We start from the raw sequence: 72,089 nt of genomic DNA, 5'->3' as shown, positions 1-72,089 counted from the left end.
TTTGTAACAATTCTCCTTGCTATAGAGAGAATAGACCATAGTAAAAATGTTTGGATTTTAGGAATGACTTCAGGGACAGGAACATTGAAAAGGATAAGGGAGCCAGAAATTATACAGTTGTCATTCCATACAGCTTTACAAAGATATTTAAAGTCTAACCAAAATGGGGGAAATTATTTTGCAATTAACAACCATATGTATCCAGTCAGCATCAGGGTGTCCACATCTCCAGCATTTCATTTCATCTTTATTGTACATTATTGCTAGTCTCTGTGGGGTGAAAAAGTATCTGTGTAAAAATGTTCATGTGTATACATGCCAGAAAAGGGAAAAAGTGGTTTCCTTCACCAACTGTAAACAAAGTTTTTTATCTTTTTCTAAGAATACTTGTCTATTAACCTCACTTGAATAATCCCAAAAAGAAACATCTGTTTTGCTAAAATCATTTCTGAATTTTACAAATAACAGATATGTATGAAGTGTTCTTGGGTGAGCTAGTAATAATTATTGAGATAAAATCCAATAATTTTAAGTTATTCTTATATTGCATGTCTCTGATGAGGGTACAAGCTTAGTGTGTATAAAATCCTTGCAAGTTTGGATGTCCAGCCAATTAAAGTTTTGCAAACTATATCTGCTGATCAAATAGTCTGCAGAACTTATTTTATTAGTTGAGAGAAATTTATTAAAATATAATAGGTCACCCTTCTTAAATTTTTTACATTTTCTGAGTATCAAAAGATATCAAACATTTATTGTGTAGGCAATAGGAAACATAATTATTAATAAATTCTTAATTAATTGATTGGAAAGCATAAGCTTTTTAAACAACAATATTTGTTTTATAAGACTTGTAAGAACAAGTTTGACTTGTCACTTTGAATGTATATTTTTAAAATCCATATATAGATGTTTGTATGTATTTGAGTATATGGTTCAAGCAATTTCCTATTACTATTAAGAAGTAAGGTTTCATGTATTGATTTCCAATATGATGTATAAGAAGTATTATTCCAAAGCAACATTATGTTAATAAATATGGAGTTTAAATAAAAATCGATATTTGGAAACCCTATACCTCCTTCATTCCAGCTTGTGGTGCGCCAGAGAAGAGAAATTCTTGTTTTTTTGGAATACCAAAGGAAGTTGAGTAATAAGTTATTAATTTCTGTTTAATTCTGACAAGTGGGGGAATTATTAGAGCTTGGCCAATGAATACGATTTTAGGTAACTGTATCATTTTGATTAAAGTAAGTCTGCCATCAAATGTGAAGAAGAGTCTGTTCCAACTGTCAGTTAGACTAGTAATTAAGTTTATAAGTTGTTGGAAATTAGATGTGAGTGATTTTTTTATAATTAGATTCAATAACAATATCTAGATATTTAATATGTGTGCCCTCCCAGTTTACGTCTCTTTTTGATCTAAATTTCATAGTAACATTTTTATTCACTAGAAGTGGTTGAGTTTTGTTGTGATTGAATTTTAGACCAGAGATGTTTGCAAGGAAGTCTAGATTTTTTATTTATTTGTTTGACATTTGTTAACCAGGTTAGTCTGGCTGGGCAAGCTGCCCTTTTTCAGCAGAGACCTGAGGAGAAAAGCTCCAAATACAGTTTACAAAAACAACAAATAAAAAGAAGATTTTTGCAGTATAGTGAAATATTCAACAAACAAATGGAGGAATTTATACAGTACTGTGAAAAATTCAACAAAATCAAGGAAAGAAGTGTTTAGCCATTACTCTTAGTCAAGATACATAGATATACATAATATAACTCTGGAGAGGTACGAGATATGCATGTAAATTCAACACGGATAGAAATGAAAATAGTAAGTAAACAAGGGACCAAGACAAAGTAAGGGATAGATAAGTCAGTAGGACAGTCATAGAAATATGAAGTAATTATGGGATTAGGCTATTCTAAAGGAGTGGCTGAGATAGGAGACAAGATAGGAGGGCAGTTAGTGGGAGAGGAAGTGTGGTCTAGATGTTCAGGTGGGTTCATTGCAGGAGCAGATCCAGGAGGACTGCAAGAATTCCTTTAGTGCTGTTTTAAAGCGGTGGATGTTGTCGATTTTCTGCAGTTGGAGAGGAAGGTTGCTTCAGGCAGAGGTGACAGAATGGCTGTAAAGTGCCTTACCAATGGATTTGTTGGGTTTTGTGATATGCAGCAAAAGTTGGTCAGAGCTATGTAGGTCACGCTTCGGGATATAAAGGGAGATAAGATTAGTCAGTGATGGACAAGCTAGGGGTTGGTGAAGGATGGGGTGGATCAGGTGGAGCTGTGGCAAGAGGAGTTGGTGTTGAAGTTCTAGCCAGTGAAGTTTTTTTAAGCCAAGGCAGTGGTGTGAACGGTATGGGAGGTTACTGGTGAATCAAGCTATTTTATTGTAGGTGGGTTTGGAAATCAGGTTCTTTTGTAGGTGGGTAAATACTGGGGCAGCATAAAGTAGTGTGGGAAGAAAGTAGACTTGAGCTAGAGACTGTTTAGCTTCAGGAGTAAGGAATCTTTTGTTTCTGTATAGTAGTCCCAGTTTTTGGTGTGTCTTTTTTATACAGTTATTGATATGGATGTCAAATTTAATTCATCATCTATGTAAACCCCAAGGAGTTTAGTATGTGATTCCACTTTGATGGAAGTGTTGTTTAGAGAGGAGATGGAAGGTACATTTTAGATGTTGGAGAGTTTTGGGCAAGAAGAGTAGGAGTTTTGTTTTGTTAGGGTTAAGTAGGAGTTGGTTAGCAGTGAACCGTTTTTTGACAGAGTGTAGAGATTCTTGAGTGAGGGCGAGTAGGTGAGGAAGAGAGTCAGAAGTGGAGATAATAATAGAGCTGTCAGCATATTGAATTAGGGTGGAGTGTGGGCAGAAGTGGTAAAGACTGTTGGCAAAGATATTGAATAAGAGGTGCCCCAGGATGGAGCCTTGGGGAACCCCAGTTTGAATAGGGAGAAAAGGAGAGGAGGCAGAGAGTCATTTAACAGATTGAAGTCAGATAGGTAACTAGAGAACCAGCCTAGTGTGGAATTAGAAAGGTTAAGGGAAGCTAGTTTGGAGAGAAGTGGTTTATGACATACAGTATCAAAGGCTTTAGAGAGGTTGAGGAACAGGCAGGAAACTAATTTGTTATTATCAACAGATGAAGAAATAGAATGAGTAAAAGATAATACAGCTGTAGAGGTGCTATGCTTTGGTCGGAAACCATGTTGTGCAGGGGTGAGTAGGTTCTCTTGTGTGAGGTAAGACATTGTTTGTGTATGCCCTTTTCAAGAATTTTAGATAGGGGGGATATAATTGCAATTGGCCTGAAATTTGATGGGTCTATAGAGTTACCTCCTTTGTGCAGGGGTAGAATATAGAATTTTTTCCAGATAGCAGGGACGGTGCTTTCTTTAATAGAATGATTGATGAGGATGGAGACAGGATAGGCAATAGAGGAGGCTGCTAACTTGAGAAAGGCAGGTGGTAGGCTATCAGGGGAGGGGGAGCAGGGCTTGAGTTTATTAATAAACAGGTGAATAGTAGCAGTGGGGATGGGTTTAATGGAGAAAGGAGCAGTATGGGGAAGAAGAGGTGGTGTGTCAAGAATATAGTTAGAATTAGGTTTAAGTAAGTTCTGTATAGAGTCAATAAAGAAGGAGTTTGGTGAAGTGGCAGTTTCGGTAGAGGATGAGTTAGGGAAGGGATTGGGGGGATGGGTTACCAGGGTGTCTTGTTGATACAGGACCAGACTTTTTGGGGGGTGGTATGGGAGTTTATTTGATGGTTGAGGTAAAAAGTTTTTTTGTCAAGGTATATTTGTTTTTTAGTTAAATTTTGAAGTTCTCAGTAGGGCTGGAGATTTGCAGAAGTCTTTTGCTTGTGCCAGGCTTTCCAAGCTCTGTCCCTTTTCTGCATGAGGGAGAGACTGTCTTTGGTAATCTATGGGCCATATTTAGTTTTGACTCTAGTTTTTTCTGATGGGGGCTAAGGAATTGAGAATGTTAAGAAATGTACTGTTAAATTTTAGGACGGCTTCGTCAAGGCGGAGATAATAGAGGAAAGACCAAGCTATAGAACAGAGCATTTGGTTAAATAGTTTTGGGTCAAAGTTAGATAGGCTATGACAGTCTCTATATGTGTGGGATTTAGTAGCATGGGAGGAGTTGCGTTGAATTGAAGTTGGGAGGTGATCACTAAGAGAGTTGGGTAGAGTAGTGGGGTTATGATAATGATTAGGGTGGGAGGTGAGAATCCAGTCCAGGGTTGAGCAGAAGCTCGATAGTTGGCTTATGTGAGTAAGAGATGTTATAAGCTGTGAAAATGTGTATAGATTGATACTAGTGGAGAGAGAGTCAGAGGTCAGTGTATTCCAGTCAATGTTAACATTGCCTAGTATAATAGTTTCATAGGAGATAGTGTGAGAGATCCAGGCAAGGAATAGTTCAAGGGTAGGGATATTGTTACTAGGAGGTATGTATATAGAGGCAATAGCTATTTTCTTTTCTTTGTTTAAGTTACAGTTGACAATGAGTATTTCAGCTGGGTGAAAGCTGGGGGGGGGTGAAAGGAAGTGGGTGGAGGGAGAGCTGTTCAGAGTATAGAAGAGCCACACTTCCTCCTTTCTTTGTGGGTCTATCTTGATGGAAAATATTGTAACCAGGGGGTAACATTTCTGTATTAGATATGTGAGGTTTTATCCAGGTTTCAGAGATACAGAGAATATCTGGGGTGTGGAGTGATATCCAGGAATGGAGTTCAGTGACTTTGTTTTGGATACTACAGATACTGAGAGCAATAACTTTAAGATTTTTAATAGATGGGCTAGTAAGTAGATGGGGGATAGGTAGGGGGAGGACAAAGTTGGAGGGGATGCAAGATGGTTTGGGTAAGTGTGTGGGCCTGGGTTGGGATGAATATCACCTGAAAAGAGTAGATTACGTAAAAAGGTAGAGGGTCTGGGGAGAAATGAGTAGAGATAGTCATATTTGAGTTTAGATTTTGTGAGTAGAAAAAGAGAGATAGGGTATTTAATTTTGGGTGTATATTACGTGACTGAATGATTAGGTGATTGAACACCTAAATATCGACCACGTAATATCAAACTGCAAAATAGCTAATGCCGCTGGGAAACATTACTGTCGGCCACAAAAAAAATTAACTTTACAGCCAAACTAAGTAGGGGGCTTCACCCCACACCCCCATAACTAAATATACCAACTCTCTGATCACTCTACTGTGGAGAAAACAGCAAAATCCAGTGAACGGCCAAGGGAAATCTTTTCCTGCGTTAAATTGGTCATTCACTGTTTTTTGCTTTTGATATTATGTGGTCGATGTTCAAGTATTCGGTCACCTAATCATTCGATCATGTAATATAGACCCTTTAATTTTATAGAGATAGACAGTGTGAAGAGAGAAAAGAGAGGGTAATAAGTGAAAATAGTAAGAACCTGGTGGAAGGCAGTGTTAGTGTGGGAGAGTAGGCCTATGGTATAGGTAAGGGGATGTATGATGGGGGGATGTGGAGATTGAGAGAAAGGCTAGGATAGTAGTAATAAGAATTAAGTATAACATTGTGACTAGAAATGGGCTGGGAGAAAAAGAGGAGGTTGGTAGGAGGGTAAAGTTCAAAAGGATGAAAACTAAAGTAGAGAGTGTAGGATAGTGTAGAGTGCAGTAGTGTAGAGAAGGGGTAATATGGAATGGTAGTTAGGATGAGAAGAAAGAGTGGTATGTTTTAAGGAAGGAAGATTGATAAGGAAAGGTGGTAGGAAATGTGGGTGGTAGGAAAAGTGTAGAGTGTAGTAGTGTAGAGAAGGGGTAATATGGAATGGTAGTTAGGATGAGAAGAAAGAGTGGTATGTTTTAAGGAAGGAAGATTGATAGGGAAAGGTGGTAGGAAATCTGGTTGGGGAAAGTAGGTGATTAAGAGGGAGAAGGTGATTGGAAGAGGTTGCTAGGGGTGGGGCAACTAGGCAATAGAGACTGAGAACGTGATTGGAGGAATCTGCTAGGGGAGGGGGTTGGGTGGAGTTACCAAATGGTGGAGTATAAATGTAATGGATTTAGGGGTGGGTGGGAATGGGGGTAGGGTAGAGGAGTGGAGTGAGACAGAGTGTAGCAACAGCGAACAGAGCGGGGTACACCGGCATGGGAGATAGATTTGAGAAAGTGAAGAAAGCAAAATAAACAGTTAGTGGAAGGGTGTTGTGCAGATAAGTAGTGGAGAGAAAAGGGAGAGGAAAAGCAGATAAGTAGTCAAGAGAACAGGGAAAGGAAAAGCAGGTTATCCTGGTGGAAGCCAACTGTCTAAGGACAGGGAGAGTAGGAAGGAATAGGTTAAAAATAAAACTACAGGAAAAAGAGAGTGGTAAGTTTAGTAAGAAGCAGATGGGGAAAAAGCAAGTGGAGAAAAATAGTTACTAGAGGAACGGTAGGAATGGAAGGGAGAAAACTGTTGAGCAGTTCTGAGTGGGATGTAGCTGCATGATCTCTACAATGGGGCAGAGTACTAGCAAATATGCTAATAATACAATCAACTATAAAGATTAGGAATAAATTAAAAAAGAAGGGAAGTTCAAATGGGCTAGATAGATAACATCCAATCTTTACATAGGCTATGGACCTTTCATATAGTTTTTATAAAGTTTGGGGAGAAATTATATTTTTGCAGAGCTTTAAACAGATATGGCCAACTTAGGGAGTTGAAAGCTTTATCTATATCAAGTCTTAAAATAGAAAGCTCATTTTTTTCTTGTTTGCTAAGTCTATTAAGGACAGTAATCTAATTACATTGTCTTGTATCTTTCTGTTTTTGATAAACCCAGTTTGGTCTTCATGAATTAATATTGAAAGAATATTATTTAATCTGTTTGCTAAGATAGGCATGAATATCTTGTAATCAATGTTAAGCAAAGAAATTGGCCTGTATGATGTGCAAAGGTTGGGCTCTTTATTTGTTTTTTAAGACGGGAGAGATGATTGGGAGGGATATTTGCTGTAGTTTTAACTTCTTGGAATGCATTGATTAAGATTTTCAAGATGTTATCAGGTAAGAGTTTGTAAAATTCCAGAATTAGAGCATCCAGCCCTGGTGCCTTTTTGACTTAAGATTTTTTATTTGTTCCTTAATTCTTTAAAGGAAACAGATTTATCTATGTTATTAATATAGTGTTTGGATAGGTTCTTTTGAATATTATTAGCAAGAAAGCTATTTATACTTTTGTTATCACTTGTAGATGAGTTATTAATATTCTTGTAATGGTTTTTAAAACATAATAAGATATGCTTAGATCTATAACTTTGATGGTCTGATTATTTCTTTTATATGACTTTTTCATTTAAATATTTAGCTCTAGTGACAATCCTGTGCATACTCTTGGGATTAATTGAGTAGGATTGTAATCTGATTTTTCTAAATTTGATATTTTATGCTGCATGACATCCTGATATTCCTTGTTCAGTTTGCATATGTCAGCTAATGCAGATTTGTCATTTGCTGTAACTTTTAGTTTTAGTGCATCAATTTATTTTTGTACGTCTACCAGTTTTTTATCCCACTCTTTCCTTTTATTTATATACTAACTTTTGACTTTACCATGTAAGGCTACCTTTAAAGTGTCCCATAGGATACTATCTGAAACCTCTCAATTATTATTGGTGTCTAGTAAAGCTTTATTTCATTTAGAAACCATTATTTAAATCCTTGTACTGTTACTAGATAAGCAGCTAGTCTTTGGCAGAAGTTTAACGGGTCAGTATTAAGTGTTACATTGAAGGTGATAGCATTGTGGTCAGACATAGGTGGTGATGCCAGCATCATATTATCAGTTTGGGCCAGCAAAGAACTGGTTACAAAGACATTGTCTATGTTTGTCTGCATGCCAAATCTGTAAGAGTAATGAGAATATTTCAGGGAGGATAATATGTTTATGCCATCAATGTCATTTAGGTTTCTGTCTTTTATGTAGTTGTTCAAGTGCTTGGCAACAGTGGACATATTGAAGGACTTAGAACTTGTAGTATCAGTGAAGGACAAGATACAATTAAAATCACCTGCAAATAGTAACTCACCTTTAGACTTTAATGTTATGGTGTCTAAATATTTTTTCACAGTTTTAGTCCCAATACCCAGTATCCAGTAGGTGTTTGCAAAAGTGTATATATTTTTATCTAGTTTTATTATAATTAAAGCAAGCATACCATCATTGCTTATGAGTCAACTATTTCTGGAATTCTCATTGATTTTCTGTGTAAAATTAGGACACCTTTTCGCTTGTGGTTGTAGTTTGAGCTTACCAAAATCTTATAATCCTTAAAGGTTAATTTGTTTAGATTTTCTGTTATTAAGTGGGATTCCTGAATGAATGCAAAATCTGCTTTATGCAGCATTAGATATTTGTTGATACTACTGTTTTTCATGGGGTTGTTCAACCCATTAACATTAATAGGTATAATGTTAAATATTATCATTTGATGGAGACTGCTATTATAAGTAAAATTGAAAAGTGCTTTCCTTCATTCATTATGACAAATACATTTTTAAAACTGTTATGGACAACTTAAAAAGTCTAAATTTGAAAAGAACAAAACTGTATATTTTAACAACCTTCTACATGGATAAACCAAATCTAGACTTACTATATCTCTCATAGAAGCCACAAACTAACCCTCTCATGACATCTAGTGGGAATTATTAGCTCCTGCAGGTTAATAGCAAGCAGAAGGGGACACTGCATGTACATTAAAAACATACAAAAGGAAAAAATCTATTCAATACTATGTATGAATGAACTAAGAACATGTATCTGCATACACTTTCTTAAAATTCTTTTTATCTATGCAGACTAAGATAAATGAATTAATCCTAATAATTATTTGTTGCTATGAGTAAATACATGACTGTAACGTCATTAAAGCAGACAGAAAAAAAGATGCATTTAAAACTGTCACTGTCAGAATCTATTTGTAAATTTTATTTAAATATAATACATATTTTTTAATTGAGTAAACATATAAGTATTAAATTCTTCATTACAGTTAGTCTATTATTACCGTCTATATATCAAAGTTTCCTTTATATTTCCATTTTTATAATTGTATTCAAAACTGTTGTGTCAAAAGTGCAGAAAACTCTACCAACTCAATAAAACAGCCAAAAACACAGTGGATAAATGTGTCCAAAAGTTCAAAACCAATAAACCATGTAAATGCACACTTGGTGGAATGACCCAAAATTCCAAAACACAGTTATATTAATCACACCAATAAAATAACATAAAAACTAACACTTAACTTGATCACCGCATTTTTGTCTTTCAAAGAAACCTCATCAGATTAAAGTGTACCAAATTACCAGACTCTATTTATATAGTAAAACTATCCCAATAAAACAATTAACCAATCATAACCAAAGTTCAATAAAACACCATAGGCAAAAGACAGTTAATATAAAAAAATAGAAAAATATATAGAAAAATACATATAGCATTCAATAAAATTCAGGTATATACATTTATAATCATTAAAACCTGTTGGACATAACTTTATTATAAATAAATTAGTTTTAAATAAGTTTGAAAACTAAAACCTAGTGAAAAATGTAATACAGATATAAATTTGTGTACAATATTACCATCTAGTGGCCTTATAATGTAAACATCAAAGTTTAGCTGCCCTTAACTTCAGGATTGGTGCCAGGGAGACCATATCATTTACACCAGGGAATCTGTTGGCTTCTAAAACATTCTGCCAATATAGTTGTCTGTATTCTAGTCTGGTTTCCCAAGGCCCACCTCTAATATCCAAGTCCACTGCTTCAACAACAAAAAAATAAAACTCAGCCCCTACACATGTCAATGTGTTCTTATATAAAGCATTAGTTAAATTATTTTTCTTTATATCGTATCTGTGATTGTAAATCCTAAACATAAAATTCCTTTCAGTTTTTCCCAAGTAAAATGCTGGCATTTGCTGCACAAGATAATATAAACTATTCCAAACAAGTTACAGTTAGCATACCCTTTACTATTAATATACTTATCCCTAGCACTTAGGTATAAGGTGTTTCCCTCCTTTATATAGGGGCATTGTGGACAACAACCATATTTGTAGGTACCCCTTTTCTTACATTTTGTATCCTTATATGTTACCCTTTTATTCTTCAAAACCTTTTTAATGTTCAAACCTTTACGATAGGTCCATTTCAGAGGTCTTTCAGGTCAGAAATACTGGAACATTTTGCCCATTCTTTCACAATGGTATTTCTGACCACTCCTGAATCCCAATCGTAAGTAACAACCAGGGTCCCTCCATGTGTACTATCCCTTACTACATTGTTAATTTCACACTGATCTGTAATTTGTCCACCAGTTCCCAATATGGGTGCAAATTTCGTAGCTCTCCCTTCTAAAACTTCATCATAAACTTGTTTCAATAATCTCTCAGGGTAACCTCTTCCCTAAACATATCCATAAGAAACTGACATTCATTTATATAATTATCATCATCATCAGAAGTCATCCTACTCATATGAACAAACTGGCCCTTAACTAGGCCCCTTTTCTGATAAAATGGATGTGCATTGTTATAGTGTAGATAAGCATTTGAAAAAGTGCTTTTTCTAAATACCTTGGACTTAAACCTCCCATTATTTTTAGATATAGTAACATCCAAATAATTTATTTCACTATGTTTTATCTCATAAGCAATTGCAGTAGTGCACATATAATTAAAAAACTCTAAACATTTTTCTTAGGTGTCTGTCCAAAATAAACAGATATCGTCCAAAAAATGTCTGTAAAAATTTCAACAATTCTTATATTATGAACTAAATATAAATTTTTGCTCCCAGTGTGGCAAAATAATGTTCGCATACATGGGAGCACAATTGGCTCCCATAGCAACACCCCTAAGTTGCTGGAAAAACTCACCCTCGAAGAAAATAAAATTACTTCTTAATACTATGACCAATAAAACTAAACATGTACAAAACTCATTAAAAGATAATTCTTCATAACTACTTAAAATCTTCTCATACCACTCGAGTCCTTGCTCATGTGGTATAAAGGTGAATAGATCAATAACATCTATAGTAATAAAGATCAAATTTTCATTATACGTATTACTATTCACACCTTTTAATAAATCCCAAGAGTCTTTTAGACTATTTGTGACTGCCATAGAACGTTTTCTAAGCTTAATATCAGTATATTTTGCCAAAGGCGCTGTCACTGATCCCTCAGCAGACACAATAGGTCTAAGCTGTGGGTTACTGATATCCTTATGAACCTTGGGTATACCAACAATGGCAGAAACCCTAGGTTTTGGTGCATATAAAAAAATTATATGTATTTAAATCAATAAGTCTTTCTAATAAAAGGTCATTCAGACTTAGAAAGATTTTTTTTTATAAGCTACATTTATTTAATTTTAGGACACCCTAGTATATTTAGTACAGTCATTAAGTATTTCCGCAGTGGTGGTGCTGCGGTAGCGTTGTCCCTTCACATTAAGATGCTGTCTGGTTCAATTCACAGCTAGAGCATCTTCTGCATGGAGACATGCGTGAATGGGCGTACCTTCTTTGAAGGTTGTGCATCAGGGCTGGTAACTCGGCACTGAAAAATCAACTACCAATCATTAGCGGACCGGAGTTCCACTGTCGCGACCCTAACCGGGAAAAGCCGAAAGACATTAAGTATTTCCATCATCTTTCCTTCATAGATTATGTTATCCATAAACACAACCCTACCATCATTAAAGCAGACAGGAAAAAAGATGCATTTAAAACTGTCACCATCAGAAACTATTTGTAATTCTTATTTAAATATAATACATATTTTTTAATTGAGTAAACATATAGGTATTAAATTCTTCATTACTGTTAGTCTAGTATTACCTTCTATATATCAAAGTTTCCTTTATATTTCCATCTTTATAATTATATTCAAAAACTGCTGTGGAAGCTAGTGTCAAAAGTGCAGAAAACTCTGCCAACTCAAAAAAACAGCCAAATGACACTACAGAGGTGCAGGGATATATACGAACTGACCCAGGAATCTACAAATAAACTTTATTATTTAAAAATAAAAACAACACATTAAAAGCTAACTCTATCACCGCATTTTTATCCTTTTACCAAGGACTTCTTTAGACAACACTACATCTACTTCTTTCCTACTTATACTAAATCCTGCTCTCTAATAACACAATTATGAACAATTAAATAATGCAATTAACCAATTAAAAGTACTCTAACACCATCCTGATCTAAAACACTTATAATTACTATAAAATTTTACTAACCTTAAAAACATTAAAACCTTTTAAATCTTAACCCCACTTTTACCATACATTCTAAAATATATTAAATTGACTTGCTATTATTTTGCCAAACCAATGCAATACAAAAAGGAAAATGAGATAGACTAACAACAAATGAAAAAAACATTACTATGCTGCCCCAATGACGAATTAATAAAAATATATACAGTGGGGGGGATTCACTAATCCTCCGTGTAAGACTAACTAAGTCTTACACGGAAACGGCCATCTAAGAGTATGATGTCAGTGCATCATGTATATGCATGAGGGCGTGCTGACTCAACTTGAAGGCTAACACGGAGTGTGTAAGACTGCAGGGGGCATGTCAGACTGCCGAGCAGTCCAAATATCCACTCCCCTGCAACTATATAAATGTGAAAATGACAAGTGCAATTAGCAAGTCCTCTGAAATGTACACATAGCGAATATTGCACATCCCCACATACTAAACCCCTTTGTAATTGTAAAATGTAATTTTTTTTAATAATTCCTGATATAGCTGCCCGTATTTGTGCATGCTTGCATGGGTGTGACCATTGCTTAGCTACAGTTAGCAATTTCGACATCGAAGAGCATAATAAGAAATGTTTATGCAAATTAAGCCAAATAGCAATAGCGTAGTGGTAGAGCCTTCACACAAAGAGGAGGCATTCCCGGTTCTAGTCCCACCACTCCCATTTCTGTTTTATGTTTTAAATTAGTATATAAAATAATTCCTGACATATATGAATGAAATTTTAGCAAAAAGCATTGAAATGGCCTATGTATTAGTGAACAAAGTGTATATATATATAAATATAAGAAGGTGAGCAGCATTAAGGATATTGACATATAATTGCCCATAGCTAAGCAGCATTGTACCCAGCTCAATATAGTTGCCCATAGCTAAGCAGCACTTTACCTAGCGCAATATAGTTGTCCATAGCTAAGCAGTGCTTTACCTAGCGCAATAGGTTTGCGCGGAGCTGCGCACTGCGCTAACCAGCACACCGTCGGGCAAAGTGGAGCAACGTAGAGCAAAGGTGAGCAAAGTCGCCTAAACACAGCCACACCTCCTAGCCTGTCTGGACAGTAGTAAAATAAAAAACAATGACAAGGCTCGAACCTGGGGCACTGTGCACCATAATCAAAGTACTGAACCACTAAGCCATGACAGCTTAGCATAAACATACACTGTTAACATACATATACTTATAAATGGAAGTTTAACCATTGCTAAGCAGGTTTGCTGTTAGCTGAGAATTTTCAAAAACGGCCAATCACAAATAAGTGCGGGAAATGAGGCATATTTAAGCTCCATTGGCAGGAATACTCACCATAACTGGTTGTAGCTCCCATCTGCAGTCAGAATGGCCGGTGCTGGAGAGGGTACTCACTTTCGAGTGCAACGGTGGGGCATGGAGGAATCAAAATACATGGTTTGGCTCCTTGTCCGCCATCATGAGTCAAGACTCCTGCAGGGCCAGTTTCAAGGGACAGAGTACAAAGCTGAGGCTTGGAACCGATTAGCTCATGATCTCACCGGTGCCACAGGCATCCCTTGGACTGGTGAACAGGTCCGTCACCACCATGCAGACCTGAAGAGACAGAAGCAGGACCAACTGGACCGATGGATACAGGAGGCCCGTGACATGCAAGATGCCCCACTACTGAGTAGGTAGCTATGGAATGAAGTATGTAATAAATGCTACTGTAGTCTATATAATGGATAGGTATGTCTCAATATCCCTTCATGTACTTCACAGCTGCAGGTGTCTGTGCTGTAAATTGGCAAGCCTATGCAGATAGGCTGCTAAGGTTGCACCACCAGGCAGGTTAGTAATTATTCTGCATGTATTATTATATAAAATAAGTGAGAGAGCCTGAAAAACAGTGTTGTAACCCACTGATAAAGGTATAATAAGTCTTGAATAAAGTCTCTGCATGTATTGTAATATAAAATAAGTGAGAGAGCGTGAAAAAGTGTTGTAACCCATTAATAAAGGTATAATAAGTCTGGAATAAAGTCTCTGCATGTATTGTAATATAAAATAAGTGAGAGAGTGTGAAAAAGTGTTGTAACCCATTAATAAAGGTATAATAAGTCTGGAATAAAAGTATTCTGCATGCACCAAAATATGAAATGAATGAGAGAGCCATTACAAAAGTGTGTAATGTAATTAATAAAGGTATAATTCCTGGACTGTGTCCGTGTCACTTTCTTTGATATGTTGTTGTACCCTTGCATTATGGAAATAGTACAGTTGTATTAAGTGCTGTCAATCCACACTTGTGCAGGTCCATATAAAGTGGATGAAGGGAATGCCGGTAGCTCTTAAGCATATATACAGTCCTCAACTGTTGGTTCATGGCTAGCATGTACAGGTTAATCTGGCACATGAGTAGCTTGTGATTGTGTTCCCCACAAATGTCAGTGTGCTGCTAGAAATGTAGGGGTCTGTTTAAATTTAGCTGATAATGTCACCTGAAGACAGCCAGATATGTAGATATATGAATATAAATGAAATATATAAATACATAGCAGTAACATCTGCATCTTGAACAGTTTGTATGTCAGATACAGGTCAGGTATATAAACAACTATCAAAACCCATTTCACAATTTAATGGACACTGCCTAGTGTAATAATACATGTAGGGGATATATACCTGCAGTCAGTAGGAATGTAGAGTAAAGTTATAAGTATATATAAGTTGTTAATGGAGTGATCTTTTTACACCCTACTTTATGGTCATAAATAATGCCATTCCACACCTAAATGGGTATGTGTAATCTGAAAAACTTTGTTGGGACATATGTCCTATTGGTTCATAAATATCTGCATGTACTTTGATGCATGTGCCCTGTTCACATACCACAATCTTGGTGGCCTGTTGCCACAAATAAATCCTGCATGCTGTTGGAATGTCCACTGTTGTTCTAAATATGCATGTGTTATGCTTGCTGTTCAACTGTTGGAATTCATGTTTGTTGGGTTAATGGGAATACTACTGCATGCTGTTACAACTAATTTGGAATGCTGTTGTCTGTTACTAACCCATATTGTCATTAAATCCTGCTAAACATAGAACATATGGGAAGGCCGGTCCCAGTGGACCCTCCTCTCCCACCTCAGCTGGCAATGGCACCGGGCACCAGCATGTCCAGTGCCCAGCCCGGGACCTCCTCCTCCAGTGGCCCTGTGCCACCTTCAGGTGGAAGCACTGCAGGGGATGGGGCTCATCCCCCCATGCAAGCATGGCCGGAGGAGGGCCACCTATCACCCTCTGAATGGTCCGGGCTGTGGTGCATAGGGAGATCAAGCGTTCAGTCGCTGATCTTCTATGCCAACTTGAGGCAAGAGTGGCGTGACTCATGTGTGAGCCTGCCCCTCCTATGCAGCCCCAAGCACAGCCACCCTCCAGGCTGTGAAGGTGCAGTGGTGACAGTCCATGGGTGGGGATGTCAGTTCCACTGTTGCCATCTGTGGGCTCATGGGCTTGCGATTTCCAAACTCCCTTCCCTGTCAATGGTGTTCACCCACCCCATGTGTCATATTCCGCCCCTGTATGCATCTTGTTTGTCTTGTCTGTTTACCTCCCCAACCTACCTCCCCAAATATACCTACTTCCCCTACCCCACATACCACTCTCAACTGAAAAAAAATAAAAATGGGCAATCTGCTCCCACAAAAAAATTACGCCCCATACATAGCTGCCCATTTTGTACACATGTCTACTGGACACATACACTTATATCTAATTGGCAGTACAACATACTTTGTTGTCCTCACCCCTCTCTCAGGGGTGGAAGGTTTCAAAATTCCATCCAAATTATTAGTACATGCACAGCTGTTGCTGTTAAAGAAATAGGCAGCTATGGACCTTCCCTACACCTGCCCTGCACATCCTGAGCTGTTTTCCCTACTGTCTTTCCCTCTTTGTGCCCCTTTTTCACCACTTTCCTATCTCCCCATTTTCTTTTCTTTCAAAGAAATGAGCGCAGGGGTTATCGGGAGTAAGCACTTTTAAGCAGTAGTTAGTGGGTTTGTGCAAGTGTGCGCTTAGTTAAGTATTGCTAAGCATCGCACAAACCCACACAAACCTGCTTACAACTGCTTAAAAGTGCCTTAGTCACTCTGCATGGCAGGACCCTTTTTATGCTGAGCAGCAAAATAAAACACCTCTGTCAGTCTCGAACTCCGGACACACTACACTGCATGAAGTACCACTAAGCCACAGTAGACATACAACAAGTTGGTGCTGTAATAAATATATCATGCATTACAATGAGTGAATGTAAAGGGAAAATAGGAATGCCATAACACAAATCTTGTTCTGTGGATCTTTACCAGCAGTTGTTGTGGAATTGCATGACATGACTGTGAAAAGAGAACCAGCCATTCTAGCAGGAAATAATTTATTTATTTATTTTATTTTATTTTTTATTTTACATTTGTTGACCGGGCTAGTCTAGCTGGATATATGTCCATTTTCAGTAGAGGCCCGGGGAGATAAGCTCCAAAGTTCAGTACATATATGAGATCAACTACATTAATCATAACTAAAACAGTATTAGCTAAGAAGTGGTTACAGGTATATAGAGTATATAACACAAAATATTGATTAAACATAATACAATTTATCATGAGGCTGCAATTAACTGTTCAGAAAGATTGATAGTAAAACACATAATATAACTGTAGATATATAAGACTGGAATAGAAGTTGAGTAAGAAAATTCTAATTGTGAAGACTGGAACTTTTGAGAGTATACTATAGGTGAGCTAGGTAGTAGAGGTAGAATGGTGGTTGAATTTCTGATGAGATTGTTACTGAGCTGAGACAGTGAGGTAGAAACAGGTGTTTATTTTGAACAAGGATGTTACAGTAGCACTTTACAAACCCCATACAGTGTCAGAGCAGGATAAACACTGGCATATTCGAATAGGGCAGAGGCCATACTTCCCAACTGTGACTACTTGTCAGGGATGTCCCTGATTCGTAAACAAATGTTAGCTGTGTCCCTCTGAATCCCCCTGAAAAGTACTGACGTTAGGCAGAAAAGTGGGGAATTACACCTAATGAATAATGTCAATAAGTAAGAGTAGACACTGCTTGCACATCAGAAAAGGTGTATTAATACATATGCTCTGATTTTCTCACAGTCTCAACTTAATGTCTGTAATATATTACAGGTGTACCTCACTTATATGTACCTTTCCCTGAGGCTGTTCAAACATATACCTGAGTGTATCAGAGGCCTGTCAGAGGCAGAAACACACAGGCATATCAGCTTTTCTGCTGTTACACACTCTGAAAATAGCTTTGGAAGGAGTCCCACAAGCATACCCTTATGTAGGAGTACAACACAGAAATATCAAAGGATGTAGCCATGTACTGGTAGCAACCAACTGTGACAATGCCATTGTTCCAGTGCTGAAAAGACCGGTGTGGTGCACAGACAAAGAATAATAGGCTAACCTCTGGCTACCATCTGGATATGTCCACAGGTGTGAGCTACGCAGACAGACTACTTGCCTTGATAGACTAACAGGTACACAGCAACCCTGTATGTTCAGCAAGACAAACATCACACAATAATAAATAATGCTCTCTGTACTTCTGCACCCCTACCCAAAAGAACAATACACCTGTGTATTCAGGCTCTACCAAGGATGTAGGTAGGCATACTCAGTACTGAAATTTGTCCAGTTGTCTTGAGCAGTCTGTGCTAATGTCAACACAAAAAAAACACAAACTGTTCAGAAGTGAGTAAAGTAATATTTACAGTATAGTAGTTCACAAACAGTTCATGTGCCAGAAGAATACATTGCAATAACTAATTTTGTATGGCAGTTAATTGTCTAATTAGAAAAGAAAGTACATACTCCCATGTATCTTGTGTTAGCATTTGGAGGGGTGAGTAAAATTCTACACTGACAAGTGTGTACTAGAAGCAGCAACATTCAGGTTTGAGTACAACATGCAAATCACTGGCTACAACCGTAGCTTCAGATATAAGAAGTATACCAACCTTCTGACTGACAACGGTGTCCACAGCAAACAAGCATGGGCCCCACTTTGGAAAGCTGACAGGGCTACGCATACCTAACTTAGCATTTTATAGCAGTGGGCTGCTATGACAGTGAGTACTGCAATTACCACACAGCAGGCTGCATGTAATTACTAAATGGTGGGCACCAACTGGTGCAGAGGCCATCACATGCATATGTGCAGATACCTAGAAAAGCAGGCTGTACTTGCTGTCCACACATGCAATAATATCATTGCAGCAACAGAGAGAGAGAGAGAGAGCGAGAGCGAGAGAGAGACAGAGACACAGACAAAGACAAAGAGACAGAAACAGACAGACACAGAAAAAGAAAGAGCAACATCAACAGAGAAAACCCCCCCCAAAAAAAAAAAACTATTTCCTTTAAAAACAGACGGAACAGAGAAATACAAAGGAAAGGTATGTAACACATATGTATTTGCTGGCATGTAATAGATGTTTTTGAGGACTACTCTACATACTGTGAATCATCCATATGTGGCAGCAGTACATATCTATATGTATCTGTACATGTGCATAGGGCAAGGGACATACTGCAACTGTTTGTGAAGGGTGTATATATATATATATATATATATATATATATATAGATATATATATATATATATATATATATATATATTGTTAAAGGTTGTTATGTGCATATTTCTATGTAGGTTGTAGTCTGTGGCAAAGAAAACAGCATGCAGTGCTGGTATATGACATGTGGTGGTTAAATGCTGTGGGTATGATTTGTCATTTTTGCAGTGTCGCAGCCAGTGAGGCCTGCTAAAGCTACCTGGGCTGAGGACACCTTCAATGCATTCTGCACAACACTGTGCAATATTATTACATAACTATATATTTCACAACTGTCACATAATTGATATTCCCACCATGAAAAGTGGACTGTATATGTGCCTATATGTACATCTGTATGTACAGCAATGGATGTTTATATGTATGTGTGTATGTATGTATGTGTGTGTGTGTATATATATATATATATATATATATATATATATATATATATATATATATAGAGAGAGAGAGACATGGGGTCATACTTACTGCGACAGGTGCCTAGTGACCAAGACATGGACTGAAGCTCAGTGTTGACACTGCAGTGCCATCCCTTCTTGCCAAAACACTGTACCCATTAACTACCACATAGGTGGTAGTCTACCTAACACTGTAGGTGTGATAAGGGAACATGGGACACAAGTGGACAGTAGCCTCCTCTTTGATAATCACAGTGCCACACTAGTCATGTAATCTGTCTACATGATACACGTCATCATAAAAGGTGTGTCATCTAGGGAAATATAGGTCAGTGTTCCCCTCTACTCATCACACTGAAAACCCATTATAGAGTACAATGCCCCATGTGGTATGTACCTCACATGACAACTACAGCAACTGGAAAGGCCACAGACATACCTCACAAAGAGTAATACCAGCCTCAAACAAATGCCCTATACAGACTGACAAACAAAACCACAGCTAGACTGTGTTGCATACTGCCTACCCAAAGGTGAACTCTGCCTAACATAAAGAACTATGTCACACCCATAGCTGTTGGACATCCTCCACGTAAACATATTACAATCCCTCCGAGATACACACTCTAGGGCCCTAAACCTTGTCAGCTCACTAAACAGCACATGCTGGAGGGATAGATTCCCATCTCAGAGACATGCCATACTGTGGAACAAACCACCTATCAATAGCTAACAAAGCTCCTCATTAGCAGTTGTCATAAATACTCCTGATGATTGTTTGGGAGATAGGAAATACACCCTGGGAATCACCTCTGTGGCTCTGGTTGACAGGGGCAAGTGAAATTAAATTACATGTGTGTCAAAGGTCAGGGTAGTGTATGGCTAGGCTGCTGTAGGCCCTAGGGCCAATAGTGTATTACCTACCTATGACACGATGCACATACACATGTACTTAGTGCAATAATTGCTATGTGAGGTCGACTGAGTGTGATGGTTAATGTGTTGGTGAATGTGTGCAAGGTCTGTAAAGGTGTGATAGCTTAGTGTGAAATTGTTTCTGTCATGGTAGTTTGTGTCCTAGCTGTGATCCCAGCAAAAGATGTGTATGCTATTGCTAGACAGAAAAAGTAGTATGGCATACGGTGTGACATAGTCCCTTGTTGTCGACTGTGGTGTCCCATTGTAGGCTAAAGCAATACATGTATGCTTAGTGAGTGGTACTGCTGGTGAATCCAACTCCCATATGGACTGTAGTACTACCTGAAGTTGTAGGCCTAAACAGTACAGTATGGTGTATGTTCACATTTCTTGGAAACACTGTTTTGTGTGTTCCCTGTAGTCCTCACAGATTACATACCTCAGGCATAAGGTTTTGTAAGTAGTGACACACAGTACTGTATGGTACACAGGTAAACCTCATCTGGGTTGGCATACATTTGTGTGTTGTATGTATGTCTGATGTGTGTGTAATTATGCCTGTACCATGCCCTCAATCATATGTGTGTTACAGGGTATATGTGTGTATTTAGCAACATGTATAGTCTAGTACAGCAGTATGCCACCTATATTAACAACTGTGCACATATGTTAGGCAGGGGTTTGGCATCAACGACTAGGGTGATATACTGGTAATACTGTAACTGTACTTTACATTCATTGCAATGGATGACATCTTTCTTTATGCATTAGCTTGATATATACCTCCTGTGGCTAGGTGGTGCATTGTGTCACATACAGTGTGCCATGTACTGGTGTATAGTCTTACATACTGGCTTCTCTTTGCTGCTGTGCAGAACATGGTTTGATATATAGAGCATGCCAGGCACTGTCAGCCAGTTGTGGCCTGAGCACTAATATGTGGTATTGAACGTGTGTATCCTCTGACAGCCATTCGGATGCTATATATGGCAGTTAATTGATATCTGTACTTTAGAATGTTAAGTGTGCCACATGACTTGCTCACACATATTATTTAATTGTCTTCCAGGGGCATGGCCCACCAACGCAAGCCATGTTATACAGCTGCAGAGGAACAGGAAATATACAGCAGCCTGGTGCAGCACTACACCCTGCTGTTCTCTAGAACCAGCCAGGACCAGCATGAGCGGACTGCACTGTGGCAAGATCTTGTTTGTCGGGTAAATGACATAGGCATGCATAACCAGACATATGAGCAGGTACGCCATCACTGCAGTGATTTAATTAGACATGTCCGGCGGCGTGCATCTGATATCCGTAGACAACAGCTTGCCACAGGTGGTGGGGTAGCCATTCATCCCCCCCTCACCAGAGTGGAGGAGCTGCTCATAAGCGTGGGTGCTCCTGGCCAACAACAGGAACAGCAACATACATGTGTCATCATGGAGTCCGGAGCCACCCAGCATGTTGACATGAAGCATGCAAGTAACATGCCCTATCTGTAGACTACTGTTACCTGTATTGGTAGATTATGCATATGTGAGATGTGTACTGTGTGTATAGCAGTTGTGCTGCCTAGTGTTGTGCAATACTGATATGTGGAATATAATCTGTACGCCTGTGACTGTCGACTGTTGTACTACTGTAGTTTAGCAAACCCACAGTAGCAATGCCACAGTTGTGGCCACTGACAAACTGTCTCATATTCTTGTAGGTCCCTCTGGTGTGACAGCAAGGCATCTGGTCGATGCTGGTGAGTGTGGTATAAATGTAATATTGCTAATGAAATGTGCATGTCATAGGTGAGGTGTAGGCCATGTACACGTAACACACCTACTCATAATGCATGCTGTGCATGTTTGCTGTGAGACTATGCACATCTCAGTAATGTCAGTAGCTGCCTCAATCACATGCAATACACAGAGCATCGCACACAATTGTGGCAACACCGTACTGGACATTGGATAGGTATAGTTGATACACATGTACACAACATACACAACTTTGTCATATGCAGTACACCTTAACATGCTACACATGGCGTATTCAGACACCCGCTGTAAGGTCACACTTCAGTATCCCACACGTCATCCACACAGCACACATAATATACCTGAGGGGTAGAGGCCTATCATGGGGCTGTGTGACACTCTTCAACACATAACACATTCATATTAGGTAATGCTCCCTATTGACTGATAGATGTTGGGGAGAGACATTAGATATCCTCCGCAATGTCATGTCCATGTGTCAGGACAGTGCGGGACGGTTGAGACATCGACGTGGACGTATGCCAGCAGCATCAACAGCTGGCAATCACTGCGGACGTCCCTCAAGCCACAGCCGCTACATAGATCCAGTACCAGCCCCAGCAATGTTGGGGGTGGGCTGTCCATAGAACATCCTAGAAGACCACGTGCACATGGCTCTGGACAGTCCCAGCAGGGACCTGTATCCAGTGTACATCCATCCACCTCTGGGGATAGTATCCAGTCTGGTTTAGTACTTGATAGTGTCAGTAGCACCCCTGCCAGGCACAGGTACTGTATCCATGGCCAGAGACGGTGATCTGTAAAGCCTCGCAGGTACAGTCTGTGGCTGTCCCACAAATACCCATATATGGCAGCCACATGGTGGAACTGTGTGCATACAGACACACACACACATACACCAGACACCTAGGGCTAACACATACCCACATACATTACAACATTGGTCCATTCCAGTATTCTTGCCCCTCACACACACACACACACACACACACACACACACACACACACACACACACACACACACATACATGTCACATGAATGGCTCACTGTAGGCCTCTGGCAAACCAACAACACACCCTGTGCATATGATGAAACCTGTGCCACCTTCTGTCATCTGTAACATCGATGCAGGAACAGGCTACCATGGTGCTGATGCACAGGGTGTCTATATAGCAGTATAGCAATGTTAGCATGTTGTCAGCAGTAGAGTGTGATGATATGCTTGAAGGTGTAGCTGAGCAGGCATGATGCATCAAAGCTATGATTGTCATTGTAGTGTTATTTACACCAGTGTTGGTTCCAATTGTGTATTGTCTGGCCACGTGCCACTTGGCTGATGTGTGCAGTATTGGCAGCATGTGTTAGAGAGTGGACAGTATGTTTGGGATGTGTGTAGCACAGATTTGCAGGTGTACAGTTGTGAACATTGTGGAGGTGCATTGTCTGCATGTACGTGCATAGTGGACATATGGCCAGGGTGACATGCTCTGTATTACACAGTAACACTCCATAGTTTCTATTGGTGGCCAGTATGCATTGTACTACACACATTCCGGAACCTGACTACACATGTGTGTATGACATGGTTTGACACTATGCTGTGGGTGATACTGTTACTCTCTGTCATTGTTTTGCATTCTGGCAGTATACATCACTTCCACAGCCTGACCATAACCAATCATTAGATGATGTCCTGACAACCGACACACAGATGTAGGACACACAGCAACATTTGGATCCTTCAGGTACTATACTATGCCAGTAACCACTGATATTCACCTGCACCCATTACTGACACCACTCCTGTTTGGCATATAACTCTCTTAGGTACAAGCAATCACAGTAGGGATATGTCTGTCCACATCTGATAATGCATGCTGTGGCCTATAATGCATTCTCCAGATGACACACTCATCCTGCACAAGGGTATCATGCAGACGGATGCCTATTGTCAAACCCATGCTGGAAAGCTATAAGCCAAACTAAGCATAGTCATCCACCTTTACGGAACATATTATCCCCACAGTACCACATAGGTAGTAGCCAACAACATGATGAACAGGTACCGATGTGTACATGCAACCAAGTATTATGTCATCTGTCCTTTGCTAATTACATTTCCAAAGGTATTTTGAGATCCGTCAGTGGATCACATAAGCAATAAGGGGTCTGCATGCATATCCACAAAGGTTGTTCAACACCTGTTATACATAGTCATCATTGACAGACTTTGCTGCGTTTGAACAGGTCTGACATATACCTCGGCCATAGACCCTCACACACACATTCCAATAGGAACTGTAATGACTTAGTGTGACACAGATGACCTAAGCCAGGGATCACTGCAGTGGCTGGGCTTGTCACAAGCATACAGATGTGACCTAAGGTCTGGGAAGCAGCAGCACAGTCTGGCAAGGATGACAGCTGTGTTCTTGGAGAAAGCATGGTTCCCACACATGCAATCATTGAGGTAATATGTACGTATATGTATTTGACACACAGCTAGCTCACATGTGCAATGCATACTGATATGTCATACAGTAGTAAAAGCAAAACCCACAACACATTGACCAACAGTGTCACACACATACAGCCCACACACTCACCAAGTGCAGGATTCAAACCCCTACTTAACTACTTCATGATAGTAGAGAAATACGCATGAACACAATACGCTATATGTATTACTGAGAGTTCTCTTTTCCAGAGGTATATTTGTAGGATGGTGACATCATCAGACTTGACAAATGTTAGTTTACTACTTTTGAGGTGTTTCATTATTCTCCGAAAGGGTTGCTTCTTGCCAAGGAGACCACACACAAACAGTTTTCCAGTGCAGGATTCAAATCCCTACCTAACTACTTTATGATACTAGTGGAGTACGCATTAACACGACGCGCTATACAGATTACTAGGAGTTCTGTTTTCCACAGGTATATTTGTAGGATGGTGACATCATCAGACTTGACAAAGGTTAGTTTACCACTTTTGAGGTGTTTCACTAATCTCCTAAAAGGTTGTTTCTTCCCAAGGAGATCACACACAAACACACACACACACACAGACACACACACAAACACACACACACAGTTGGCCAGCGCAGGATTCAAATCCCTACCTAACTACTTCCCGATACTAGTGAAGTACGCATTAACACACCAAGCTATACATATTACTAGGAGTTCTCTTTTCCACAGGTATATTTGTAGGATGGTGACATCATCAGACGACAAAGGTTAGTTTACCACTTTTGAGGTGTTTCACTACTCTCCTAAAAGGTTGCTCCTTCCCAAGGAGACCACACACAAATACATACAGAGTTGTCCAGTGCAGGATTCAAACCCCTACCTAACTACTTCATGATATTAGAGAAGTACACATTTACATGATGTGCTGTACACATTACTGGGATTTATCTTTTCCACAGGTATATTTGTAGGATGGTGACATCATCAGACTATACGAAGTGAGTTACATTAGGTGAGATTAGATGGGCTACATTGAAGGAATGTCTAAACACTTTGGGCATGTGATCATCAAAGGTGAGTTTACTATCTACCTGTGTCCCCAGGGCCATAATGACTTTTTCCGTACATGCTGGATTACCACCTATGTGGTAATTTGTGTGCACTTTGTTTTACCCAAAGGGGATGACTATGCATTCCTTGCCATTCAGCTTGAGGGCATTGTTTTGACACCAGGTATCTGTCTCTGTAAGACACTTCTGGAGGATGTCTGTGTCAGCTGCACAGTCAATTATGGACCACAGTTACCATTCATCTGAAATCCTGTTCAGTCATACACCTGCCATGCTTCCCTGTACCTCTGAGCAGTATCTACTGAACAGTTGGGGTCCCAGGACCAAGACCTGTGTGATGCCATTTGTGACTGGCTTAGAGTTGGACATGGCACCCACAACTATGAACATGTGTGTTTGATCTGTGAGCCACTTGGCCACCCATCCTGTGACATAGCTGTTAATGTTCAAGCTGGTACACTTGTCCATGATGACAGAGTGGGGTATGGTGTAGTAAGCCCTTAGTGAGGTCCAGATGGGCTGTGTGGACTACTTTCACCTCCATCTATGTTCATGGTAACTGTTTTAAATAACTCAACCAGGTTTGGGAGCCAGGCTCTGCCTTTAACAAGGTGATGTTGTGTAGAGTCCAGTGTCTGGAGATCTCCGATGTCTCAGTATATGGGTCCCATGACAATTGGCTCAATAGCTCTGTAGACCCGGCTGAGTAGACATATTGGGCAATGGTTTCCAGGTTCTGTTTTGGCACACCCTTTGTGGAGCTGGATGACTGTTAGTGTATGCCATTCTTTGGGTACATAACCTGCAGTACGGTTGAGTCTGAACAGTGAATGTAGGTGAGTGTGTAACTCCTTATGGGCCTAGTGTAAGACACAGCCTGGGACAACATGCAGTCACATTGATGCTATGTTCTTAGCTTTGGTGAGGGCTGTCTTTACCTGCATGTCCATGACGTCTGGGTCTCTGCAGCCTTCTGTGATGGACACATGCCCTTTTGGAGGTGATGGGGGGAGTTTACACTGAACATGTCCCCCTGGATGTGGGCAATGAAAGTTGGTTTGGTGTATTTCACTCCTTTTTTCAGTAGCTGACAGCATATTTGGAAGTTGACACCTACATGTCTGGTATAGCGACTGAAGGCTTTGTGGTTGTTATTCTTACATTCCTTTGCTATTTGTCTTTAGAAACCATCCTTGGATTATTTTAAGAGTGATCATTGTTTCTTCCTGATAATGATCAGTGATGCCTTTCCTTTAGTGAAGTTGGAACTATCCTGTGTTCATTTCCTCCTTCTCTTGTCTAGCTTATATATGGACAACAAACACCTGCTTGTTGTCCTATTTTTGGAGGAGTGCATCTTGGTTTTATTTGTGATGTCTCATTCCATGCATCCCTGTAGATGCCCATAGGATGCACTTGTAAATGTTTCTGCAGATTGCATACCATTATCCTATAGCAAGGGGTCTTCGGAACGTTCCACTTTGGTCTTGGGAAGTGTGCAGTTTGCTTTTGCAAATGTCTTCACAGTGGTTTCATTGACTGGGTGGGGGGGGGCGGGATGTGGATGTCCAGTGTGATTACTTAATGATCTGATATTACCAGCAAGGGGTTTATCTCTGTTGTGGAAAACTGGTACCCCATGTTGGTGATGATCATGTCCAGTATGTTGTCACCTGTAGTGGGCATGGTGACCAGCTGTTCCAGGGTGTTAGAGTTTCTTAGCTGTAGGACACATTGGGCAAAGGAAGTTGTATACGAGTAATTCACACACTCAATGTTTGGGTAGTTGTAATCTCCTCATATAATGGTGTTTGATAGGACCTTTATATTTGCCAGGGTCTCTTGTCACACTTACAGTGTGAGGTATACTACCACCTATGTTGTAGTTCTTGGCTACAGAGATTTTAACAAAGGTGATGATAACACACCTTTTGGCATTGAGCTACAGTCCATGGCTTGAACAACAGCCATCTGTCTCAGTGAGGCCCTTTTGTAGGATGTCCACATCTTTAGTGTTTACAATGATGGCTCCTAGTTTGCAGTCCTCTGGAAACTTCAGTAGCCACAGACCTTCCATGTTAATGTTTACTTCAGGGAAGTAGATTCTACACAACCTGGGAAGTTATCTAGTCCCATGGCTGCTGTGATACTGGCTTCGGAGAGTGTTTTTTACCTGTGCAGCCGTGACGACAGCAACTTTGCAGTCTTCCATTATAGACATGTGCTTTTTCATGGGTGAGAGGGGGGTAAAGTTAACACTGATCCTATCTGCCAGGATGTTGCCAATATCAGTTGGCTCTGTACATTTAGTGCCATTGGGCTGTAACTCAGAACAGATCTCAGTGTAACCATGACTTGGACCTGTCTGTTGGGCAGAGATCTCCTGCGTAGACAGTATGCAACAGAGTACAGCTTGGCTTACATTCATTCTTGTTGCATGGGGCAACTATTTGATGCCAGTAATCCTCTTGTTAAGGTACTTCATTGGTCTTTCTAGCTGCTGAACATGCCTAGTCAGATTCATCGCAAGTATGTTGTAGTACTCTCTGACAGGTCTGATGACTGCTGAGTAGTGGCAACCTCCTTTGACCTACATGCACAGACCTTGGCAGTTTGTGTGTACACACAGCAGTATTTTCAGACCACTTTGTGAATGTGTTTCTGGAAGTAGAGATGACTATACACATTTGTCCATAGATCCCTTATTATCACATCCGTATTTAACCTAAGTGTGTGAGCATGCCCAGTATGACCTTTCAGTGTGATGCTGAATGAAATACACTACATTTGTTGGAGTGTGTGAGCACACACAGTATACACATTTATACTATATGTGTATGGTAAATCAAGGTGTATTTTTACAGCAGGGCTCACCCTTGTGTCATAGCTCAACAGGGATCATGCTGTGCCTGCAGGGCTTCCATGAGACACTTTGCATAGACTTATCAACATTTCTACATACAGGGGGGACAGCTATTCTTTGTACATTTCTACCCGTGGGTACACTGGATTGTTACTGTGGGTGTACATAGGATGTGGGTTTCACCTGACACTTATACACATTTGCTGTGCCTGCACTGCTATGTACAGGACACCATTACAGTCTGTACTGTTGCCTATCGTACTGGCTTGAGGCATACTACTGTACTACAGATCTTAGCGTCCATTGTCACATATATCAGCTTGCAACTTCATAGCCTACACAACCCACATCACAACGCCTGGCCTGATGTTCTCTGTCTGCATAGGCGGGTGGGTGAGGTTACCCATTTGCCTCATTACGGGCATGATACAGCATTGCTTTGTGTTTGCATTAGTGTACAATTGTCCTGCTGTGTCTGTGCCACTGTAATGCTATCATGGCTTAGTGGTTCAGTACTGTGACTATAGTGCACAGTATCCTGGGTTCAAGCCCTGTCACTGCTTTTTATTTTCATGCTGGCCAGACCAGACTGCTTAAGGAACAGTAAAGCAGTAATGAGCATGTTTAGCTGACTTTGCTCAACTTTGCCCAACCTTGGCCAACACTGCATGAGCAATTTTGTTTACATATACTAGATATTGGTAAAAGCTGCTTAGCACTGCTTTATATTGCTTAAAACATGGCAATCATGCCTCAGGTGGTGCTGCAGGGCTGCCTATGTCGGATGCACATACTCCACTCCCTATACATGTTTGGAAACAGGTAGTGTCAAGTTAGGTATCCCTTTTATTTTATGTGCGAGTCAGAGAGAGGTATCATTTCCAGTGTTCCTACTGAGCTAGTGTATGTGCTATGCGTTGCCTCTTTGTCAAGGCCAAGGCATCCTGGGCATGCCTCCTTCTGCCTACTGGGGCAGGCACAGGTTGTTCCTCCTCTGAGTCACGCTGTGCCTTTGCAGGCCTTGGCAATGGTGGGAGGCTGTTTGGCCCTTTCTTCATGTTGTTCCTGCTGCAGCTGTTTTTGCAGGATCATATTGTGTAGCATGGCACATACCATGACAATTTGGGTACATGTAGTTGGTGAGTACTGCAAGGCTCCAACAGATGTGTTCAGGCACCGGAACCATGACTTGAGCATCCCAAACACATGCTCGATTACATTTCGTGTTTGTGCGTGTGCCTCATTATGGAGTTCTTGTTCAGGTGTGTGTGCATTTCTGATGGGTGTCATCAGCCACTGCTCCAGTGCATATCCAGCATCCCCCACTAGGTGACCTTCAGGGATGTCCCCATTGGCAAATGTCTGGTACAGCTGCATCAGATGCCAGATATGGGAATCGTGATAGCTTCCAGGGCAGCCAGCACACACATTCAGTATTATGCCCTGGGCATCGCACATGACCTGGAAGTTGATGGAGTGGAAGCCCTTGCAGTTGATGTAGGCCCTACCTGCTCACCGGCTGGTGCTTTGATGTGTTTGTGCGTGCAGTCAATTGCACCCACTACCTCAGGGTATTCCGCTATTTGCTGGAAGAAATGCATATTGCTGGCCAATACCTCACGGGAATTGGGGAAATATACATGATCACCGATATGTGCTGACATGGCATTCAGGAACTGGTGCAGTACCCTGGATGCTGATGCCAGTGAAATCCCCATCATATCACCAGTTGGTCTCTGGAAGGTACCTATTGCTAGTAGTCTTAGGCCAACACATACCTTGGTTTCCACTGTTCTGTGTGTGAGGCGTGGCCTGCACAGCTCAACAATTTGCTGCTGGAGCTCTCTGTCCACTCTATAGCACTCCACTATCTCCAGCTCATGTAGCCCCTGGTAGGTTACCCTGGGTCTGTACAATCTTCTCCATCTCCTCATTGTGGGTTGCTCAGCAGCATTCGCAATGGCACCACCCTCAGCATCTTGCACATATTGCCTTATAACAGAAATGGCAGCCCCTAACATTTTTATGTCTCAGTTTAAGCTTTTTAAGTTTTCACTTCTCTTTGTTGACTGCAGTGTTGCAGTGTTTCTGAGAAAAACATGGGGGAATGTTGTTTGCAGGGTTTTAAGTGCTGGGCTGGGCTGGGCTACTGTACTGCCTGTGTAATTGGTTGATTCTGATTGATTTCACCTGGCAACTCTGCTAGTTCTCCTTGGTTAACTTCCTACTACTTCTTTTCCTTCCCTTTCTGTTTCCACAGGGGGCAGCGCCACACAAACAAGCACAAACACGGGCACATGAGCGCACACGTGCGCACACAGACTTACACAAGCTTACACAGGCTTAGTCGGGTGCACATTCATGTATACAAGCTTAGACAGCCTAACACAGGCTTACACGGGTGCACACCCGCACACACAGGCTTAGACGGGTTTACACGCGTGCACACGTGCACACACAGTGTAAGCAGCTTTGCAAGATAATTTTTGTGATAGCCACGGCATACACCTTCGGTTTCTGGGTTTCAGTTTAGACAACTGTAGACACACCTCTCCTAGTCCTGAGTAACTCACAGCAAACACATGTCACTCTGCTCCAATAAGCTTACAGTCTTTTTGATACATACCCCCTTCATGATGTCACCCATCTTCTACTCTGCTCCTTCCCTTATCCTACTCTTACACTCTATGGACATGGTTCACATAGCAGAAAATATTGGGATTCACTATCCTTATCCTCATTTGCATAGGATTGCCTACTAATGCTTGGTTACATCTCTCACACTGAGCTTCCCCCCTTAGCAACCACTACTCAGTAGCCATGTTGTCTTCAGCCTGCCATTCACTTGCATAGCAGATGAATATTTTGAATTAAATCATATTTGTGGCTTTTAAATTCTTGATTTTCTGATTTTTTTGTGCGCCGCACGTTTGCACGGCGCTGCACTACGCTTAAACATTGGAGATCGAGGAAAAAAAAATTACTTTTATTATTTTGCAACACATAAAAATGCCAATGGCCATATATTTGACCATTGGCATGCTTCATCAACTGGATGCATCCTTTATTTGGAGCTGTCATGACTCCGTTTTGCTATTTGCAGAACGGTACTCAGTTGCCAACCGAGTACATTTCTACAAATAACACTACTCTTACTCGGACAGGTTAGTGTTTCCTGGATCACACATTTATCTGATTTGCATAGCTTTTAGCAGCAAATAAGGTAATTTGCATAAAGGAACCCGGTCCGTGCAAGAGTCGTTTTAGGAGATTGCTTGCATGCCCCTGCTAGCTGTTCCTGGATCACTCGGCAGACACGTTGGCTGCATGGAGTCTTACACTACTCTTAGACTCCGTGCAAGCCTTCGTGAATCCGGCCCAGTGTATAAAATATTCTTTGATAAAATTACTAATATATAATGCAAATAAATATATAACCTTATACAATTTTGAATGTTCACTTGTATAAAAATATTACTGATACACATTAAAATACCATATAAACTTTTAAACTATAAAACATTACAACCTAGCTGCTCTTAACTTTAAAACTGGAACCAGGGAGATGTTTTCATTAAGCCCAGAGGCTGCAGCTAGGTTGTAATTACATTATTTAATTGTTCACAATTGTGTTATTAGAGAGTAGGACATAGTATAAATAGGAAGGAAGTAGATGTACCCCAGGATTTAATAAAATCTGTGTAGGCACAATGTAGAGCTTACATCGAATGTATATGTGTGCATGGCTATGGTTCCTCCTTGGCAGCGCACCATATATATTAACGATGGCACACTGCTGAGGGAGAGCTGAGAACATGGATATTGAATCAGTGCAGGGAGCAGTGTAGTGAATACCCATGGCTGCAGATATGTGTGAGGCTCCCTGTAATGCTCCCCATGACTGTTGTAATGTTGTGAAGTGTGTCAAATGTATACTATGTCATTTTTATGATATGTTATTTTTTTAATTACTTTTTTTTAACTGCATGTTTGCCTGGCATGGCGCAGAGTGCAGCAATGCTAAGCTGTGCTCACACATAGACAGGTGACACCTGGCAGACATCTAAAAATAGAAACTGGATGTAATTAATTATCATAATTAAATTTTTTCTTTTTTCTTTCTTTTTTATTGTCATTTGCATGGCATGGTGCAGAGTGCAGCTGAGCAGAGCTTATACATATATGGCCGACACCTGCCAGACATCTAAAAATAGAAACTGCATGTAATTAAGTATTTATTTATAGGTGTGTTTAAGCGTGTTTGCATGGCACAGTGCTCAGCAATGCTAACAGGTAGCCTAGTAGTATATGTGAAGGTATACTAATTTTTATAACATTCAACTAGCTACATGGATAGAGTTACAGTCTTATGTGTAATAGGTCCTGGGTTCGAGTCCTTAACAGGCAGAATATGTCTGTAAATTAATGCAATATTTTTGTTTACTTTTATGAACCTATGGTGAATTTTGGTACTACTGCACTTGGCTAAGCACTGCTCATTCATGTAAGCAGTGCATAAACATGCTAACAGCTACCAATGTTTGCGCTGTGCTAAGCCTCGCTAAAACCATGGTTCTGTGAGTTTTCACACTGCTTGGCTAGTTTGCAAGCTGCTAAGTGACATGGCACTTTTTTGAATGCTGCTGAGGGGTATGTGGGGAATTCATACATCCCCACATATATATATTTAAATGTGTATAACAGGGATGTCTCTAAAATGTCTCTGTGCGTGTACGTTATGTATATGTGTTATATAGATATATGTAGAGAGTCTATGCATCATTGTAATATATTTAAATCTATATATATATATATATATATATATATATATATATATATATATATATATATATATATATATATATATATATAATATATATATATATATATATATATATATATATATTCACTTTATAATCCCGAAATCCTGAAATACCAAATCTCAGAATTTCGAGACCATAAAGCCGAAAGCTCTAAATACCGAAATCCCAAAAGCGCAAATTTTGAAATTACGAATCCTACACTAACCAGACACCACACACATACACAAACACACACCTTCCCCCCACAAACAAACACACAAACCTACACTACATACAAGCAGGGGGGCAAGCCCCCCTGTGCCCCCCATACCTACCTACTTAAATATACTAACTCCAGGGTCGCACTACACAAACACACAAAAACACCACCACACACCTACATTCCCCTTGGACAAACACATCACAGTCACAACACACACTGACACACACTAAAGCCCCTAACCAACACCTTTAAACATACATACTTACCTGAACTTTCATTCAAACACCGCAACACCAGAAGTGCTATTTCAGCATCTCTGAACATCGGGATTTTGAAATTTGCGCTTCTGGGGTTTTAGTATTTAGAACTTTCGGCTTTATGATCTCGGGATTCTGAAATTCGGCATTTCAGAATTTCTAGATTATAAAGGGTTTATATATATATATATATATATATATATATATATATATATATATATATCATATCAGTATTATATATATTTGGGGTACATAGTGCTAGATACACTACTCATGTGAGTGGGGGATAGGGGCAGATAGAATGTATACATAGCAGGTCTTTGTGATGGAGAGGTAACAGAATTGCACTCAAGTTACCTAAGTGTAGGAGCATGCCAAGTGGGAATGTCAGTACTTACAAGCTGACTCCAGGCCAGAGCTACTTGTACTCCAGTCCAGGATTTTCTGTGCTAAAGACATTGGCAGCTGCACCAGTTTTCACAGTACAGCACTGGGGTACATAATGTAATACCACAGATGGGTCTATATCAGTTCATCGAAACAGCTCAACATCAAATACCACAACCTCGAACTGCTAACCACAAACTCCAAAAACATCGAAGGCTCAGAACAGCAAATTATTTCCCTGGGAAAACATTCACTGTTCTGAGAAAGACACAGACAACACAAGCACACCAAAAAAAACAGCAATCCACACACATACACTTAAAATCCTACATCTAACCCTACACTAAACTGTACATAAGTACTATCTATCCACTATCCTTAACCCAAACCCTAACCCTAAGGTCCGTCACTATCGCATACTGACTTCACCCGCATCCCAACCCTAACTCACACACCCCACCCTAACAGTAAAGTTTGTCACTATCGCACACTCACCTCACCCGCGCCCTAACCCTAACTCACATACCCCACCCTAACCCTGACGTCTGCACAATCGCACACTTACCTGAACCCAACCAGTAACTTTCCACCACAGTGCTGAAAATAGCAAAGCCACAGTAATGGACAACCAAATTCTTTCCCTAGGAAAAAATTCAGTTATCTGCAACTTTGCTATTTTCAGTGTTCACTGTTTTCAGGTCGATATTAGACCATTCAAAGTATTAACACTTCAATGATCTAATATAGATCCCCACAGGGTAACAGTCTGCATACCTCTTACTGTACATGTTTTTGCAGAAAGTCCAGCATTTCGCTTCATATGTCTGGTCTGTTCCTCACACATTTTGGTGTTCTGATAACTTATTGTATAATGCAGTCACTGAGTAGTACTACCTACAGACACATCTGAGTGAAGGACTTTACATCCTGCAGGTATTCTGTTGTGATGCAACCTTCTGTTATACTAGCTACCTACTAGGTTAATCAGAGCATGTGTAATGTCTGTTTGTAGTTATGGGCCTTTGTTCCCCCATTATCTATGACTTTGTCCAGCTTTCTTGCAGTAACAGATTGCGGGGTCTGACAATCTGTGGGAATACTATCATACAGCTACCTATGATGTGGATGCTGCCAGATTCAAACCATCATCACCATCACCCATGCTAACATCTCTAGTCCACTGAGCCACACAGCCTGCCAGACAGAGATGTGTTATTCATACATTATCATCCCTGCATTATGTGTGAAATCCAATGTGTGTCCAGGTTCTATGCTACAGCCCTGAGGGTGGCTGGTCTGTGCATATATCATTGCTGATGTACTGTTACAGCAATTGTATGGGAACACTGATTTGATGGGTGATGAGCAGTCCATGTTTTGCTGGCATAGACAGTTGTGCGACTGTCCTGTGACCCCACTGTTTACCATCTCCCTTGACTAATGTAGTGGATATTCCAGCCATGTGGCCTAGTGAGTATTATGGAGCACATATTATCAGACTGGGTACATGTTGTCCAATGTGGCTGTTATAGCTCTACAAGTAGCCCAATAGCCCACTATATTCCCTTGCATACATGTAGCAGATCCATACATATGCTACCATATTCTGGTACCCCTTACAAGTGGTGCATAGGTGAGTGACTTACCTTGTGAATGTAGCAGTTGACAGGCCCATAGTTTGGGGCTGACTCTGTCTGATGTGCACAGTACACAGCCAATACATGGTTAGGTACAGGTTGTGTGGGCTGGCTGGCATCATTTTTACTATATGTATGCAAGTCGAAGTAAGGTGTCAGTCCCTAGGGCCCTAGGATGTCAGTGCATCTGCTATGCATTGTCTCTTGACCAAGGCCAAGGCATACTGGGCATGCCTATGTCTGCCTACAGGGACATCCTCAGGGGGTTCTTCCTCCAAGTCCTCCTGTGGCTGTGGGGACTTAGGCACTGGTGGGGGGCTGAGTGTTCCTTCCCTTTGCTGATCCTGCTGCAGCTGTTTCCACAGGATCATATTGTGTAGCATGGCACATACTGTGAACATCTGTGCACATGCAGCTGAAGAGTACTGCAGGGTTCTGCCAGGTATATCGAGGCACTGGAACTATGACTTCAGCAGCCCAAACACATGCTCTATAATGTTCCTAGTGTGTGTGTGTGTGTGTGTGTGTGTGTGTGTGTGTGTGTGTGTGTGTGTGTGTGTGTGTGTGTGTGTGTGTGTGTGTGTGTGTGCGCCTCATTATGGAATTCTTCCATGGGTGTGTGTGCATTTCTGCTTGGTTTCATCATCCATGGTTTCAGTGCATAGCCAGCATCTCCCAGTAAATGGCCGTGCAGGATGCCCACCCTAGCAAACATCTGGTACAGCTGTGATGGGTGCCAGATATGGGAGTTGTGATAACTGCCAGGGCTGCCAGCACACACATTCATGATAATTCCCTTTGCATTGCACACAACCTGGCAGCTGATGGAGTGATACCCCTTGTGGCTGATGTAGATTCTACCGGCCTTGAAGTGCACATGAGTTCAGTCTATGGCAGTCAGTACCTCAGGATAGTGTGCTACATGGTAGAAGTGTTGCATATTGATGGCCCTCACCTCAGGGGTGAGGGGAAAATAAATGTGCTCACTGGCATGTGGTAGCATGCCATCCAGGAACTGCTGGACTACCCTGGATGCTGATGTCTGCGAGAACCCCATCATGTCCCCAGTTGGTCTTTGGAAAATACGTGTGGCTTATATCCTTAGAGCTACACATAGCTTTGTGTCCACTGGGATGGATTCCCCTCTGTTGGCTCTGGGTCTGAGTTGAGGGCAGCAGAGCTCAGTGAGTTGTTGCAGTATGTCCTGTCCACTCTGTAGCAATCTACAATCTTCAGCTTGTGTAGCTCCTGGAAAGTTATCCTGAGCCTGAACACTCTTCTTCTTCTCAGTATAGGCCTATTGTCAGCAGCAGCACCAGCACTGACCTCAGCATCCAGCACATACAAATGTAGCATTCCTTCAGATAAAATTCCCAAGTCTGTACTCCACTGGTACAGAGTTTGGGGGAGAAATCACATTGTAGGGTGTATGCAACCTTTATTGGGCTCTGATGTAGGTGTAGGCTGTGCGATTGGCTACCTAGGATGCATTCCACCTGCCAAGTCCATCCTTAAGAACATTTACTGGCTCTAGTGTAAGTGAATCAGTAATTAATATATCATTGACTTTTGGACACACTCAGCACTGAGGCAAGCCATGCAAACACATAGAAACAAGCGCCCGAAGATACACAAAGCTCAGCAGTCATTGTACACACCCCTGAAAGGTCATGCTCAACACTGTGGTGTGCCACACAAACACGCTGGAACAAGCACCCTGGAGGTAAACAAAGCTTAGCAGCCAGGATACACCCCCCTGCTGATCACAGTGGTGTGCTGCGCAAGCAGGCACAGCTGAGCTCCAATGAGCTTACAAGTCCTCAGACACCCCCTCATTGATGTCAGCTACCTCTTCTGTGGACACCAACATGGTTCTATGCCTACGCAGAGGGGGTATGTTGACACAGATACCCATTTGTGCTATTCAGTATCCCCAACTCATTTGCATAGGGTTCCATGCACATGAGCTGGAAACTATATGGTTCCAGACTCTACCTCATTAGCAACAACACCATTCCACCATTGTGGATATTCCATACAGGGTCCTATATGACATTTCTGTCACCTACTATGAAATTTGTTTTTTTTCCACTATTTTTTTTATTTTTACATAACTGCTTGTTTGCGCACTGCAGTGTGCTGTGCAAACATAATGCAATCATTAAAAAAGAAAAAAAATATTTGAACTTATCTTACATTTTTGGACACACAGTGGATAGTTTTGCACACATCTGTGTCTGCTATGCTATTTCTGTTCATCAAACTACACTTTTACAGCTCCTGTTGTCTATTTAAAATCCTGTACATGTAATTTTTCTGCTTACACTATGGACACCAACGTGGTGTCTGCAAGACTGCCTCTCTGCTTGCTGGATCACTCTACCTCCCTCATTTGCATGACATTTACCTACTTATGAGGTGATTTGCATGCCATGGATACTTCCATGTTGGCACTTATGTGCGTGCCACCCATCTCTGTTTACTGGATTGCAAACCTGCTTACTTTCATGTAAGTAGCATGCTATGCTGCCTACATGGTAAATATGACCATGTAGGCTTTATTAAATTCCCCCCACTGTGTTTACCTAAAGCATTTCTTTGATCTTTAAACATGATCACTGCATAATGCTCCTTTATCCTGTCTGATAATTTCCTGTAAGTTTTCCTTACATAAAAGAAGTCACATGTCACAAACTCCTGCATAAACATTACTGCTGTGGCAATCAAAGTGTCTTTCATACACAACTTTAAAGTTACAATGTCTGAATACAAACTCCTTTCTAGTGCAAATGTCCTTGCAAGTGACACACCCTCCTCATGCAAACATACCTTGTGGTTAACTTTCATTCACAGTTTCTTGAATTAAAAAAGGTTTGTCATTTTTTTTCAAATGAATTCCGCAGAGTTCTAGCTTTTTTATAAGAGAAACTTGAGCTATTCCCCGGAACAAATGCAAGGTCTCTGCTACCCGTTACAATGTCCCAGTTTTTAGTAATAATATTTCTAATGGAAACCATGTTGATACTAATAGGTAGGGAAAAAATAAGAGTACATTCTGTATCAGAGTTCTGTTTTTGTTTAGGTTTAAAACCATATTTAAGCATCGGTTTGAATTAATCTGTGTTGCGTGCATGTTAGATCTCTAGAGAAATACTATCCAGCAGTTGTTCTGGATAGTTTCAGTGTAGAAATAAATTCTTAAGAAAGTCTCACTCCTGTAAAAAAATAGAATCAGCACTGACAATATGTGACAACCAATTATTCTCATATAATATTAGCCTACATAAAGTGTGGGGTGTTGACTTGTTTAATTAAGGACGTTGTTTTTGTAGGTGTTTTTGAGGAAAACAGTGGATTCCAAGGAGGTATCTACCAATGTGATCTCTGTGCCAAGAAACTTGATTTTAGACCCTGTCCCCAAAACTACAAAGTTTAAAACCTTAATACTGTCAAAAAGGGACTGCATAAAAGAATGTAGCTCAAGTTTAGACTTGTGCCAAAAGAAAAATATATCGTCTATACAATGGCAGTAAAGTTTGGTTTTATGAAAGCCTGCAGTTGAACTAAAGAGTGTGTTTCCCATGTACAAAGTAATAAATTTGCACATGATGGGGCCATTTTCAACCCCATGGCAACTCCTTTGATTTGCTGAGAGGTGTTTCCATTAAAGTGAAAAAAATTGCTACAGAGAACTGTAGACATTAGACTGCAAATAGTGTCAATCCTGGTTTTAGAAATCTTTGTGTGATTAGCTAGGAAAAGGTGAACAAGTTCCAAACCCTCCTTGTGTAGAATATTTGCATAAAGAGATTCAATATAAGGAGTAACCAGCATCTAGCCAGAGTCAACAAGATCCAGCAAAAATAATTTGTTCAGAAAAGCCCAAGAATCCTGTAAATAAAATGAAGTTGCTTGTACAATGGGATTCAATACTAAGTCAACGTACTCAACAATCATCTCAATCTTAGTTTTCCTATTGGAAATAATGTGTCTAAATGGGGTGGGAGTCAACTGCATCTTTATGCAACTTAGGTATGCCGAAAAGTGTGTGTATATATATATATATATATATATATATAGCTATATCTATATCTATATATATATATATATATATATATATACACACACACACACACACACACACACACACACACACACACACACACACACACACACACACACACACACACACACACACACACACACACACACATATATGTATAGGATGCTTTAAAAGCATATTTATTTGGTAAAGTTATGAGTTGGAATCTTCAAAAGAAAAAGCAATGGGACAAAGAGCTGATAGATTTATAAGATAAAACCGATAAGTTAAAACTAGATAGTCAAAATGGGGACCATAGCTTGTCAGGAGAAATTAATAAATTAAATAGTAAATATTTAGCACTTTAAATCATAAAACTATCGTTAACCTAGAAAAGATTAAAAAAATAATTATTCTATAAATCCTAAATCTATGCATAAATTAGCCATGAGAACAAAAGTGCTTATCAAATCCAATCATATTAAGAGTTTTATTTCCCTAATAGTAAAAAAGGTTACTGAAATAGAAGATATTTAACTGCATTTAGAGCACACTTTAATAAAATTAGTCATTATAATCCAATAATGGATCCACAAGATGTATTTAAAACATTCATAACAAATAATACTAAAAATAAATTATCTAAAGATCAGATGCGATTAATTGATAAGCCCATCTTAATGTCTGAGCTCAAAACACAAATTAATAAATTAAAACCTAATAAAGCTCCTGGTAATTTTGGCATAATACCTGAACTATATAAATAAATGCCCAAAGATGCTTTGAGGGTTTTGCTCAAAGTATTTTCAATAGTTAAAGATTTAATGAAAGTCACACCAAGATTATTTTTCTGAAAGTAAGAATAAGTCAATCAATTTTTCTATTACTATCATATTGACTACTTTTAAAACTTTATTTTAAGAATCCAGAATACAAAGCATGAATTATACTGTTTCCCATAGCTTATACTCAAAATAACACTAAATTCAATACATCAACAATGATTACTTTTAAAGGGAAATTTTTGATATAGTGGTATCAATTGATAGATGGTGGTAAATTTTAATCTATAGATTATATTATAAATACATTTGATTTAAGTACCGAAATATGGTTAGTCATTCAGACCAGTAGACAATCAGTTGAACATAACATTAACTTAATGCAACCATCTGTAAGAAATTCTATTCCTAAGCTTACTGATTTTTTAAATTATTTTAATGCAACAGAATATAATGGGAAAAGGACTTCTCTCTAAAATATATAAAGTGGTTAAAAATGCAACAAAATACTTCTGAGAAAACTATCGGGATAATTTCAGACTTATTAACAATAGTTACCCGAGTGACGGTGACAAACTAATCCTGAAATCATCAAAACAAATTACTTCCTCTCCTAACTGGAGATTATATTCTTGGAAATTTATGCACAGAACTTTTATCACACCACAAACTAATGAACAAAAATCATCTAGGATGCTGGAGATGTAAGTTAAAAGTCAAAGCAGATTGGCAGCATATGTTTTTTCATTGTGTAGTTCTCAATCTATTTTGGGATAATATAAATTTTCTTTTACAGGTAGTATTCAATGATAAATTTATTTTGACTAAATCTTTAATTGTATTTAATACACCTATTCCTGACTGTGTTACAAGAATAAAATACCCTGTTATGAAGTATCTTAACAATAGCAAGGAAAGCCATTACCAAGAACTGGAAGAGTGAATCTACCCCAACTATTACAGAATTCATAAATATTGCATCTGAAGTATGTCAATTTGAACTTATTACAATCAAGACAAGAACAAACAGGGTCACCTCTTCCTACAGTATTAAACTGAAATTAAAGAACTGCTAGATAAACTGTTTTTAAATCTTAAATAATTAATGCCAGTATTTGATCTTTTTTAGAATTCTTGTTTTACAGTAGACACCTTCATAAATAATTGTTTTTCTTGTTTCCTTTTTATATTTTTCTATAGTGATTGTTTTTCTGTAGTTATGCAATTTTTCATATTTCTAATGTTATATATTGCTGTTTACAACTTAAAACTTTTAATAAAAACAATTGAGAAAAGAAAGATTAAACCCAGAGGTGTGTTGCATATGAAAAGATGAAGGGGAATTGGAGTTATTAAATCTAGTTCTTTATTCTGCTTCTTTAAATGTACATAGAGTATTAAAGTGGGTAAATGAAGAGAATGAGAAATTAATAGTAAGAATATTTAAATACAAGTACACAAAGTTCTGGAGGAAGATGAGAATAAGAAAAAGAAAAGAATATGTAAATTAAAAAATATCAAGAAAAATATTAACACAGAAAAGAAAAAAATGATGGTATAGAGAAAGACAGAAGGATGTGGTATAACAAATTGATGAAACAATATTATTTGCAAATCTATGGAACATTTTATCAGAAGAAGTCAGTGATTGCAGCCATTAAAGTAAGGAAAAAGTGGTGTATCAAGATAATAAAGTGTCAGGATTTCCTGTGATGATTGCTAATTAAGAAGGTAGCATAAAGGGGAATATGGTATATAAAAAAAAGAAAGTTGAAAGAGTGTGTTTATTTTGTGGAGGGGCAGGGACAACAGAGCATATTTTCTGACATGTAAAAGAGTGGCAAAACTCTGGAAAAAGTTGTGTGAAGAAACATTTTTTTAAACACCTTTATTGAATTATCACTTGTAACACAGACAAACTTACAATTATATAAAATTAATCAAAGCATATTAACAAGCTCACAATTACAAACAATATACACCACATATATAACATAAAATCTAAGCAACTACATAAACTGTGCAGATCCTGCCTTCTCTTTAACATTACTCCTCCTTCAAAACATTTTTCCTTCATGCATTGTTCTCACAATTTCAATTTTTTCTATATAATTCACACCTACCCTTTTTCTAAAAATGCCATTTCCTGTTCTTTTATCTCTGTTATAATATTCATTACTTCAATTATAGTTGGTTTATATTTTGATTTCCATTTTCTAGTAATTACTTTTTTGGCAGCTACCAGAATTAAAGTTAACAATGTCACTATGTCTAGGCAATTCAGATCCTGTATCCCAGCTCAAAAAATAATTTCTTAGTTGCATTTATTTGCTCACCCAGTATTCTTGACAGAGTAATCCGTAGGGAATTTTTAAAGTGTAATAATAAAAAAAAAGGATTCTGAAGAAGTCTTGTTTCATATAAAAGATGAAAGTGCTTAACAGCAGGGAAATTAAAATTGCCAGAACAACATCTCCTCTTTTTGACTTCAAAAAAAGTAAATTTTCCTCATGTTGTGAGTATTTGTGACACTAGCTGGCTAACCAAAGCTGTTGTACACTTCTCTAGTCTTATTTTTATCCCTAGAGTTTTTGAACTTCTGAATTTAACTTTATGTTTTGCTTGGTGTTCGTTAAATTAAGTTATTTTTAGTAAGTACTATTGTGTACTCCTTGTGATGTGCAATTCACTACATGTATGTTCCTTTCTGGTTATTAGTCATTTTTACTTCTGTTTGACAACTTCTGCTTGGTTATTAATTTTTAAAGTCTGCCAACTCATTGTACCCCCAAAAATATGTTCCCAGTTACCTCTTTCTTCCCCATCAAACCTTCAAAATTTGACATCTACCAGAGGAAAAATTACTTGGAGGCTGCTTGGGGTATAAAAGTATCCATGCAAACACTTCCAGGCAAAAATCCTAAATCTTCTAGATTTTGTTGCATATTTGGGAGCCATTCATATGATATCCCGTTGTATCTTTGTAAACTGCATATCTAATCTCTCTTCCCAATCTTTTCTGATCTCTTCTGATCGATTCCTATAGTTATCATTCAATATTTTATATGCCATACTAATTATTCCTTTTTTAACAGCAGCTTCTGTTCTAGATTCAGTTAAAAACTCAACCAGTGCAGGTCTTTCATTTAGGATTCCCCTATCCCCTTCTCTTTGTCTATACTCTGATATCAATCCCCGATGAAGAAGGCAATCAATGGTCTGCAAACCAAATGTCTTCTTGGCCTCTTCACATTCTATTACCATTCCCTATCTAATACCATGGTTCTTTTGCTGGCTTTCTCCAGTAAATTCCAGCTCCCCTTGCTATTTTCTACACCCCTAATTGCAGTCATCCCTATTGGCAGAATATCCTTTCTCCATTCCTGTGTTGGGTTAGCTGTTAGCATACTTTCTGCTACTTTATGCATATAATATTATGAATGATTGTTGTTAATCTTAAGGATATGCATCCAAAATCCCATTCTTTCCTTATATATATTGAATTACTGCATGTTTCATCATTATCTCTTTACACTTTGAATTTTAGCTTTTTGCCTATGTTATGTATAAGCGCCTTAACTGTGTAGCTCTAAAAGATCCTTTTAGATCATGAAATCCTAAACCTCATTGTTCTTTTGGGAGAATCAACTTCTCCCACTTGACTCTTCCTCTCTTCCCTTTCCAAATAAAAATCCATCAACTCTTTATTAATTACTATTTGCAACTTCTCCTCTGGTTGATAAAAATATGCCCAATCTGTGTATATAACTAAAGGGACAAAAACATTTTTACTGCTTGTATTTTGCTAACCAGTTTTTGTATTATCTTTTTAGTGTCTTCCCACATATCCTTATCTGCTATAACAAAAGTATTTTTAATCCATACTCCTAAATACTTAATTTTATCATGTACCCATAAATATGGGTAATTCTGAACCAATTCATGTATGGGTAAATAGTTTTATCTTCATTAATTTTATATCCACCAAAAACAGAACTGTCTCAGAATGTTCCACAACATTGAGTTGCCATTTTCTGGTTCTATTAGGTACACAACAATATAATCTGCAAATAATGCTAACTTTTTTTGAATGCCATGCCATTTATATCCTTGAATTTATATTATTTTTTTTGCCAATGGTTCTAAATATAAAACAAATAAAGGGGAAAGAGGACACCCCTGTCTGGTTCCTCTTTTCAGGCACAACTTATCAGAAAGGAACCTTCCCACTTTGTTTTTAGCCTGAATTTTTGTTTAATTAACCTTATTGTTGTATCAGGAAATGCAAATGTTTCCATTGTCCTACTTATAAAATCCCAGCTCATTCTGTTGAATGCTTTCTTTGCATAAAGACCCACCAATAACAACATTATTTTCCTTACATTTTGCTTCCCTCTGGATCATCATTGTTCTATTAATGTTGTCAAATGTTCACCTCCCCTCCAAAAAAACACATCGGTCCATATCTATCAATTTTGACATAACATTTGCCATTCTTTTAGCCATTATAGAATTAAACACATTCTACTCATTGTTTAAAATTGAAATGGGCCTATAGAAGCTGGATCAGATGGTTACTGTCTTCAGGTCTTACAGCCACCACTACTTTTTTCCAGGATGTTAGTGCCTCACTTCCTTTAAAAATACTGTTAAACAAAACCTTCTAGATCTTTATCACTAGCTTCCAAACTTCTACTGTAATACCATCTATTCCTGTAGACTTTCCTGTAGATTGGTTATACATCACCATTTTATCTCTTCTCTTCCTACCTTATTAGTTGTTGAGTCTTGCCTAACTCTAACCTTGGTATTATTAAGTCTTTCATAAATATTTCCATGTGTGCTGCTTATTGATTTCTCCACTTCTCTACTTTATACAAATTTACATAAAATTCCCCAAATAACTCTAGTACCTCTACTGGATCTTTAGTTATTTTTCTTGTTATAAGTTCCCTAAGTTTGGTAACAACCCTTTCTATTTCTGTCACCTAGGCCATTGTGCCAAACATTTTTAAGGCTCTGGAGCTATTATCAAAAACAGTTGCTTAACAGCAATCTTTCTAAACTCATCCATATTATCCAGGTACTTCCATACTATCTGTTTGGCACTCTCCAGTTGTGTCTCTTCTTGTTCTGTGTAATTCTTCTTATTTGTAATACTTTAACCTTTGTCAGCCTGTCTAAATAATTCTCTTTTTCTTTTATTTCTAGGCTATTTTTAAACTCCACTTTCATTTTATCACACTCACTGGCAATAACTTCTGCAGTACTTTATATTTTCCCTAATAACTCCTGGATTATTCCCACTACCTCTTCCTTAACTTCTTCTCTTTTTAACAGGTAGGTGGGGAAGTGCAGGTGTCTCATCTTTACTTCATTAACCTACATTTTTATTTTAGTAATTATTGGTGCATGATTTGAAATAGTTATTAGTTATGTATCAAAGTTCTCAATTTAATGCAGAAGTTTCTGTGAAATATAATTTATTTTAGTCTAACCCAGTTATTGTACCTTGGGTAATAATATGTAAATTATCTTTGAGTCCCTATTACTGAATTCACATCTTTCATACCTAGTATTTTCATGAATTTCTTCATGAATCTATCCTCTATTGTTATATTTTCCTTTCTAGGCACTTTGATACATTCTCATTTTTGCAAATCAAATTCCATTCCTCACATATAAGTAATATCCTCTGCTGAAAGTGGATTATTTCTCACAAAATTTTTAATTATGCTCTATAATAGCAGTTCTAAGTGGAATATAAATGCATGCCAGCATATTCCATATCCCTTGCCAGTAGCCCCTTGCTACCCCCATAACCTGTTAACTTAATATAAACACAAATATAATGATAAAGGCTGCCAGCACCCACGAGGTGAATCCTTCATAGTACAAAGTTAATAACGTATAAAAAACAGGTAAATATACCAGCGGAGGCAAACACGGCTACAAATCAATAAGTCCAGAAATAACATCAGTCGATGCAGTAGCAATAAAAATCCGCAGTTTATTATGAGAACACAGACAGGTAAGTGCTTTCACATAGGAGCTTCATCATTACTGGTCTGATGAAGCTCCTATGCGAAAGCGCTTACCTGTCTGTGTTCTCGTAATAAACTGCGGATTTTTATTGCTACTGCATCGACTGACGTTATTTCTGGACTTATTGATTTGTAGCTGTGTTTGCCTCCGCTGGTATATTTACCTGATTTTTATACGTTAATATAAACACACACACACACACACACACACACACACACACACACACACACACACACACACACACACACACACACACACACACACACACACACACACACACACACACACACACGCGCACACACGCACACACAATGTACATCTTCAAATAATGAACTTTATCCCTCCTAATAGGAACATTTTTTGCTAAATAGACAGTTACTAACGCAGGCCTTAATTAACCTGAAATTTAAGTTATCCATGCTTTTATTTACACCAATTTTTGTCTGTTCTTTTTTATATTTATCCCCCACTAGTTGTGAAAACAGCTTGCATGCTTTCAGAAATCATTAACTTTTTGCCTCGAAGAAACCAGTGTTCTGCTTTTTACTGCCCTATTATCAGCTTGCCTTTGATGGAAACATATGAGAAAAACAGAAAATGTAGTCCTCTGTTGCAGCCTGAAATATTTATTGCTAAAAAAAACTTTTCATTATATTTGGTGTTCTCATATATATTTGTTTCTACTTAAAACTTGGTCTTAGATTAAGCTAATGGTCTTAATCCAGACATTCAGTAATGCAAAAGTAAGTGAAAGCATATCATCTCAACATATTTTATGATCTGTCAACTTTTACATCCCAAATCCCCCTCAACAATCAAAGATTATAGCATATTAATTTATTTAATTTATTTTACATTTGTTGACCGGGATAGTCTGACTGGATACATGTCAGTTTTCAGCGGAATTATTATTACATAGGAAAAACTAACCCTAAGTTTAAGGACCATATGAAAGAACACATCTATGATATTTCAAGGGGAGCAGAGAATAATGCTCTTGCTAAACATGTAGCTATGTATGACACCACACATAAGTTTAGATTTTTGGTAGTGCAAACTGTTAGAAGTAATGAGAGGAGAGGGGACATTGTTAATAGAACAGAAACAGTTGAGTTCGAATGGATAATTAGAATGAGAGCTACTAGGGGTAAAGGGCTTAATTATAAGGCTTCCATAAAACCTGTTTTACAAGCAAGGAACCTAGTTAGATGAGCATATTGCTGCTTAGTTTCTATTGGTCGTGATGTTTTTAAATATTCAGTGATATTTCGTGTATGTTGTCTGATGAAGCAACAAAATCTGTTACAAAAGCGCTCACCATTAAAAGTTGTTTTATACTGGATACTGGCTGTGGTTTGGTTCTATTATATTTTTTTGTCATCTGAATGTCTGTTTAAAGCACCTTCTATTTTTCCACCCTTTTATTATTTGACTTTATATACTGTTTTAGTGATTTGTTTATTTTAATCATCTCTGTGCACATTTAACTTTTTATTACTGGAAGCCATGTCTTGCCCCAGTGCTGGAGCTTGAAGTGCTTTTTGATGAACAATTGCAGAATTCTTCTTAGTCACAGTTTTCTCTTCATATTTTCTAGTTGATTTTCTTTCAGGCTCTCTTAGTTTCTTCTTGAAGGCATCCAAGCAAGGTACATAGTAGACAGTAACTGAATTTTACTCAGGTTGACAATATCACTGGCTGTTGTTTCTCAGTTTCTGTTTTCACACCGGGAGAGCTTAAGTTAAGCAGATGATCAGAGTGCAACCAACTTGGAAGTCCCCATGAAGAAACATTTTTTGAGAATATTAATGATAAATAGTATAGATATGAATATGAGTATTCATGGATATTATAAGAACAAGAAGAAAGAATATGTGAGAAGGGTAAATAAGAATTTATTTTATGTCATATTGGTTATTTGGAATAAAAGATTGAAATTCTGTTTAATAGTAAATGGATTTTGGCATATATATTGTGAAAAAATAGATTATGGCTGTATAAGAATAAGTAGGGGTCAGTTATGGAAGAATAATAACGAGGATGTTATAAAAATAATAAATAGTAAAAATTAGAAATATAGGGTCTATATTAAATCAGCGAATGCTTAAAATAGCAAATGCTGATTTATCAACCCTTTAAAACTGAAACCTGAAAATCCCGAAGGCACGGAACAGCGATTTTTGTTCTGCAAAAAAAAAAAAAATATTCAGAAGTCAAAATAAAAGCAGGGGGCTTCATTCCCACACCCCCCTACTTAAACATGCCAAATCCGAGATTACACCACAGTGGACGAAAATGGCCAAGTCCCGAAAACGGAAAACTGTTCCGTGTCTTTGTGATTTTTAGGTTTCATTTTAAAGGGTCGATAAATCAGTGTTCACTATTTTAAATGTTTGCTGATTTAATACAGACCTGAAATATATATATATATATATATATATATATATATATATATATATATATGTGTGTGTGTGTGTGTGTGTGTGTGTGTCTATAAATATGCACATTTTATAAATATGTTAAAGGATAACAACATGATTCTGTTAGTAAGTGCTCAACTTCTCTGTCCTTGTTCTCCCTATTTAAGGTCCCTGCTATGAATAAACAACAATACAGCATTTAAAATATTTTAAATCAACTGTTTCTCTCTACTAGAACAGTACCTTACTGTACTGTGGTGGTTTCACTTTCAAAAAACTTTTATCCCACCCTGAAAAAGCTTTCTGCAGTCTCCAATAAATTGATGTCATCAAAGCCAATGAATACAGTAGTTTTCTGGCCAATTCCCTTCCCAGACTGACATCACCATGACTGTCCTAAAAACCCATGCTGTGATGTCACAGCTTCCTGGTCCTTCCCCTACCCATACAGAAAGTAAAGGCTATAACAAGAAAACAGTAGTCTTCTGCTGTGAGCTGTCAACCACAGCAGGTAACAGCTCAAATTATCCTTTGCACTTTGACAGCTAGGGAAGTTAAGTGTGAAGGGGGATGGGAGATGATTCAAAGCAGTACAATTCAGGCTTCAGAAAAGACTGCAATTTAGCCATGCTAAAAAGAAGCAACAGTAAAAAGCACTTTGAAAGTCTGTTCTGTGGCATTTGCACTGTTTGTGCTTTAAGTAGTCATTGAATGGCATGAAATGTTACTTAAAATGAATTTACTGAAAGACAGCAGTATATGCATAGAAAATCAATGCAGTGACAGGACCTTTAGGAAGAAAAAGGCCTGCATGATGTCATTGTTTTACATACAAGAACTGTATTGTGGGATACCTAGAAGCAGACTAAACAATCAAGATCACTTCAAGATGCTAAACCCCATGTGGTCAGACTCAGAAATTATGTATAAAAATATTTAAAAACCTGTAAATAGTAGAAAGAGGTTATGCAGATGCAACAAGGCAAGGAAGAATGGAAGAAGAAACTGAGAGGGGACAAACAGCTGCAATTCTCAACAGACAGAAAGAAATGACTAGCAATAAGAATAAAAAGTTAAAGTGTTGGCAGTAAGAAGAGGTATGACATTAAGGATAGTATTATTCTGCCACTAGTATTTAACATTAAAGACATAACAGCATTAATTTATTAATTATATATATATAAGAAACAAAAAACAAAATAAATAAAAAAAATCTGTAAGCCTTTTTGTAAAAAATGTAAAGAATTTGGACACTTCTGCAATGAGTGTTCCTTTTAAAAAAAGGTAAGAGTAGATAAAGTGGAATGCTCTGGAGAAAGATAAATAGAAAATATTACTACAGCAGATGATGAAAGAGAAATGTTTCAGGGAAGGGGATATTCAAGAAAGATTAAATAATGAGGTACTTAGAGATGAAGTAATAGTTTAAAGGAAGGTTATTAATATACAAGAAGAGAACAAATTTGCAATTTTAGAAAGTGAAGTAGAAGAAGAGGGAAAAATGGAGACAGGAGAAGAACAAGAACAAGTTAGTGAAAAATCAGTTGTTGGGAAACTTAGGAGAAGGAAAAGAAAAATAAGATTTTTTTTTCATAAAAAGTGAAGAATTATGAAGAATTGAGAATTTTAGAGTTAACAATAGTAGTATACACACACACATGCACACACACACATGTATTTAGAAGTGTAAAGAAAAACAAAAAAGAAATACGATGGAATATAAAGAAATGTTAAAGAAGAATGAGACAGATATAGAACTAGAACAAGGATTTGACAAAATAAGGGAAACTGAAAAATAAATGTATAAGATAATAGAGAAAAGGGAAAATTATGTTATGTAGGCATTTTTTTCTGAAAGGAAAGAAAGAGGAGGTTTCCTCTTATTTAGGAAAAGAATAACACAATTGTAGAAATAGATAATGTGACAAAAGAAAGTAATAATGAATCAGCAGCTGGATTAGATGGTAATATTTATGAGTATCATAAGGAAATAAGAAGAAAGAAAAGTGTTTTTAAAAAATATTAAATAAATGGATGAAAGAAGGTATAATGGAAGAGGATGTATGTGATGAAGTTACAAAATGTATATGGAAAAAGAATGAAAAAAAAAGATATAAAAATGCAGGCCCATAACGCTAGGGAATACTGACTAAAAATATTTTAGCAATAACCCCATAACTGGGTATGGGTAAAACAGGATTAACCCATGGGTAGTGTGCTTTAATCACAAGGGTGAAGCTTGCATGATTAAACAAAGCCAACCACGGGTTAATCCTGTGATACCCACACCCAGTGACAGGGTTTTGCTATTATACAATGATATTATTTAAGAAAGAAATTTCTTACCATTCTTAAATAATGTCTTTGTATAATAGCACAATAGTGTTCCTTTGCAGTTTTTATTGTTTGCTAATGTACAGTGCATGCATATGGGAGTTATGTTCCCAGTCTTGTACAGTACACCAGTGTAGTTCAGAGAAAAGAGAATCTCTGTTGCTGTTTTTTTTTTTTTTTTTTTGCAAAGTGCAAGAAACCTGCAGCTAGCCCATCATAATTGGGTGACAAAGATCCAAAGACTGGGGCAAATTTTAAATATTGTTCTTATAAGCTTAAAAAGCTTCTGGAGTAAGTTTTGTGTTAGTTTGCATTTTTGATATGAAGTCTGAACTTGAAATATACGTGTTTAATGACTTCAATCCACAGTGGCTTGCCAGACAAAAATAATTTTTATGAGGAACAGAATAAAACTATGAGGCAAACATCTGAACATTCTGTGAAAATCCAGACAGTTGAGAGGTGCAAGAGTCTGCTGAGAGTTTAGTAGGGACAGTGCAGAAATACAAGGAAAGTCAGATACATTTCTCTCTCTTTAGTTTTGCAGAAAGTACCTGATTTTTCTTGTATTTGGCTGTGTCCTCTAAGCATTTCCCAATAGAAAAGTCTGGCTGCTCAATGGTACTTCAGCAGCCATACTTTTTTCTATTCGTATATGCTTGATTTACAAAAGACATACAGATTGAGCTGACCAACCAGCGTGCACATTTTAGAATGGCAATGCAACATTATTGTATAATTGTTTAAATACTGCAAAAGAGTGGATAAGGTATTAGATGAGGTAGTAGGAGAATGGATTTATGGTATACACTAGAAGATATGTAAAAAAATTGTTAAATATAGTGAAAGAAAAAGTAGAGATGATACTGAAAGAAAAAAGAAGAAAGACTGATACCATGTGACATAACTAAAACATTTGATAATGTGAGCTGTGAAGCAATGCGGAATAGAAGAAAAATATTAAAGTAATCAAGAAATGCTATGAAAATTAATGGGTGCACATTATAATAAATGGATAGATGGGAAAAACAGAGAGGAGTGAAACAGGGGTGCCAAATGAGTATGTGCTAATTTGTAATAGTAACGAATGCAATACTACAGACATGTATAAAATAAGGGAAAGAGGAGGATTTGAGATGGAAGGAAATATTACAGTACCAATATGTATGACATATACAAATGATTTTGCTCTAATAAAAACAGAGGTTGTAATAAGGATAGAAAAGCTGTTAAAAAGCTGGTCTGCAGTCACAATGAAATATTCAGGATTTGATGGGATAAAAAATAAATAGAAAATATTTCACAAGAAAGGAAGTAAAGATTTTGGGAGTGATGTTTTGTGTAAAAGCCTATTAAGTCAATGGAAAGAGATACTGAAACAAATAAAAAAAATTGTTAACTTGGTGGAAAAGATTTTACTTATTTAAAAAAAAACGTATATGCTGAATGTGTATGTAATAGGAAAAATAATATATTATGGGGAAGATATATGCTTGTCACTGAAATGGAAAAATAATTCTTAAAAGATTTTTAGCTTCATTTGGGGCCCAAGCCTGACTCTGGTGGGAAGAGGGATAATGTAAAATGAAAAAAGAAGGTGGTTTGAATTAAAAAATCAAATGGCACATTTAGTATCAATTCATTTATTTTGGGTATTGAGAAGGGTAAACGTAAGGTAAAAGGAAATTATAGATAAAATGCTATATTTAAAATATAAACATATGTGGGAAGAAAAATAAACAAAAAGGAAAAAGGGACAGGATGAAAGGCAAATAATATAAAAAAATATAGAAGTTAAAAGTAAGTGAGGTTTATGGAAAAATAAAAGATTGGTATAATATGATTTAAAAAAACAGAGTACCCATAGAAGGAATTAAAAGAAGATGAAAAAAGGAAATAAAAGACAGAATAAAAAGATTTTAAATATTTTGTGAAGTAGGGGATTTTTTGTGGAGAATGCTATATGAAATATAAGGTGATGGAAGAAATAAAATGTATTGGCTGTAGTGAAGAAGAAGCAACAGAACATTGTTTTTTGGACTGAAAATGAATAAAGAATTTTGGGAAATTTTTAAAAATTAATATAGATGGGAAGAGTTTAAATGTATAAATAAATAATAATATTATATTACATGGGCATTATGATGAAGTAAAGAAATGTGGATACTGATAAATGGGCTAAAGTACTTCTTGTGACAATGTAGCTGCCGTGGATGGGAAAATGTGAAAATCTGTTATATAACAGGATAATGGACGAGGATAATGTATTTGCTGAAATAAAAATATGGTTGTGGAAGAAAGAGTGTGGGAATAAAGTATAAATATAAAAGCAAAAATAATGATAGAAATATAACTGTTTAGTTAAGCTCTTTTATGTTGATAACCTTGAAAATAATTTTAAGTATGGATGTAAAAAAATGAGTGTGTAAATAATTGATTTAAAGTTTTTATATGACTTAAATCAAATGCACATGTTAATAATACACCCCTTTGAGGGGTCTTGGTAACTACATGGAAAGGCAGTAGGGCTAAAAGAGTGAGAGATGTGGAGCAAGAGACTGACTTTGTGGTAACAATGGCATAAAATCACATGGATTAAGTTCTCAGCAATTTCTGATAATGGAGTGAAAAACTGCAGATCTTGAATGCATTTAGAAATGATGGTCAGTAATCGCTGAAAAAATTGAAGCTGATAATTCTGTTAAAAAATCCTTCTGTAATACCTCTTCCACTTCTGTACTTGATAATATTGAGAACAGTACAAAAATAAAACTGCAGAAATAACAGTGCAGCCATTTTTGCTCTTCTCCACAACAGGAAGTGATAAAGCCAATCGAAACAGAATGTAAATTCCTGATGAAGTTGTAGAGAGTAATGTCTTTGGATTTTGATCAAGTTACTGACACTATAACAATATTTATTCTTACTTTATTTTCATTTTGTTGCAGTGAGGACCACTATGGATAAGTATTGTTTTTGGAAAGAAGCTATTTATCCACTTGGAATTAATATAACATAGGTAGGAGCTATGACACATTTTACTGGGAAATATATTTATGGCTTAAACTTAAAAACTGAATATGTTTTCTAGCACATATTAGCTGAGTGTGAAAAGCAATAAAGCACTACTCCTTGGTTGCAGGTCCAGTATTATGATTTGTCAGTAAGTAAGAGAAGAAAAATACAAATTTAGTTGCATGGGTCCTTTTTGTTGGAAGAAGAAGATAAATGAAAGAAATTAAGTCAGTACTGTGATGTAACAAATTGTGGAAAATTAAAGTTGGAATGGGATTGTGGACTTGGGATTGTTAGGTATTATGGACTTATTAGTGGCTAATGGGCATTTAAAACATGATAATAATCAAGTAAAAAAAAACAACAACAAAAAAAGATTTGTTGCCTGATATACTGGTCAACTTAATTGTGTGTGTGTGTGTGTGTGTGTGTGTGTGTGTGTGTGTGTGTGTGTGTGTGTGTGTGTGTGTGTGTGTGTAAGTGTGTGTGTCTGTGTGTATGCGTGTGTGTAAAATGGCACATTTTAGATGCAACTGTCCTGATTTATTCTCCACACAGGGTGGGCAATAGTATCATAATAGCGCTAACTATGAAAACAAATGTGCATCAAATGGCAACAATGAACTTTTGTTTTAGTTAACTGCCCTAAAAATAATTTTATTTATTTAAACATTTGTTGACTGGGAAAGTCCAACTAGGACAGAGCCTATTTTTAGCAGAGACCTTGGGAGAAATGCTCTAGACGCATGTCTTTGGAATGTGGGAGGAAACTGGAGTACCCAGAGGAAACCCACACGAATGCAGGGAGGACATGCAGACTCCGCACAGAAGGCACCCCAGCTGAGAATTGAACCAGAGAACCTCTTGCTGTGAGGCAATGTTAACCACTGTACCACTGCACTACCCAATAATGTAATGTAGTAAAAAATGCAAATGTAAATAAAACTCTTGATTTAGCACCTTTAAAGGAAAAAAATTGTTAACATGACACCACTCAACCTGAGGTAGACAGCATTGCTGTTGAAAAGTATGTTATAAAATCTGTTTTAAAGTTAAATCAAACAATGTTTAAAAAAGTGGCGAAACCCAAAAAGAAAAAAGTGGTATAAAGGGGGAAGGTATGGGAATACAATGATAAATGGTTAGCATTCTGGCTTTATAATTTAAAACATAAGAAGGTGGGATCAAAAGAAGAAATATAGGGACTAACTGGTAACTTGAATGTATTAGAAATACTGTGGGCTGTAAAAGAGTACATGAGAAGCATAAATAATAATGAACAACTTGGGTTACTGTGTAGATTCTGCATTGGACATTATTCTGTTTCTTGTGCGCAATTAATCTTATCATCTTTAGGTGTTAGACAATCCCAGGGAGTTAGATTAAAATGTTTATGAAAATTCTTATGCAAAACCTTGTATTAATGGTGTTATAGATAGATTACTGCATATAGAGAGAGGTATACAAAAAGAGTGTCCATTAAATATGCCTTTATGTGGCATACACTTGATACATTGGTGCATCAAATGAGCATTCAGATGTCTACAATGTGCTTAAATTTTCTACCATTACTGATATACGCAGATGACATATCTTATACAGATGTAAATGAGCATTTTTGATCTTAATAATGAAATGACATGATAAAATAAGTATTACAATTCTTACAAATATATATTCATTATTAAAAGAGTATTAGATCTAGATTTCAAAGAGAGACAGAAGATTTCTCTCTCCAGTGATATTTGTTGTATATTAGGCATACATTTTGGCTTGATGGACATCAGTTATCAGCAAAGGGAAAACATTTTACTAGTAATGTTGAGTAAAAATCAAAAATATGGGACATGGGAAGTACAGTTGTGTGAATAAACTTACCATAACAGTAGATGTTGGAATGATCAGTGCTGCAGCAGCCTTAGCTATACAGGTTATACCCAAAGTTTCAGGGCACCTTCTACATGACCAAGCCATCAGTCACCTTGAGATGTGCTAACTAAAAACATAGGTTTGGGGGCCCAGCCCTTCTGCGCTTTTACACCAAGAGAGAGGGGGGGGGAGCCCTGAAAGGACAAAGGTAGGAATAACAAAAAAATAAATGTCCACACCCTGGTATAAACAAAACATCAGAAAACAAGGGGGTGGAGGGAAGGATTAGCTACCGTTAAAGTAAGTTTACTTACACAGCTGTACTATGCTTGTCATATTGATCACTTCTGCAGTAGCCTTAGCAATATGGGTAGATTACGCTAACTACATTTGTGAAGTGGAAGGAGAAGAGTCCAGGAGCCTCCTAAATATGGTCCTAGCAAAGCCTGATCTAGATCTAGAGAAGGAATCAAGCTTATATGCTTTGTAAAATAAAGTACAGAGGACCAAGTGGTAGCTTCTAGAATACTTCTAGAATCCAGCCCTTTCAAAAAAAGGCCATAAATGAAGTCAAGACCCTGGTAGAAAGGGTCTTGACCCTGCTTAGAATAGTTTTGTTACGTGAGTATAACAAAAGGAAAAGCCTTAGACGACCATTTGGAAATAGTCTCTCTTCTTTCCTTCACAAGAAATGAATAATAGAGCCAAAGATCTGAAAGATTTAGTTCTGTCAAGACAGTTCTCTGTGGGCATACAAAGTATGGAGCAATCTTACTCCCTCATTTTTAGATTCAGGTAAGAAAACAGAGAGATGGAGAGTTGGGCTTAAGGTAAACTCAGATACTACTTTAAACATAAAATGATTAGTTTTCAAAGAACCCCATGTCTGTGGTTAATAAGATAGGGCTGACTCACCATATGAACTTGCAACTCAGATACCCTTCTTGCAAAAGTTAAGAGCAATCAGTAAAACTGTTTTCCATACTAAGAACCCCAAGTCAGTCAGGTTAGCTGGTTCAAAGGGAGCAAGTGTTATCTTTTTTAACACAAAATTAAGATCCCAAGGATGGGTCACTGGTTTTCTTAGAGGCCTCTTATTCAAAGCCCCTTTCAAAAACATTTTGACATGAGAATGCTTTGAAAGAATTTGATCCATGGGCAGATATGCTGAAATGGCCGATAAATTAACCTTGATAGAGGAGTAAGAAAGGCCATAACATAGTAACACACACAAATATTGTAGAACCAGAGAACAACTAGTCCTGAATGGGTGCTGATTATGTTGTTGGCACCAACTAGAAAACCTTTTTTCATTTCCTAATATCTGATTTTCTAGTAGCAGACTTTATTGCCTCTGTTAGTACCTGCTGCTCATCCTCAGTAAATAGGTGCTAAAAGGGAATTAAGACCATATTATCCAAGGACTCAGTTGAAGTTGACTGATGTCAGGGTGTATCAAACACCCCTGTTCCTGTGTGAGTAGATCTAGTTTGTGAGGAAGCTTGTGGTAATTGATCCTGGCCTTTTCCAAAAGAAAGGAGAACCATTGTTGCCTGGACCAGAAAGGAGTCACCTCAATGATCTTGGGGGGATTCCTTCTGAATCTTCAGAAGTACCCTGGATATTAGTATAAAGTGGGGAAATGCATACAGGAACATTCCTGGCCAAGGAAAAAAGGAATATATGTTCCAGGCCTTCCTGCATGGAGTCCTAGTGCACAATCTTGACAGCTGATTGATCAGAAGAAGAGGCAAATAGGCCTATGTGAGACACTCCACACATATTGATCAAATTGTGCAAGAATCCCTGATCTAGTTTTCATTCATAGTGGCCTGCCCTTGTCCTGCTCAACTTGTTTGCCACATGAGTTTGCTCTGACAGGGTGTAGGATGCCTGTAGAGTGAAATTATGCAGTGAAGCTATAGCCCAAGCTAACATGGCTAGTCTTCAAAGAAGGTAGACCTTATTCCCCCTTGCTTGTTCATGTATCACATGACACAGGCATTGCCTGCAACAACCTGTAAAAGTCCCTGGGGCTAAAGATGATTCAGAGAGTTGATTACCTTCATCAAGGCAAGCATATCTTTTATATTAATATATTTGTGTCTGGCTTTGGTTTCCCACACACCTTGTATTTTTAATCCCTTCTGAAGCTACTCTCTAGGCAAAGTCCGAGGCAGCAGTGATTTTTATTTTTTTTTATTTAACATTTGTTGACTGGGAAAGTCCGACTAGGTTCCACAGATCTTGTTTTCAGCGGAGGCCCGGGGAGAAATGCTCCAGAAGCATGTCTTTAGAATAACAGTTCTTGTTGACTGACTGCTTTGGAACAGGGAGGCAGACGAATCTCTGTTTACCTGCATTTTGTTGAGATTATTTATTTTGTTTTTTGCCAAGACTGTATGAGGTGGTAAAGAATCCCTTAGAAATGTTGTAAAAGGAGGGCTGAAAAATCTTGGAGTTTCCATTCATCAACTTACCCCTTGGTGGCTTTTGAGTTGCCCCCCCTACTATAAGTTTAATTTTGGAAACTTCTCCCAGTCCCATCTCATCATCTAATTCTACTGAGCACTGAGAGGTACCACTGGGAAGGCCATTGCTCTTAGTCTCTTAAACTTGAATTATTTTCTGTTTCCTCCCTTCCCACTTTCTTAAAAAAAAATCACACTTTTTTCAGATGCTTTTATTGTACTTGTGCTTCTTCTTACTTATTTAGCTTTTTGCTGCACATTCAACGTGTTCAGTTGCACTTAATCTGCTGCATTTATTACTGTTTGTTAGCAGCCTGATTACATTGTAACTGTTATTCTACACTTCTTAGTTTTGATTTAAGCACATGGGCTTCAAACTAGCTATCTTACATAAGGAATGTTTGTGGTTTATACTCTTGTGGCAGGAGAGGTAGCTTACACCCTTCTGAGTTTGGAATTGCTGGTTGAAGGCTTATTGTGTCTTTTATTCTAAAGTTGTCTTAGTTCTGGTTTAAGCACTTAGCCTCCAAACCAGTTATTTTACATTAAGAAGGTTTGTGGTCTACACTCTTGTGAGAGGAGAGGGTAGCCTCCATCCTTCTGGACTGAACATTGCTGGTGAAGGTTTATTGTGCCTGTTATTCTAAGTGTCTTTGTTCTGGTTTAAGCACTTTGGATCCAAACCAGTTATTTTACATTAGAAAGATTGTGTGATCTACTCTCTTGTGGCATTACTGTCTAGATAGATATTTTTTTTACATAATAGAGCATCCAGTTTGCACACAGCTGAAGTTGCTCATCAAGTTTCTTATCTTATTGACCTTTTACTCAATATTTAAATTTCCCTCATTCCTCCCTAGTAGATCAGTAGCCAGGGATATGCACTTCCTGACTTTCTCTGTGGCCAGTCTCGATGAGGTGGGTATTCTGAGGCACTGTAGCAATTGCCTCATGTACACAGACAACCAACTTATTCTTAATAAAACAGATAAAGTATGCAAGAGGTATAAATACACTTTAATGCTGGAGGTAATATTCTCTCATACAACCAAACTAATCCTACAGAGATTGTCAGTAAAACTTGCACCATGCCTACTGCACATAAAACTACTTATGCTGAGGCACTTACAGGTAACCTTCCTAAAACACTAAGACCTTCCGCACAGTGCAATCAAAGAAAGGATCCTCAGCTATCATGTAAACACTCCGTTAAAACACCACCAACAGCTACACATAGTAACAATGCATCCAATGCCTCTACTGCTAAGTCCTTAAGGCAAACCAGTGCACAGCCAAATGTTCTGGTCATTCTAGAGTAAGGCACATCTATGTCCCCCTTACCAGACTGAGTAAGGAGAGAGTCACGGTTAGCTGCCTTTCCCAGGCTAGGATCTGTCAAGTCATACAAGCACTAAGGTCACTGAGGTACAGGTACCAGTATGACTGATAGTCCATGTGTGTGTTAATGACCTGAGACATGTACCTCCCTTGTCTATATGAAGTGCGACATGATCAAGCTTGCTGATTATATATCTCAGGCAGGTATGAGCCTAGTACTGAGCAGTGTAGTACCTTCTCCAAGGATGATGTTACATTACCAATAGAAAATAATTGATTTTAACAATTGGCTTAGTTTCTGGTGTCAGTCCAGAGGTACAATATTTGACGGCCTGAGATGACATGGTTGACAGACCACACTGCATTGCCAGGGATGGTTTGCAATTATCCCCTCTAGGCTTTCAGATATTGACAAAGACCTTTTCCATCCCCATAGTGCCTTTTATAGACAATGCCAAACTGATAAACCTATTGACTTAAGTGACTTAATTGAACCTATGAAGGATATCTGAAGGTGGTACTGCTCAGTGCTAGAAGCCTTAACAAGAAATTCCACTCTCTGCAAGCCTTCTTCTCCCTGGAGAGTGCATCTGTGCAGTAATGGAGACATGGTTTAAAGTTGCAGAGAGTAACCCAGCAATGCAAGTTTATAAATCCTTTCACACCTTTGGACCAGCTACTGCACAGGAGGGAACTAAAGGTGGAAGAGTCTCAGTCTCTGTTAAAAACAACCTCACATCCAGACTAGTTAAAGTGTATGACCCACTGAAACTCATATATGTACAAGTCACCATAAACAGGGTCTCATACTATATTCCTGCAATCTACAGGTCCCCCTCTGTGTCCTAGGAAACCCACACTACCTATCTCAATGCACTGGAGTCCCTCAACACTCAACCCAATACAATATCCATGGGAACCTCAACTACCCCTCTATAGATTGGAAATCCTACACCACCTCTAATGCGCAAGCTCAGTGATTCCTAAACTTTGTTAATACCAGCATCATGGAACAACTTGCCCATTCTCCTACCAGGGTTACAAACATCCTTGACCTTGTACTCACGAACATGGGGGGATGTTCCTCACTCACTGTAATGTCATCACTTGTCAGATCTGACCATAAGGCAGTATTACTTGAAATAAAACTTATAGTCGGGGATCTAGTGAAATCAAAAACCTTTTAAAATCATATCATGCGTTCCGGCCCCAAAATCCGGACAATACCAAGAAAGGAGGGGGGGGTATCCATATTCATCAAGGACACCCACACCTCAAGACTGGTGGCAACGCACGATGCATCGGAGACCATCCAGGTGCAATTAACCGTAGGCAAGACTGCTCTGCAAATTGTAGCATGTTACAGGCCACCCTCACAAACTCAGGAACCTCACATGGCCTTCCTGAAACACACTAGGGGATAAATGTATCACCAAACACCATCATACTAGGTGACTTCAATTACCCTAATATAGACTGGGAACACTACTCAAGCCCAAGCACCCTAGCCCAAAAGGTCCTGGAATTCATAAACTCAAATGCCATGGAACAACTAGTCACCATCCCCACAAGAGGAGATAACATACTTGATCTCATCATCACAAACATGGGAACACAATGTTCAACATATACCCTCACTGGTGAGATCAGATCACAAACTAATCTCGCTGGAGGTCCACATCCCAGCCGCACCTGAATTAGTAAAGACCGCAGTAAAGATCCTCTCAAAAGCCGACTTCACACTTGTAAAGACTAGGGTGGTCTCCTTTAAGGCCCCGAGCGGCAGAAAACAGTACTCAAGCCGCTGAATCACTTACAAATGCCTTCTACCAGCACCTGCAGGACTGCATGGATAAGGCAATCCCAAGCAAAACAAAGACTCTTTGTACCAAAGGCAAGGGCCCAGTCTGGTGGACCCCAGCCATAAACAAACTCTACAACAAAAGGAGGAAGCTACTACAAGATAGAGCAAAATCCTTAAAAGGTAAGACACCCTTGATCACTATAAGTAAAAACTAAGAGCTCTCATCAAATCATCCAAAGCAAATTTCGAGAGAAAAATAGCTAAAGACTCAAAAGACAATCATAAGGCCTTCTTTAGCTATGTTAGAAACCTAGGAGGAAACTCCCAGATATGCTCAGAACTAGTTCAAAATGATGTGAAGATTACTGATCCTACAGACATTGCCAACATACTGGCTGACAGGTTCAGTGCAAACTTCTCCCCTCCCCCAAAAGGAGAGATATCTATACCAAACGATTGCAGCCCCAAAACATCTCCAGCGCCCAAGTGAGAACTGCTCTCTCCAAAGCAAAAACAGCATCCATGGGACCTGATGGTGTCCCCGGCTGTGTGCTCCATGAACTCAATGAGGAATTAAACCCACAGCTAGGACAGCTGTTTAATCAAAGTCTTACCTCTGGATACGTACCCAGGAGTGGCGCACTGCAACTGTGGTCCCACTTCACAAAGTGCCTCCCTCCACTGACCTGAAATTACTGGCCCATTAGCTTGACAAGCCTTATCTGCAAAGCCATGGAGAGGATCATAATGGACCTCATAAATAAAGACATAGGAATTTGCAGACTTTGGATCCAACCCAGTTTGGCTTTGTCAAAGGCGGATCTTGCCTTTTAAACTTGGTTGACTTTTTTGAAACAGTCACCAAAGCCATTGATGAGGGAAAGGCAGTCCATACAGCCCACCCCGAGCTGGCTAAGGGCCTCGATACAATACGCCACTCGGGTATCATTGAAAAACTCATCAGCTTAAATGTTAACCCATACATCACAAGATGGGTTGCAAACTGGCTGAGTGACAGAACCCACAGGGTCAGAGTTGCTGGCGCCATGTCAGACTCAAACCCTGTCACAAGTGGTGTCTCACAGGGGCTCAGTCCTGGGCCCACTCTTGTTTGGCATCTACTTTTCGAAGTACAAGCAAACACAGGAGGGTTATGGCTGACAAAGTTTGCAGATGACTGCAAACTGGGCGCCATAGTAGAAAACACATCTGACACAGATATCCTTCAGAAGGGTCTCACAGAAATGGATAACTGGTGCCAGAGCCACGGCCTAAAGTTAAATGCCAAAAATGCATAGTCATACCCTTTGGGAAAAACAAGGTTACCCCTAGCTACCAAATAGGTGGCAATCCACTGAGCACAGAAGAAGTTATCAGGGACCTGGGGACCCAGGTTGATAGTAGTCTGTCATTCGACACCCATGTAGCTAAAGTAGTTAGGAAGACCTTCTACATTGCCCACCTTATCATGAAGGGATTCTCATCTAGATCAAGGGAGGTCATAGTCTCCCTTTACTCATCACTCATCAGACCAATGATTGAGTACAATGCCCCATTCGGAATGTATCTGACCCGACACTTGCAGCAGCTGGAGGCCAGGCAAAGTTCCTCACCAAAAGGATAAAGGGTCTCAAAAATCTGTCCTATGCTGCCCGACTGAAAGAACTCCAGCTCTATTCAGTCGCTACTGCTTGCTCAGAGGTGACCTTTGCCTAACATACAAGGCCATGTCAAACCCAGATTTGATGAATATGCTTCACCTCAAAATCTAGATCCATCAGAGCCACAAGGGCGGAGACTTAAACCTCCGACACGGCTATTAATAGGACGTGCTGGAGGGATAGATTCATCACCCAAAGACTCCCTATGCTGTGGAACGAGCAGAGCACCTCGCTGGCCTTGTTCAAGAGAAATCTTGACCAATGGATGGGAGATCGCAGATATACCCCAGGGATTACCTCAGTGTCACTGCTCGACAGAGGCACAGCAAAATAATGGGTATAGTTCCCCATACTAAAGGTGGGCGAAAGCACAAAACGATGGGGCTAGGCTTGTAAATGCCCTTGGGCAGATAGCCTAGTATGAACCTATGAACCTATGAACCTATGAAAAACTATTCCAAGACTAACCTCTCTCTACTAAGCAACACCTTGGCTAAATGCCAAACACCCTCAAACCTAGTAAACACCATGGCATATGCTGAGCTATTTACAAAATCTCTGTACAGCCATACTGATAGCTGGATAGAGTGATCTGTCTGTACTTGTATTAAGAATAAGTCAAATTCAAAAGGCAAGCCACCCATGTAGAATCACAATATCAACTGGTTACACAACAAAATGAATAAAAAATTTGGCCAAGGGTAGGAGGAACAAAGCCATACATACTAAAAGCCCCCTGACCAATTTTAACAGGCAGCTAAGAGGGGTTAATTAATAATACTTCAAAGGCTAAATTTGAAGACAAAATAGCTTCTCAGTCAAAGGATAACCACAAAGCATTCTCCAGCTATGTCCATAACCTCAGGGGAAATACACAGCAATGCACTAAACTTATTATAAATGGGATCACCCACACTGACCTGGAAGTCATTGCCAAACTTTTGGTTGACAGGTTCAGTCAAATTCTTCCCTCACTCCCCCCAATAGTCCACAGGAAATACTGCATACCACAATCCCCCCAACCATTACTAGGGAACAGACCATCAATGCACTTTTCATGGCCAAAAACACTGCATCGATGGGCCCTGATAACATCCCAGGATGTGTAATAAACAGCATGAAGTATGACCTCTCTTGTCCACTTGAATCACTTTTTAACTGCAGCCTTCAGTCAGGTTTTGTGCCTAAGGAATGGAAGATGGCTACAGTCATTCCTCTGCACAGAGGTCCAACCACTGATCCAGTTTACTACAGGCTCATAAGTCTAACCAGCCTCATATGAAAGGCCATGGAAAGAATCATCATAGATATGATAAGTGAGGAAATAGGTAACCAGCAAATGCTAAACCCATCACAGTTCAGCTTTGTTAAAGGGAGGTCATGCCTATTAAATCTGGTGGACTTTTTTGAGAGGGTCAAAAAAGCAATGGATGAAGATAAGCCTGCATAAAGCTTACCTCAACCTGATCATGGCTTTTGATACAATACACTACTCAGGCATTATAGACAAACTCACTAATTTAGGCATAAACCCTTTTATAACCTGCTGGATAGCCAACTGGTTCACTGAGAGGACCGAGGAGGTCAACATAGGTGACGCCACCTCCACCAAGAGACCAGTTACTAGCGGAGTCCCCTAGGGTTTCATACTGGGCCCACTCCATTTTGGATTAATTTCTCTGAAATGGAAGCAAATGCTGAAGGTTTATGGCTGACTAAGTTTGTTGATGATTGCAGGGTGGGGGTTATCATCATCTCCGCTGCAGACACTAGCATTCTTCAAGAAGTTCTATCTCAGACTAATGAATGGTGCCAAAGTCATGGTCTTAAACTCAATGCTAAGAAATGCCCAAATGTTCCATTTAGAAAGTCAACCATTCTGGCTCATTACCATGTTGATAATACACCCCTACTAGTCGACCCAGTGGTCAGAGATCTGGGTTCGCACATAGACAGTAGCCTTACCTTCGCCCCCCACGTGGCCACAGCAGTGAGGAAATCCTTTTATGTTGTAAAACGTATAAGTAGGGGCATGGCATCTAGGTCCAAAGAAGTCATTATCCTACTGTACTCTGCCCTTATCAGACCAATCGTAGAGTACAAGGCTCCCTTTGGTATGTACCTGACCAGGCATATGTAGAAACTAGATCCACCTAAGATGTTACGTACAAAAAGAATACAAGGCATAACAAACCTGCCTTATGCAGAGTGCATTAAAGCCCTTTCCCTCTGCTCAATCTCCTAGAGATTGCTCAGGGATGATCTATGCCTGGCTTACAAGGCATCCTCAAACCCCACAATCATGAATCTCCTACATATTCTTAAATCAAAAAGTACAAAAAATACAAGGTCTAGGGACCTGAATTTTGCCTGCAACTTAATCAGAACATGCTGGAAAGACATATATGTGTTTCAGAGGTGGCCCCTCCTATAGAACAGGAGTTAATCTGTTACTCACTTTAAGCACATGGAAAGAGGTATAAATGTCTGGCTGTCAATGTCCTATTTGGATACAGGGCATCATTATTCTTTCTGGAAAACATGGCTAGGCTTAGAAAGACCACTGGGTTGTTAGCCTGGTAACAATCTAAGAATCTGTGAATTACACGTTTTGATCACATCTGCAGTGGAGGTACCAAAAGCTAAATATCTATCCAATGGAGTATTTAAAATCTCATTTTTAACATCATCTGGGAGGATATGAAAATGAATCCAGTCATACCTCTTAATTATCCAGATTTTTACAGAATATTCAGATTTTTGCCTCATATTTTAGGTCTATTCCTCATAAAATTTGTGGTTTTCTTGCAAATCTTTGAAGACTGAAGTCAGAAGATAATGGTAGACTTTTGAGTTTCAGATTTCATACACTCCAGAAAATTTACACTAATGAAAAACCTGTAATTCTATCAACTTTCAAAGTTGCAAGAGCAATATTTAAAAATTGTTCCTATTTTGGGGCTTTCATTCCCCCATTATTTATGGCTTTGCTCGGATTTCCTGATTTAAGAGGTTGGGAGATATAAAGCCAGGCAAACCTCAAAGCAGTATGAGTTGCCATAGTCCTGGAAGAAGTATACAGTGAGTCATATGCAGACTGCAAACAATGAGTAGTGACCTGTGAAACAGAAGTAACAATTATTTAAAGCAGATTTTTCCTCACAAGAAGAAACTACAAACCAAACATTCCTCATACTTTTTGCAATTAGAAAGAACAAACTTTAACATATGAGCTTGACAATATAAAATCCTGAATATCAAAGTTGCAAAACCATAGACTTTTTCCCCATACTTATCTGTAATATTCCCATCCTTATTAGAAAGAGAAGGATTAGTATTATATAAATGTTTAACAGCAGTAAGATTAACTAAAGCTATAGCTGCTGGGTCAGGTTTGGGAAGACTTTATAAAAACTTAAAAGACTGAGGAACTTTATACATCCTCTCTGCCATTTTAGAGGCAGTTGGCTGACTATCAGAACAACTGCAGGCAGTAACTCACACATTCTCCAAAGCTGACAGAACTGGTGACATGGGTGAAGCTTTTCAAAATTCCTTCTATAACAACTCACAGTATTTTCTGAAAGACTGAGAAACCTCATTGTTCTCCTATTGGGGCATATTCTGGAAAAAGATAATCTCCACAGGCAGATTCAGAAACTGTGCTCTCCTCTGAGTTTGAATCAGAAATCTGAGGAGAAAACCCTGCATATGCCTTTTCATCTTCCTGTCCAGATTCAAATTTTGACTCTTTTCAGGAGAAGAGGTATCTCTCCTTGTTTTACCAGAAACTTCTTTATAAGAGCAATCAATATACTAAATTAAACCCAAAGCCAGACCCAGAAAACTATTTGGGTCTAAATAAAATTGAGGAGGCGTACATACATATTAAATTTTCTGTTTCTTTTTAGTATTATTAATGGCAGCATCAACTTCCTCAGGGATGGGAACATCATTGGGACAAAACAGGGAAGCCTTCCCTGCTTCATCTCTCTTGCCCACTCAGGAGATCTCAACAGTATAAAGGAAGTATCTAAGCCGTAGTCCATAGTGGCTGTAAGTGCTACACCAGAGAGAGAGATCCAGAGTAAAAGATGAGTGGTCTGAGATACAACAAATGGCCACATCAGAGGCACCCACCTGCGGCTGGGGCAAATTGTCAGCCTGCTGTGGTGGAAAAAAGTGTTTGTTTAACTTTCATAATCATGGGATTCTGTCCATAAATGAACATCACTATATCATGCATATATACCTGACCTCATTTTAATGCTATTAACATTAACTGAAACTAATCTAATGTTTCTGTTTCCATTTGTTTGAATTGGTGAAAATGTTCAACTTTTCTTTTCCTTACCTTAGCTCTCTCTCTCCAGTAAATATTTAGCTATTCTACCTTTTTTCCCTTAGCTTCATCATATTCTTCTTCAAATTAATCTGCCCTGTCAGTTGCTCAGATCTATTTTCTTTGCTTATTGTAGTTCTTTCAGCCCTATTTGTACATTCTCCACAGAATTCCAAGCAAAACCACAGCTAGTAACAGGCAGAAAGGCAAGGCTCAGCAGTTGTAAAATCCACAGGTTTTATTAAAAGTTAGCACTTTCACAGTGTTCACCACCACTTCATCAGACAAAAAAGTAAAGCAAATGAACTTCTTTTATACTAAATTTTAGTATCAATTAACATGACAATGCAGAATCCTAACTGATCCACAAGGCATTTACTTTTAAAGCAATAGCATCTAAAAACAGTGCATAAAAAAGTATCAAAGTAAAAACACAAAAATGCAGACTAACACGTTTATCTAATTTTCTTTGGCTTTAATGCTGGTTTTAGGGCTACATGGTCATTCAGACACATGCCCCTATGCACTCCTAACCTTAAAATCCACTGTAATTCTGCATTTTCTGTCATGTTTACTAAGCCACCCCACACACACTCTCTCAGTCATAACTTGCAAAACTTGGAATACAAATATATGTGTGGCCATTTGTCAGTGTGTGTTTTGCTAAAGCAATACAGTCATTCCCTCTTCTCATATAATACAAATGATCATGCATTCTCTCTTTCAGTTTTCGGTTAGTATTACCTATGTAAAATTTGAAGCACAAAACACAGTGTGCTGCATAAATAACATTCTGTGTATTGCAGTCTGCTGAAACCCTAAGTTTCCATAAATAGCCTGTCTGTGGATGCTTAAAATACATAGACTGATCAATATAATCACAGTATGCATATCCTGACATTTATGTGTATCCTATTGTCTTACCCCTAAACTATGATATAATCTAGGGTAGCATAAACATTGTTTAAGGTTCTTTTTGTTTTTATGCACGAAAATAGGCCACTGGCCTACCAGCTCTTTTACCTTCTCATCAGTATGTAAGATATCTGCAAAATCCTTTACTAATGCATTCTATGGGCAGCTACAAGAATGCATGGATCATGCCATCCCAAGCAAAACCAAGACTCACTCCTCCAAGAAAAGGAAACCAGTCTGGTGGACTCCTGCCATAAGCAAGCTATACAATAGAAGGCAGAAACTAGTACAGAAAGAAGTAAAATCCCAAGAAGGGAAGACATCCTTGATCAGTATCAGCAAGAAACTACAATTCCTCATAAAATCATCCAAGGTGAGCTTTGAAAGAAAAATTGCCAAGGACTCCAAAGATAACCACAAGGCATTCTTTAGCTATGTCAAGAATCTAAGTGGCAATGCTCAGATCTGCTTGGAGTTAGTGCAGAATGGCACAACATACACTGAACCGACCAATATCGCCAACATCCTGGCAGACAGATTCAGCGCAAACTTCACCCTCCTCTCACCCCCAAAAGGCACATAACCATACCAGAAGAATGTAGAGTCTCTGAAATCACAGGCACTTAGGTTAAAACAGCCCTCTCCAAAGCCAAAAACACAGCATCAATGAGACCGGACGGTGTCCCAGGCTGCGTCCTGCATGAGCTCAAAGACAAACTAACCCCTCACCTAAACACACTGTTCAAACTCAGCCTCTCCACAGGCTATGTACCCATAGAGTGGCGCACAGCAACGGTTATTCTGCTCCACAAAGGTGGAGCCACAACAAACCCCAGGAACTATCACCCTATAAGCCTGACTAGCTTGGTCTGCAAGGCTATGGAGCGCATCATCATGGAACTCATTAACAGAGACATTGGGAACCTCCAAACACTGGACCCTACCCAGTTTGCCTTTGTTATGGGCAGATCATGCCTCCTAAACCTGGTGGACTTCCTTGAGACAGTTACCAAGGCTATAGATGAGGGAAAGGTGGTACACACAGTCTACCTAGACCTCACTAAGGCTTTCGTCACCATTCTCCATTCTGGTATTATAGACAAGCTCACCAGCCTGAATATAAACCCCTATGTCACAAGATGGGTTGCCAACTGGCTCATGGACAGAACCCACATGGTGAGAGTTGCAGGAGATAGGTCCATCTCTAAATCGATTACAAGTGGTGTTCCCCAGGGCTCAGTCCTAGGACCCCTCCTGTTTGGCATATACTTCTTAGAGGTACAGGCAAGCACAGGAGGACTATGGTTGACTAAGTTCACAGATGACTGCAAACTAGGGGCTATAATTGACTCTCCGGCTGACACAGACATCCTCCAAAAGGGTCTCACTGAGACAGATACCTGGTGTCAAAATCATGGCCTTAAGCTAAATGTCAAAAAGTGCATAGTCATCCCCTTTGGAAAAAACAAAGTACCCACAAACTACCACATAGGTGGTAGTCCCCTAAATATGGAAGATGTAATAAAGGATCTGGGGACCCAAGTAGATAGTAATCTCACCTTTGATAATCACATTGCCAAAGTGGTTAGAAAATCCTTCTACGTGGCCCACCTAATCACAAAAGGGTTCGCATCCAGATCAAAAGAGGTCATTGTGCCCATCTACTCATCAATCATCAGACCCATCTTAGAATACAATGCCCCATTTGGGATGCATGTTACAAGACACCTGCAACAGCTGGAAAGACCACAGAAGTACCTCACCAAGAGGATCAATGGCCTCAAACAGATGCCCTATGCAGCTCGACTGAAGAAACACCAGTTGTACTCGCTTGCATACTGCCTACTCAGAGGTGATCTCTGCCTGAGATACAAGGCCATGTCCAAACCAGAATTGATTGACATGCTCCACCTAAAGAAAATCTTATCCCCTTGGGCCACATGCTCTAGGGATCTAAACCTCACCCACAACAATAAATAGGACGTGCTGGAGGGATAGATTCCTGTCCCAGAGACTTCCCATGCTTTGGAACAAGATCCCGATCTACATTAGGCAGAGCTCCTTGCTAACACTCTTCAAAAGAAACCTTGACGAGTGGATGGGAAACATAAAGTTTACCTCAAGGATCACTTCAGTGGCTCTGCTGGACAGAGGCACATGGAACTAATCTAAGGAGGCGGCGAAAGCCAACACATTCTGGCTAGGCTTATAAATGCCTTTGGGCAGATAGCCTAATACCCACCTATGAACCTATAAACTTTTAGTTAAATTATCTGAGCTACTGTACCTATTCAGTTCCCTGTGACTAAAAAGCTCATACAAATCATTTTCACAGGCTAATAAAAAAAACTTCAACAGCAGGAGGCAATGCTAGTATGAATGTACTAGGCTTTCTAAATAATTTAACTTCATTGTTTTCACCATCATTACCAAACTTTAATTTTAATACTAAATTACATGCAAAGAGACAAAACTCAACAAGCAGTTATGTAATGTCAGCCCCAGCAGTGGGGACAAACGTCAAACCTTTAGTCAACAGTGACTCTTCTGCTGCTGTTAATCTGTAGCTGGAAATGTTCCAAACTAAACTCCTTGTCCCAACCCCCACATTTTCTTGATGGTTCTGGTTTGGTTGGATGACGGCAGATCCTTCCTCTTCTGGCCCCCTCTGTAGTTGTCTAAATTGTGGGACTTCCTTCTGGTGCTGCGATATGGCAGGGGTAGTCCTGGAAAAAAAGAAGACGAAGATTCCAGTTGGGGCTGAAGTATTTTATGCCTCACAACCGGACCCATTCCCGCTGTCTTTGATATCGAAACTACATTACTCAAACCTTGGCACTCTCCTACCGGGGTGGAGTATGTAGAAGTTTGTGGCTCTGGTGATGTCATTTTACCTCCATCACCTGGATTGGTGACTTTGTCTGTCATCACTTGCTGACTAATGTGACTGGATGATAGTACTTCCTGATTCAGTGTTGTATTCATTACACACCGATTATTCAGCCCTTCAGCTTCAGAAATGCAAGAATTTTTTACACTAAGTTCCTGGCGAGTTTGTACCTTGGGCCAAGTAAAAAGTTGTTGTTTGTATAAATCATTAATGTCCCTTGTCATTTTCTTCCATTTTTGTTGTAGCAATCATTTTTCATATCCCATAACCTTTTCAATTAGGTCATTGGAATAAATATCTGCTGCTGCTTCACCCACTGCACTAATTAAATCTTTTTACTGTTGAGATATTTTGTCATACAGCTCAAGTTCTACAGGCTGAAAAAAGTCTATTAACAGTTTGAAATAAGCCGACTGATGTTT

Source organism: Protopterus annectens, chromosome 7.part0 (genome assembly GCF_019279795.1).
Source record: "Protopterus annectens isolate FY-2018-M chromosome 7.part0, PAN1.0, whole genome shotgun sequence".
NCBI lineage: Eukaryota > Metazoa > Chordata > Ceratodontiformes > Protopteridae > Protopterus > Protopterus annectens.
This window is presented reverse-complemented; position numbering follows the sequence as displayed.